The sequence below is a fragment of the Salvia splendens genome, chromosome 13, assembly GCF_004379255.2.
Source record: "Salvia splendens isolate huo1 chromosome 13, SspV2, whole genome shotgun sequence".
NCBI classification, from domain to species: Eukaryota; Viridiplantae; Streptophyta; class Magnoliopsida; order Lamiales; family Lamiaceae; genus Salvia; species Salvia splendens.
Window position 1 is genome coordinate 9,167,161 of NC_056044.1, and position 71,618 is coordinate 9,238,778.

Genomic DNA, 71,618 nt, shown 5'->3' on the forward strand with positions numbered 1-71,618 from the left:
TAGTTAAGTTAATTAGGTTTACTAGATTATAATTAAGTTATTAATTTGGTCATACACGTTTGACCGTTAATTTTAAAGGAAAATATTAAGTTTAGACCAAAACATATTGTTTGGGATCCAAAAAGTCGTACGCTAAATGTATAGGATAAAAAAGCTTTTTAGGGCAAATGCAGGGGGAAAATGAACTTTAGACATAAAATCCAGATTTAGCATTCGAGTCCACTTTAGAGTTGTCTTCCTAGTACAAATTAAATATATTGTGGGAACAATTTCACACTCCACTAAGTTTTAAATCATTATAAATTTGATAAAGTCTCTTCCAGAGCAAATTAAGACTTCCTTTTGTGAGATCTATTTTATTCACTTCTTGTGATTACATTTGTTTTTTAATCAACTAGAGTAAAGTGTTGCCTACTAGATTTAGGGTGGTAGTTGAGTGGAGCCAATTTTAAAATTAGTCTTTGGCAAAAGTTGTCAATGGAGGTTGTCTTCAATTCTATTAAAAGAGGTGGGATCGGATTCTAATTTCTAATTCACAACACTCATTTATCTTCGTTGTTTGCCATCTTTCATTGCTTGATTTTTATGTAATTTGGTGTTGCTTCAAGTCATTCTTTAAGATTGTAGATTTAGTAGTTTATTCGCCAACCTTTATTGCTTTATTTTTAGGTAATTTGGTGTTGCTTCAATACATGTCATGGGATTTGTAGATTTACTTTTTCTCTGTTCGTGAAATATTATTCACTTTTGCCATTTCGTTCTGTTCGTGAAATGTTGTGGACTTTGCATTTTTTTTTTCATTTTTGGTAATGGACTCCACTTTCCATTAACTCATTCTACTCACATTCTATTACTATAAAACTAATATATTAATGTGGGATCCACATTCCACTAATTTTTTCACTCACTTTTCATAAAATCTGCGCTTAGTCAAATGTGGACAATATTACACCAACGGAGGGAGTAGAAGTTTAACATTCATATAACCTTTGCTTCTAAAAAGAGTATTTTGGGAGTAAGTTTAACAGTCAAATGTGGACAATATTATCTTGGGAGTATTTTTTCATTTTAAGAATTTAAGTGAGATTTATTCTCTACTAACAATACTCCAATCATTTTTTCTTTCAATCTTTTTTTTTTAATTTACTAATTATGTATTTAAAATTCATTTCATTTCAAAAATTCTTATTGTTAAATACTTCCTTGGTCCCAAGTAGTTGAGTCATATATTTTTTTAGATTGTCCCAAGATAGTTGAGTCATTTTCTTTTTTTGCAAAAATTTTACTCCCTCCGGCCCCAAGGAATATGGACTTTGGGTTCGGCACACGTTTTAATGCAAAATTAGTAAAGTAAGAGAAAGATAGAGAGAAAAAGTAATTAAAGTATTGTTAGTGGAAAATGAGTCTCACCTCAATAAAAAGAAAATAGTTTCCAAAATTAGAAAGTGCATATTCTTGTGGGACAGACTAAAAAGGAAAGAGTGTATATTCTTGTGGGACGGAGGAAGTATCTTCTATCATACTTTACACTCTCCTCTTCTCCCTTACTTTATTCCCTCTTTTACTTTACTCTCTCCATTGTAATATTTAACACATCAATTTCTTAAATTTCATGCCCAAAAGAAATGCATCAGCTACCTTAACACGGAGGGAGTAATTCAGTCTCCAAGTACTTCAAGTTGAGAGGTGTGGTGCAGGAAATGAAAGAAGTAATTTGATTATTTGATTGCTTATTTGGTTTGTAACTGTGAATCGTAAATTTCTTCTTTTAATTAATTGCTTACTGTAAATTGTGAGTTTCTTAGATTAATAGATAAATTTCTTGTGAAAAGATCCTCAAGCTATTTATTCTTGTAGTGGAAGTTGAACAAGAATCACAACACATGCTAGTTAATGTATTTTTTAACTCATTATTCAAATTGATATTTGATATGAATGATTCCTGGATCCATTGCAAGCATGAATGATATCCAATTCTTTTTCAAATGAACAAATTAAACACAATCACCATCACACATCACTAACTACAAACACATACTGACTAATCTCCGATCTAAACATGCAACATCACATATGCATACATATATATAAGTAGATACTATTAATGAGCGAGCATCAAATCCCACAAACCTAATTATATGAAAACTAAGCTACTATCATCAACAAACCGCATATCTTCAAGGCTCGAGCCATCGAAATCGAACAAGAATCCGTAGTCATCCTCACACCTTGTAGACTGATCACCCAATTTGTTGTGGATACAGTCATGAGAGCTCGAGCAATAAGGATGGTGGTTCATGTGATGGTCACGAGATAGGTCGAAATCGAGCCCGAGAGAGGTGCTAGGGTTAGGGTTAGGGTTGCCTATGTGGTGTTGGTGGGTAATGTTGACACTTTCATTATTTGTGGAAGAAATAGTCAAATTATCCTCGAAATTATGTGGGCTCATGAGATTGTTGTTATTTTCACTTCTTGATTTGTAGAACACTCTGCATAGGACCCAATCTTCCTGTCAAAGGCGGCCATAGAATAGTTAGATAAATCAATTCTTCAATCATCATAGCACCTATTTTTCTCTAAGCGCATGTAAATCCCCATGTGGAAATGAGATTTTTACGATCGTATCTTGTAGATGCTATATGGAGTACTCTAAAAGGGCAAATTGTCACAAAAATCATAAAGTTTGGTTAAATTTCGGTTAATCCATAACTTCAAAAAAAATAGTCAGTTTTACTATATCATAACTTTGATAATTTTCTCAAATGTCTCATTTATTTATATTTGGAGGAAAATTATGTACAATTTGGAAATAAAAATACATTAACCTAATCTTATACTCTCTCCATCCCAACTAAGTTGAGTCAAAATTTTTGGGCACGAAGATTAAGAAATTATGTTGAAAAGTATAAGAAATGAATAAAGTAAGACTGATAAAGAGAGAGTAAAGTAACTGATGAAATAAAGGAAGGGTGATTACATGTTTTGTTTTTAGCTAAAATAGGAAATGACTCAACTTAGTTGGGACATTATAAAAAGGAATACGACTCAACTTAGTTGGGACGGAAGGAGTAATATTTTTTATTTTTCATTCTGAAATCCATGGCTTTTGTGAGTGATGATATACGAGCCCCCCAAATCTAAATCATCAATTCAGAAAAAATGCCTAAGTTGTGATATACTTATTTGGCTATTTTTAAAAGTTAAGGGATTGATCAGAATTTGATCAAACTTCGTGGTTTTTTCGACAATTTGCACTATATAATAGAATTGGTTTTATAAAATCTAGTAACAATCGCCCATTATCTTTTAACATATGTATGTGTGTACATGTACCAAGTATGGGGAATATTATATTCAACCACTTCTATTGAAATGCATAGCATCTAAAAATATTGATAAATACATCAAATTTTATAGCTCTTGTTTAGGTTATAAGTATCATATTCATGGGGTGTAGAGAGAACATCGAAAGGGAGAAAATTTAATGAATATGGTCTTTTTTCTAGTAAGATATTGTACTAAATAAAATGATGAAATTTTCAGAAATAATGTGTGTGTCTCTGTGTAGGAGCTAGCCCACAGGATGAGAAGGCATAAAATCTTTGAGGTAATAATTTCAAAGGAGTTTCGTTCAAGTTTCATACAACATGATTGGCACCTTAAGTCGAAGTGACTATAAATTTCTTTTTTTTTACATAGCTTCACACATAATCTTTATTCACTTTAGTTACTTAATCAACACAATATATAGGGACAAGTAAACACAAATTAAGGAACCAACCTTAGGTGGTACATGTGGGTTTTCAAGGCGAAATTCGTGCATAATCCATCCAGTTTTGGTCCCATTAGGAGCTCTATTTTTGTAAAATACCAAAGTTTTCCTCATCCCGATGACGCCCTTTGTCCGGGGATCAAGCACCGTCCGATCTTTCCCCGTAGCCTTCCAATAGCCGGCGGTGGTGGCACGGTTGGATCTAAAGCCGGTCGCATACTTCCGATCCCGGAAGCTAAAGAAGTACCACTCCTGGCAGTTCAATTTAGCCACATCTGCAAAATAATTAATATGTCATGTCATGTTGGTTTAAGTGGAATTAATAGCTTGATAAATAGAAATAAATATTGGAAAAATTACACGTCTTTCTTAACGCGTTCTTGACATATATGCCACGAAAGAAATTAATGGAATTGTACTTAACATGAAATGAATTATTAGGATCTCAGCATTTACATTATGTTGCTTGTGTGACAATTTCTGCTAAATTGACAATAATTTGGTTACAAGTCACCAAAGATTCGCAAGGCATGTTTGTGGATTTAGGAAAGTAATGTTTTGTGATCACACATTTATTTTCTACATAGATGAGAGTGTTACTTCTATGGTGAGAAGTCTATGTCACACATTTGTCTTCACCTTCACACACACACGCACACTTTTATATATTTCGATTTAGTAATATTTAATCCTAATATCGGTGATCAGATGGCAAAGAAAAAGTAAGTATGAAAAAAAAATCTATAAAAACATTCTATATATTACGTGTAGTTAAAGCTTGACACTACTTAAAGAAAAACTTATATTCAATTCAATTCCCTTTTGCTAAAAGAATGCACCTGAGAAACCCCTTTATAAGGTTGTGAATTTTGTAGTACTTCTTAAAATCTTATCCGATTTCTACATAATATTATAAATAGAACTGCAAGAGAAAAAGAAATAAATGTACATATAAAAATATGCATGGCTAGCTACAACAAAAGACACATACAAGAAGTAAGTTAGTCAACCAACTATTCAGTTTTCTCTTATATGATGAAACAAGACAACAAAATTTTCTTGACATAACTTTTTTTGTGCATTAAGGTTTGTTAATGTAAATAAAGAACGATAAAAAAACCAACCTGGAAGCTGCCATGGCTCGCAAACATGGAGATCGATTTCAACCAAAGTGCCTTGAACTTGTTCATTACTGATCTTTTTGTAGAGATAATGACAAACAAGCTCCTCGTCGCTCGGATAAAACTTGAAACCCGGTGGTAGCGTCTCTCCAATGTCTCGTAGTCCCATTTCTTGCCCAATATAATGATAATGAAATACTGATGATCAGTAAAAATAACTCAATTTTTTTTTCTCAAAATGGGATTATCTCTACCTTTATTATATGCGTGTGCATATGTGTGTGTGTATATATATATATAGTGAGAGAGAGACACGATATAGCTTAGCCAACTTGGACTTTCTTATATACATACACATAGAATTGATATAAATATATACACGTATATACGTACCAAAGTCAGAAGAAATCTTAATGTGGGTAATAGGCTGCAATAAAAGAGTAAAATCCAAATCCAAGAAACCAGAAACACTAATTTTAATTAACTAAATTCCGAAATAACTTGTATTTTTTGTGACCTTTTTTGAGGGGTTAATATAAGTGAATAGAAATGCTATTATAGATTCACACACAATGTATTGCTCAACTACAATCTACTAATTCTATGTACTTGGCCTTTTACTGTCCTTTTTCGTCAGTTTCCCGCAACAAATTGTGGATAAAGTTTTGAAATTATGTAATTAATACAAGGATATGTTTAAGTAAGCAAAAATAGGGTCTTTTTTAGTCTATTTAAATATATACTTGAAGCCAAACCTAACTTGTGAATAAAAATATAGTTTATTTTTTTTAATATCAAGTAACAAGTCAACTGACATCAACATAGAGTTATGATATATGCAAAATACAATCTTGATGACAAATTGCAAAAGCAACCAACACGACAATCATTATTAGATAATACGGAAGTCATTGTTAGATCATTTTTGAAAAAATTCAGATTTTTAAAACATGAAGATCACAAAGGTCAGTTTTAGATAACATGAAAATTATTTTTTTCTTATTTTTGGTTGTATTAGAAATTTTACTCTGATACAATGACACCCGTAGTTTTCCAATTCAATTTTTCTAAATGAACTAAAATGATTTTAAAAATGAACTCAGTGTAATTTATTAATAAACCTCTATGTTTTAGTTCAACATTAGAAATTAGTTCTATTTTGATCACAACTCTATCTACATATATGTATTATTGTATTTATTTACTTCATGTGTGAACTGACTTGGGTGATTTATTTAGCATATCCTAGTAATATAGTAGATAGACCACATTTTCATTGATGCAAACTAGACTTGCTACTATGCAGATTAGGGGTGTCAATCATGCGTATTGAATCAGTATTAGATCACAATAACCATACAACTTAATGAGGCCTATCACAAACCCGATCGGTTAAGGGTTGTGTCGCTATCGTGTCAACCTAATAACGTCCCAACCCTATAAGCCTACTCAAACTTGACTTGTTATGAAAATCCTCAACATGAACACGAACACGACCTGCTACTTTAAACCCGAACACGACCAACATCCGACATGACCCGTTAATGATCACAATAAAATATGGGTTGACACGACAAGATAACACCATTACAACATGATAATGACACAACTTGATTTACATATATAAGAACTGATATTACTCGATTAAACCTGATTTATACGATTAAAGCCTTATACTACTATTAACTTTGATTTTTTAACCTAATTACACGATAAAAACCCGATTTCATGATTTAAACTTGATTCACACAAACCTAGAGAACAAAATTAAAGTATATTTAAAAAAAAATTATAATAAAATAATTAAGTAACAATATTATTTTTTAGCAGGTTACTCAAACTCATCCCAGTCACTAATTTCATGCGCATTCGTGTCCGATTTAGTGTCGTATTGAAAATAATTGTCAGCCCTAACATGTCATGTGACGTTAATGGCATGGGGTATATTTTAATTGAGCAGCTTAAGTATTTAGACATCAAAAGTAGAATTGTCGAGTAACAGAAGATGGATATATATACTCCATATGGAGTCCTAGCCTCCTAGGTAATTCTATTTATTTAGAATATGGCCTATGATTTCTGAAAGATCTATCTCAAAATACCATTCTTAATCAGTCTCATATATTCCAAAATCCAAATAAACCAAGATTTGTGTTAGATCTATATAGATCCCTGTGGCTTTAGCCTATAAGCTGTTGCATCTCGAACTCCAATCAATTTGATTGAATTGTATTGACATGGATAACTATGGTAAAATTAATTCAATTAAAGAGGAGACAAACACACTATCTACATATAGCTACATCTAGCTAGGAATTTAAATTTTGATGGTGATAGATGAACAACTAAACACAAGGCTTACTGATTTAGAATGATAATCATGTGCTAGGAAAATCCATAGGGTCATTTCTTCATCTGCAACCAGAATAATTTAAATTCACGAATTATTTGTGGGCCCAGGACATTTTTTTCCTGAAACCAACATTCCAGTGCGAAATAGGAGAAATCCTAGTCAAAATTTAAAATATTTTTTTTCATTTCTAGAATTATTCGTGTCATATGTATACGTACACGTATATGCATATACGATGCATTATTCATTGATACTACAAATTATGAGAGTGTTGTGGTTTAGATAGGTTTTATCTCGTAGTAATAACTAAGTTTGAGAAGATTGTATTGAAAATGAGAAAATCCCAAACAAAATTATAGGTGTCATACTATGTATCATTAAATTAACAATAATTAGGTGTGGAGTATATGGTTTAGATGATGAGAAAAAGTGGGACCAACTTAAATTCTCCAAACTTCAAAGAAAACTATTGAGAACCCGTGTCGCAGTGTTTGGTTATAAATCAAATAAGTGGTCACAAAACGTTTGAAAGTATACGCTTTTTTCGATCCGAACTAAATAGAAATTTTTTTGGCAAATTTAATTTATCTTATATGGCTAGACGTGAACTCTACATGTTTAGTTTAAATTATATAAGAAACGATTTTGTTTCGATGCAATAATTCTTGAATTTGACATTGGATAATGTGTCTAATATGATTAGATATGCCTTATAAATCTGTCAGATTTAAAGAATTAACTGTTGTAGAAAATTGACATCAATCTTAAAGTTTGTGATATTCTAAGATCACTTCAAAATCTATGTAGTTTAATAGTATATGAAACGGCGTCATTTTGATGCCCTAATTCTTGAATTCGATGATGAATACTAGTATGTGTCTAATATAATAAAATATATATCTGTCGAAAATTCATCCAAAGTTTATAATTTTTAAAATCTGAATTAAAACTTCATTGATTTTAGTTTTTTGGAAGTATTAGTCGTTACTCCCATTTTAAAGCGCCCTAAAATTCAAGGAAGCAACCCTTTGATCAGTGCATCCACGTAATCATTTATTGAAAAAATTAAGTTTCCCATCGAAATTAATTTGATGATGATCTAATCTTTAATTAGTTGGAAAGATGAGGAACATTTATATTATACTCGGTCGCTCGCTACGAAGAAAAAAGATTAAAAGACTTTAAATTATTAAATAAAGGGTATAATTAAAATATATGCATACATCATTTTATCGCATCAAAACTGAAATTGATCACGAAATCGGATTAATTTATTTGTAGCAAAATAAATTAATTCGTAGTTTAACAAACCCTATTACGGCCACGTCTCAATGCCATATTTATTGAGCTTAAATGCTTGATATAATTCATCTTTACTCCTAATTTGCTTAGTTTATTGATATACATTTTACTCCTACTAGACTCTATTATGTATAATTAAGAGTGTATTAAATATTCTCAGAATCATTGAATCTAGTAGTCTTGTTTTGTAGTTACAAATATTAATTAATCTTCAAAACATTGGCAATAAAATAATTAATGAAGTGAGTTCACAAGAGCATCATTCATTTTGTCGGACGTATATATTCTAACAATTATTAAAGATAAGAAAATGTTGATACAAGCAATCAGATACTCAATTATTCATGTACTCTTCTGCAGAATCAATAGAATTTCTTAATTTGTCTACGTCTGTTCGCAAAATTATACGTTTATTGTGTTTAATCGCATCACTTCAACCGCATGATTGCTCTGTTATAAACTGTGTTTTGTTATATTCTACTTATTTTCTTATCAATTGATGCCACGTATGTGGATGATCACCTTAAATATACTTTAATATTTATTAAATTATTATTTTTAAAAAAATATAAACATGGAGTATATAAAAATAACGGATGACAACTTCATAATCCTGAAATATATATTATTCTAGATCATAATATTAGGCTTTAATTAATTATAATCGAACTTCAAACAGAAGATTGCTAGTTCATGGATCCAAAGTCTATGTAGAAGTTAATATGGAAGTCTATATCTATTGTCAAGAAATAGAATATAAATTCAGAACTCTTAGAAATTACTTCATTCGTCCCATAATAGATGTCGTATTTGGGTAATGACTGAAATTTTAAAATATGTTATTTTCAGATGAGGATACAGTTTAGAACATACAAACAAGTACTATATGTGGTCTACTCTAGCCGTAGCAGTTGCTCGTATGCTTTGCACCCGTTTTCGATCTTAACCAAAACATAAAAAGAATGCATTGTGTTAATTTTTCACCTTCCATAATTTTCCTCTAACTTTTTATTAATCTTTTTTGCCATACATAGTTTTCTTCTCCCTTTTCTTTTCTTAATTTCAAAACTCTAGTAGTACTATATTTTACCTTCTCTCGTTTTATTATTTTTTACTTTGTCTGAATTTATATTCACTTCTATACAAAATTTGAAAATTGTCATCCTAAATTTTTATCTTGCATAAATTATGTTTCTAATTTTTTTACTTTTCGTTTTCTAATATTTAATTTTCTTTATCAAATTTATGTCCAAATACCTCCTCTCTTTTTTCTAATCTTTTCCTTGTCTTTCGGAGTATAATTTATGTTCAAAATTCTATATAAATTTCCAATAATATAATCTTCAATTAAAAAATTATTCTTCAAATTTCACCACCTTTTTAAATTTCTCTAAAAAATTTTTTATCCTTTCTTTGCCTCTCATACTGTTAATTTTGTGATCAAAATTCCATACAAAAGTTTTCTATTTAAATCTCTCGTCAACTATTTCAACCAATGTCTATTACCTTCGGAACGAAATTGTCATCTTTGCAAGAAATTGTTCTTCGAATTTCACCACCCTTTAAAATTATTGACTAATTTTTTAAATCGTCATCCATTTCTTCACTTTGTTCTCCTTTAAATGTTATAAAAAGATGACGCAGTTAAAAGGATCGGCCATGTTTGAATATACAAGTCGTTGTAATTATTTATCATACTCTTAAATAAATTTTTTTGGATCCGCCACTGGTTATTTTGATGTTCCATAATTATATTTCAATCATACATCCATCCACTATAGTTTAATCAAATAAAATATTAATTGCAAACAATATGGTCGCCAAAATTATAGAAACTCGTCATCAACCTCTCCCGTTTCTAAATCAAATGTCTAATAAATTAACCTAATGAAAGAAACAAATATTCGCTCTATAACTTTTATCAAATCTAAAATAATATAGAAGCATACAATATAAAAATGTATATTCATTTGTCAGCAAAGGAATTTGCAGGGCCCTACATGACGGTCCCATTTAGCGAAGTTTATAGTTAGCAGTTAATTATGTTTTAATTAAAATCTTCTAAATATATAGTTCATTCATTGCGTAAGCAAGCTTCCTGTCACTATCACCTTTAATTTTAATTTATTAGTTAACATTCTTAATCCACTTAGTTAACAACATAATTAAGAATTCTTTCTTATCCATGCTTCAAGATAATTAATGCTCCCATACTTTTAGTTTATGGATAATATTTATAAAAATCCTTGTATCACAAGATCGAAAAAATAAGTTTATGGTAAAAAAAATTCTCATAGTAATGCACCCTTTTGACGTTGGGAAATTCTTGTCCCTTTTCTTCTACAATTTTTTTTTATTTTTTTGTTTCTTTTACAAGGTTCATTTGCGCAAGATATTAAAACTATTGCATCTAGATTACTAATTTTGGAGAAAATACATTAAAGAAAAATAGGAGTAACAACTAAGAACACCTTTTTATTCAACTAGAGAAGCTATTTTATGTTTTTAAATATTTTACAGATACTATAAAATTATTGTTTCTTCTAAATTTCAACTGGATTGTCTTGTTATTGGAAATAATATAAATAAAAAATATCATGATTAGCTGCTAGCTGTTATTCTATAATAATTGTGCGTGGATATGCACGTGAAAATAACAAGAATATCAACATAAACAAAAAAAATCATTTTAATACATTTGATATTGATCAGAGCTAATTATTCAAATCCCATTATTTGGCGTAGCTTCTATACATTTTTTATTGAATAAATTGGTTTTCGCATTTTCAGGTTAGTAGAAAACTTCCCGTAATGACAAGTGTTCAATAATTATTAATTTCCTTCATCGTTTAGATTTATCATCACATCTACAAAGCGTGTGACCAATGTGTTGAGCCCCAGCGCCATCGCAATCGCTATATAATTATTTTCATATTTTTGTGTAAATAGTAAAATATGTGTTGTAGTTGATAACTATGAGGGTTTAATTCATGGATATGCCTGTGTTCATATAATTCATATATAATTATATGATTTTTATTAAGATCAAGGGTCATGGATTTGAATCAATTACACGCAATTTAAATTTATATTCATTTATTAATAAAAGAAAATTATAAGTATAATTTTATGGAATTAAATTTAAAATTATAATATTTTAATTTAATTAAAAATTGTTTGTTTAAGTCAAAATTAAGTAAATCAGTAAATGGTTATAAAATTGTAATAATTTTAAAATAAAACTTACGAATTAAATAACAAACCAAAATTTGACATTTTTTAACTATGGTTTTTACAAATTTTATTTATACCATAATATGAAAAGTTTGCATAATTTTACTATGTAAATTGTGTTTGGTGTGCGAGTGTATGTATTGGAGGTTGCGTTTGTTTATATGTGTATTTAGTTTGTGTGGAGTGTGTTTGATATGTTCCTAATTTTAGAATTATTTAGAATTACAATTTTTTCTTTTCTTTAGAATTTAAATTTTAAAATTGAAAAATCTAAAAATTTTTGTGTTCACTTTGTAGATTGATTTTATAATAAAATCAATATATGTGTGGTAGATTGGATACCCAAACCATCTATAAATTTCTCTCATTTCTTAAAATGGTTCTCTCTCATACTACTTTGAGTTTATTTTTGTGTTTGATAGCTATGTTACCAATCTGAATAGCTCGTGTTTTGTATCGGGCCCGCATAAAGCCAAGTGAAAAGCATGTGTTTCAATCATATATGTAACTACCCATTTGCCTATGTTAGATATGATGGATACCTAGTTAATTTTAGCAAAATACACATTTTTACCCATCAAATTTTCTAACCCTAAACCAAACATAAACAAACACCTCCATATTTCTCTTCTTCACAAAAATTGCAACGGAGAGTTCTCCGCAATTCTCTCAATCTGCCTCCCTCTTTCTTCCGGTGAGTCAAAAATCCGGCGACTCTATTTCTGAATCAAGGTTAGGATTTTTGCAATTATTCTTCAAGATTTATCTCCAAATACCTTGAAAACCCCCTCGAATCTCCTGGACTATTTCAACATAATGCTAATATGTTAGACTATTTCTCCAATCTCTAACTTTGTGACTATATCATCTCTTGGACACATTGCAGCTACTGACTCCTTTTGCTCATGAGAAATATTTTTTTGTAAAACTTAGGCCTCTTGAGCTTGTTCAAGTTTACAGATCTTGACATTACGCCTGCAATGGATTAGGTTTGTCCAACTCAGCATTTCCTCCTTTTATCTGTAATATCAACAAAGATTGAATTTTTGTTGATAAATTTGCTCTTATACCATATTTTGGACTCTATGTGAAGTATATGCAATAAGGAATTATTAGGGCAACATAAGGAATTAATTAATCAGAAGATTAATTAATTAACTGATTCCAGATATTTACTTAAATTAAATTAAGAGATTTAATTTCATGGTACTAATTTATCAAGAGATTAATAATATGAATTTTAGAGATTCAAGACACATATGCTTGTCCAGAACTTGTTTTTGCAAATATTCAAATACCCAAGTCACAAAGCAAGAATCTAATGGCTGCACAAAACTAGCAACACAAGAACTAGGATTACATACATTAACCTTCAATCTAAATATGATAATAGATTAAAATGCAACCACAATGAATTTTGGAAATCTTCAAAGATGAAGATGGATGCTCAAAATGAATCCTTGAAGTGTTTACAATGTTCAAAATCTTCCCAAGAACAAACCGTAGGTAGTATTTTTATTAGGGTGGGAAAAATAGTTCAGAAAGCTAAAAACACACGCCAAAACGCGTCTCCGGAAAAGTCTAGCGGGTCGCTGGGTTGGTATGGGTGCCAAGCTGGCTACTCGCTGGTGAACTGCTTCAAAAATGTCGTACGTAGCAGGTCGCTAGGTTCACATGCCTTGCAAACTAGTGAGTCGCTGGGTTTGCACTGCTCCGCGCAGCCTTTGTCAAACGGCCATAACTTCTTCATCTGGGCTTCGATTTAGGCGTACAAGGTACCCATGTGAAGCTCTTTTGAAGAAGAAGATAATAGTTGTAAGATAATATAATTTGGACGTCATCTTGATAGGATGATCAATCTTTGAATCAGACCCAAACTCCAGCTTGGCTCCTTCACACGGCACTGCGCACTCTCCGTAGAACGGCCATATGTCTCTCGTCCAGACTTTGATTGAAGCGCACACGAAGCTCTTTCGAAGACAAAGAAAATGGTGTTCATAGAAGAGCATTTGGACATCAGCTTGGCCGGCAACGAACGGTTTATATCAGACCCCAGCTCCATCTTGGCTCATTGTATATATTCACTTCTTCCTCTCTTGGTTTGACGCTTCCTGATTTACATCAATTAGTTTCTTAATTAAAACAAAAAATTTAATCATAATGAAATAATTAATCGGAGATCAATTATCTTATTAGTGCATGTTTAGTAGGGTTAATAATCATAGAATTCCATCCGTAGATGAATTATCAACCCTACCAAACATGGTATTAGACTTGTAAATATAATTGGATTAGCCCATTACTTAAATAATGCCCACAGCACAGCCTAACATGACGATTAAATAGACCCAACAGATACAAACACGGCCCAAAAGAAGTACATCTTGGCCCGTATAAAATACTCAAAGAAAGGCCCAACAATAAAAGGAGTGAAGATAGTCACTCTCAAGCGAAGACTACAACGTTTCTTCTCATCAGTGAGCAATCTACTGAATCTACTCTCATTTTTGAATGATTCTCCTTGTTCTGATTCACTAATCATCGCCAAATTTTCGTCAGGAAATGGCCCGAGATTTAGGGATCCTGATCATAGCGGTTTTGGTGTTGGCGGCGACCTGCGAATCGGCCGTCCTCAGTCCGGTCTCGGAATCTCATCGATCTGCGGCATTGGAGCTCTTTTCTCCTGCTGATGGATCTTATGGAAGGTTGATTATAAACACTCTCTAAACTCATCCTCTTTGCGATGTGTTTGACTCCCAAATCTAGGTTCTAGTTGAATATTTTGGCCAATTTGATTTCTTCGAGAGTGATTACGCTGGAAAAATTTGTGATTTCACACTCATTGATTAATTGGAAGATCTGGTATTCCATTACAAGATTAGTTTAGCACTCGGTCATGTCTAGTAAGTTGGTTGGACTTATTATTTTCCGAGCCTCCGATATCGAGTTTTAGTTAATTTATGTAGAATTTCTGATTTGCCTTGATTACCTTGCTTAAGATGGAGTGTCCTTTTCGAGATCGACTACGTCTCTATTCCCCATTTGCAATGCATTTTGAAGCTCCATATCCATTTCTCACTGCCCACAGTGCTTTGCTTTCATTGTATACTGTATTTTTCTCATCTTTTTTTTTTCTTTCTTTTCTGTTCTTTCTCATATTTTTGTTAAATAATATGGAGTCGGAACAAAAGTTGGTGATTGCATAATATTTTATGTCATTTGTATTTGGATTTTGCATAGACTTTGGCTTACTGTCTCCGTCCAAATTATTGCTTTTGTGCAGTACGTAATCATTATTGTAACTTGCTTGTTAAAAGAATTCCACCTAACGCATGCGTTTATGATAGCTGGTCATCTTACTGTGTTGTACTTATCTCCAGTTTGGAGGAGACATATGAGGCTTTAAAGACGTTTAAGGTTCTTGGTATTGAAAAGAAGCATGATATAAGAACTTCGTCTTGTGCTTCTGTGGCGGACACCTTAAAGTCAACTTCTTCAGCTTTAAAGGATTTTGTCGATGCATTAAGGGTTAACAGCATACTGAAGTGTGAGCTCAATAGTGAGGCTGTTCGGGTATTGACAATCTTTATGCCATCAGCTACATTATATGTAAAATCTTGTTCTGCAAGGTATTGTTCTTACTTTTCACCCTTATGTTCTTGATCCCCAGGGAACTCAGTCTAGATTTAAGGACTCTCTGAATGGTGCTAATTCACTTATTGATTTTTACTATTCCATTGGTGGATTAGTGCTTTTGAAGGTAAAGATCTCTTCAATTCCTGTTAAGATATCTTTCATTCAGTTTTCTACTAGATTACAAAAGTATACCCATGTTGACAAAAAAAACTGTATAAGTGGTTTTAATAATTGTTCCACAAACTGATTACTTCCCCCCATGTAAGGTTATGTAAAAAATTATGCAGTCCCTTAGCTCTCTAGAGAAGCATTTAGCTGTTCATTTCTTATGCTCATTTTCTGCTGTATGGAATTCTTTTCGAATTCTTTTCATGTGGTATATTCATTTGGTATCAGGAACAGATGTCTGAAGTTGATGTTAATCTCGGAGATGCTGATAGAATTTTTCGCTCAATAAAGGTCGAATCTGGATTTATTGCATATTTTAGGTTACTAAATGTGCTCTTTATTTAGTGTATATAATACTTGAATGCCTATATTTATGTCCTTTCTTGCAGGCGCTTGGTCAGAGTGATGGAAGGTGGCGTCTTAGTTCCAACAATCCAGAGTCTAGTAACAATGCTGCTGGTATTTGGCTCTTCCTCTAGATAGAATTACATATGCTAGCTAACATAATCCTTTAAAGTCTGACAAGTAGATGATGCTTATTTACTGGAGTATGTTTCTGTTACCATTGTTGCTTATCTTACTATGGTGTGCTACTCTTTGTACTCTATTAGCATTGTTTATCTACTTTTCTTTATTTTTCAGGGATAGCACTTGAAGCCCTGGCTGGAGTTATTTCCTTAGCAACTCCTCAGATTGGCAATTCACTGGTTAGTTTTGAAGTTTTTTACTATCCAATTCTATGAAGGTAGACTATTAATGTAAAGGCAGTACAATAACTTCATATCATTGAATACGCTGACATTAAAGTAGAAAGTTGATACTTGTGTAGACATTTACCAAATGCATTAAGAATGTGATTGTGGAGTTTAGGCCACATTAGCTGTATGACAGAATTGATTTTGTGTGTCTCTCTCTCTATAGTCTATACTTTGTTGCTATACTACCATTATATCTTCTTTATCTCAAGATGTTAAAGGTATTTATTTAGTTTCCATGTATAATCAACTATCTAAGTCTGCTTCCTATGCCAGATTACAACTCTGAAAAATGACATCCTGAAGCTCTTTGATGGAATTGAGCGATACGGTAGGGTCTTCTCTTTTTTTGTACCCATTTTAATATTTTTTTTGCTATTGATCATGCTCCATATCTTATACTAAGCAGAGTTGTTATTGGATTGTAGTGGTACAAAGTCACAATAATTTTAGTCTATTTAAAAGGATTAGGAGTTAGGTCATTGTGGTTGTCTTTAAATGTTGCACAAGTATACAATAAGGATTAAGGAAGTGTAGACATGAGGTAAATTGTACTCTTATAGATGCTTATTCGTTGGTTACAACTTCATATTTTTACTCTCCGATTAAATGAAGAGTATTCTATTTCTCACCTTTGGTATGTCATATTGACATACCACATATTTTACTCTAGAAATGGTTGGTGCCCCACTGGAGCCACTATATAAGAGGACAAACATGATAGATTAGTGTGTGTTAATGAAAATTTTAACTATGGTGAAGGTCTCTACTCTTACCATGTTATCCACTCCATGATAAATTGATAATACATGCTTTCCTTACAGCCTCTATCTTCCATCTTCCAAGCAGACCTTTTACTCCCTTTCCTCACTTCTCTTGAAATTAGAGTATACACTACTGTATTAAAGAAGGCTGATCTATGTAGATGTCCTGATTCTTGCAACTACGGTGATAGTAACTGAACTTGTATTCTGATGCCGCCACAGGATTTACTTTGACAATATTTCTGTTTCTGCTAGACCTTCTATTTTGTTACCTGGACAATGTTATAGGTCAAACATTGCGCTGTTATGTTCTTTACCCATTCTTCTGTTTAACGTTCTCTCAGATGATGGGACTTATTACTTTGATGAGAAGCATGTTGGTGCGCGGGGACATCAGAGTCCTCTTTCATCCTCTGCATCAGTAGTCCGTGGAATCGCAGCTGTTGCAGCAGCCACATCTGAAACTTTAAATGTATGTTTTCACTTACTTGGAATTGCTTTTGTATAACTTGTTTTTTGACTTTTTTCTTGTAAATTAATTTGTTTTAGACATACTCTGAGATTTTAACTTGCAGCTTCCTGGGGAGAAAATATTGGGCTTGGCTAAATTTTTCCTTGGTGTTGGAGTTCCCGGAAGTGCCCAAGATTTGTATCACCAAATTGATGCCTTGAGTTACTTGGAAAACATTAGGCAAGTGCTTTGGAAATTAACATTCTTTAGGGCTTTGTACAATAAAGCACATCCTGATTTGAAAATATATAGCTCAGATCTTGATTTTGTAGCTGCTCTTGTAAGACTCTGTACTCTACCCCTAGTGACTAACCATGTTTTTCTAAATTTGCTACAGGGAATCCACTCCTCTGATTTTATCTCTTCCTGCTACTGTCATTTCAGTTACCAAGAAAGATCAACTTAAGGTCCACTATCCGATAGTATTCTAGCCTAATTAATTTTATTCATTGCATAATGGTTTCCTCTTCTGTATTCAGTTACCTCCTTGAATTCTTTATTACTGCGACCTCATGGAATTGAGGAATGAAGTTTTAACTTCAGATGTCAGTGAACCCTGCATGAAATTACTGCCTATGTTAAATCTATATAACAGAATGGTAATGGAGATAATTGATAAAGTTGATTGTTTTACTGAATCTTGTCCTGAAATTCTTTCTCCAATGCTGCCAAGGTGGGGGTATGTACTTACTCTCAGTTTTTTCTTAGGTTCGGGTCAGCACTGTATTGGGTTCTCCTGCTCCTACTCTATCAGTCAGGCTCATGCAGATTTTTGTCTCTGGTTCTAAAGATGCTTCTGTCATTGACCAGGTACTTCCATTTGTAAGAAGCTGGAAGTTGTTGATAATTAACTTAAAGTGAGTCACCTTCATGCTTCAAACACCTTTAACTAATGGCCTTTTGATATCCCATGATGCAGGAGCTGAAGTTTGACGCAGTCAGTGGAATGCATGTCTTGGAAACGTTGCCAAAAAATATTGATGTTGGGAGCTACGTTTTTTCTTTTGAGGTAGTAATTTCTTCTGTTCATCTCCTTTATTGTTCCATTTCTCACTCTTCCATTTAGTAAAGACAATCTTCCTCTTCTATTCTCTTCTCTTCATGTTTTTATGTTGCTAGCTGCATTTTCACCTGTAGGTTATATTTCACAACCCAGAACATAAGAAAACTTATGTGTCTGGCGGGCGAACGAGAGTGCTTGTTCATATAACTGGAGTTATCAAGATTGACAATGCAGAGATTGTTATACTTGATGGTGATCGTGGAAGTGTAGAGACCCAGAAAAAGTAGCTCCTGAACTTCTCTTGTTATGAGTTATGACAATGTGATCTTTTACTTTACTTCTTCTTGTTTGATTTGTTTACAATGCTGGGTTCTGTTATTTTCTACGTTTATCACTTATTTTACGATTCAAGATGTAGTTATGTCCTGCAACTCTGTCTGCGCTGATTATGCACTTTGTGGACTCTCATATAATGGCAGCATTTTTATATCTCAAGTTATGCAATGCTAACTTGAGTTGTTGTCCCTGACCCCTCACTTTAATGCTTTCTTTTTCGTCAGCAATTTTTCGTGCTGGAGTTCTTTTATGTGATTGTGCCTCTGGTCATCATCTTATTCTATTGCTCTGGTTCCATTTAATAAAATTAATTTAAGGTCCATCGAAGTGCATGTGGTTCTCATACATGCTGCAGTATTTCTTGGGAATCTTATGATGTTTATCATCAACGGATGTATATAAAAGTAATTCTTATGCCCTGTTATGATCCAGGCTAAAGTTACCTGGTGACAACACTGTTGCTTTATCAGCTAATCATCTCCAGAAGTTGAGGCTATCCTTTGACTTGAGCACTCCCTTTGGAAATGCTTTCAAGCCTCATCAGGTTTCCATCAGTCTTTATAAAGTGAACTATATGTTTTCCTAGTGAAGTCTTTTTGACCACCATGTTCTTTTCAGGCATTTCTCAAGTTAAGACATGAAAATGGAATTGATCACATCTTCTTGGTGGGAAACTCAGGGAAGAAGTTTGAGATAATACTAGTTAAGTACTTTACCTTTTTCATTCAAAGAACTTGAGTTAAGTTCTGTCAGATATTTGATACGAATATGGCCTCCAGTCTGGGTCACAACTTTTATGTTCTATAATTATAACTGCCCTCAATATATGTACTTCCAGTTTGAGATTCTTGTATGTTTGCAGTCCTCTTATTGGTTGAGATTCTTGTATGTTTGCAGTCCTCTTATTGGTCATTGGTGTAATACATCTTGCACTTAGACCTATATCATTTTTCGTTATTGTATCTTAACTGCATTTTGTCTTGTAGGATTTCCTAGGGCTAGTTGAAAAGTTTTTCTACCTATCTGGTAGATACAATATCCAACTTACAGTTGGGGATGCTGACATGGTAAATTTCTCTGACTTATAAAAAGCATTTCACTTGATATTCTGTTGAGCTCCCAATTCATTAAATATAGGATTGACTGCTAATGCTGTCACAAATTCTGTTTGATCTATTTCAGGAGAATTCTTTCTTGCAACCTCTAGGTTTTGTTGAGTTAGATCTACCTGATGCACCTGAAAAGGCCACACGTCCTCCTCCACAAGCTGTTGACCCATACTCTAGATATGGGCCTAAGGCGGAGATCACTCACATATTCAGGGCTCCAGAAAAGAGACCCGCTAAGGAGCTTTCTCTTACTTTTTTGGGCCTTATACTCGTACCATTTTTCGGTTTCTTGGCTGGGGTACATGTTTATTAACATTTTCCTCGTGTTACTTGCACAAGTTATATAGCCACTGTTTGGATGCTAAAGCTATCTAATTTTTCTTGTGGCCCTACAGCTCGTTCAGCTTGGTGCTAACCTCAAGAGTTTCCCAAAATCAACTGTCCCATCAACATTTGCCATTCTCTTCCATCTGGGGATTGCAGCAGTTCTGGCACTCTATGCATTGTTTTGGTTAAAGGTCTGTCTCTTAATTTTCCTTTGATTATCATTTAGCATTTTCTGTTTGCTTTGGGCTGAGATCTTATATGAACATTTGTTTGAATTGGCTCTTCTTTGGGCTGTTTTTGTATTTTTTTCCTAAAGTGCATTCAACAGGATATCAATCTTGACTCTATCTTAATGTTTAAGCATCCAGTATTCTAATGACTTAACTAGCCACATGAGTCAATCTGACTGATAGAAATTCACGAATCCTGAACAAGTTTTATAGTCATCAATCATCTTGTGGTTCCATTTTCTGCCATTCAATTGCAAAGTCAAAGAGTAGCTTTTTTTTATAATCTTTCTTGCTCATATCTGCATTTCTTCACGCAGTTGGACCTATTTACCACGTTGAAGGCACTTGGCTTATTGGGAATGTTCTTGATGTTTGTCGGCCACAAGACACTATCTCATCTTGCATCCACTTCGTCCAAGTTGAAATCTGTATGAAAGTAGCAATTCTTATTCTGGGAGTTTCAAGTACAGGAAGCTGCTCATCAGTTTGAAATCTAGTTCTATATTTTGTTCGAGTCTGATTACTGAATCACATACCTATATTTTCTGACACAATTTTGATATTTACATGGGATTAGCTAGTTGCATTACCTGTTGAGTCATAGGCATAGAGTGAAGGAGGATCTTGCTGGAGGGAGTTGGTTTTCTCATATAGCTGGTGATTGCATAGTAATGTATTGAAAGCAGATATTTAAGATTTTACTCTAATTAGATTCCCTGGCTTTTGGATTTTATGGTGCTATGCTTTTAGCTGGGATCAAATTCATAAACTAGTATGCATGGGATATGCCATTCCATCTTAATTTCAAACTTAGAAAGCTAAACTAATTTTTCTGTAGGGAAGTGCAGCTTTTGCCCCAACTGGTATTCTTTGTTGCACTAAGGGCACCCGCAACGCTGTGCCGTTGCGGTTCCTATGCCGTTCCGGCGGAACGGTTCCGCGGCGGCACGCGTTGCAGGCTCCGTTCCGTCGCCATTCCGTGCCCATGCCGTTCCTATGCCGTGTCGCATTCCGTTCCGGAGGAACGCGGAACGAAACGTTCCGCCACGCGCCGAGGCGACGTGGCGGCCTCCCATTCGACGTGTGAAGCCCACTCGCGAGTCCCGGTGACGCAATAATTCAATTTTTTTTTAAAAATTCGAATTTAATAAATTTTTTTTTTTTGCAACGGTAATGTGACCGTTTTTTTATACCCGTTTTGTATTTTTTTTTATTTTTTATTTATTTATTTACTCTATAAATACTCCTATTTCATACTCATTTCAATCACAAACACACATCTATTCCTCTTTATTTCCACCCCAATTTTCATCTCAAATCAACTCTGCTTTCCTTCTCCCAAATTTAATCAAACTAATGGATCCTTTTGAACAAATGCGTCAAATATTGCAACAATCACATGAAGAAGATCGACGACGGTAAAAGGGTCGGTTGGCTAAATATGCCACGCTAGCCCTAGTTCGGTTAGTGTTGTATGGAAATCAAGACATATGGCCGACATCATTTTTGGAAACCTCTAAAAAAAAAAAAAAAAAAAAAAAAGATCGACGAGCCGAAGAAGCCGCGCCGCCCCAACGACGCTCCCGTACGTACATCCATCGTAACCGGGAGGAAGCAGCTGCAAGGTTAGTACGCGACTACTTCTGCGTTAACCCGGTTTGGGGAGATACGTACTTCCGTCGACTATTTCTCCACATCGCGAATACTTTGGCAGCCCGGGAAGAGTTCTTCCAGGAAGGGTACGACGCGGTCGGCCGTCCCAGCCACACGACGCTGCAGAAATGTACTGCAGCAATCCGCCAGCTTGCGACTGGACAAACGGCCGACATGTTCGACGAATACCTCCACATCGGAGACAGCACTGGGCGAATGTGCTTGCTCAAATTCTGCAAAGGCGTCCGGGCAGCCTTCACCGACGAATTTCTCCGGAGGCCAAGCACGACCGATTGTCAGTTCATGCTCAACCTTCACGAAACAGTGCACGGATTCCCCGGGATGCTCGGCAGCGTCGATTGCATGCACTGGCAATGGAAGAATTGCCCGGTGGCGTGGAAGGGGTCCTACACGAGCGGCCACAAAGGCACCCACCCAACCGTTATACTTGAGGCCGTTGCCGACTACCGCCTTTGGATCTGGCACGCGTACTTCGGGGTCCCCGGGTCGAACAACGACGTAAACGTGCTCCACCAGTCCGACCTCTTGACCGAAGTTTTGGATGGTAAAGCGCCGGCCATCAACTTCGTCGCGAACAACCGGCTTTATAAAATGGGGTACTATCTCACCGATGGCATCTACCCGAAGTGGCCTACCTTCGTGAAGACGTGCAGTGGGTCTGCGAACCCAAAGCAGGCTCTTTTTGCGCAGAAGCAGGAGGCTGCTCGCAAGGATGTGGAGAGGGCGTTCGGGGTTCTCCAAGCGCGCTTCAACATCATCAAAGCCCCGGCTCGTACGTGGTTCATGGAAAACATGGTCGACATCATGTATACGTGCATAATCTTGCACAACATGATTGTCCAAGACGAAGGACCTGAGGCGGGAAATTGGTTCGACGACGAATCCCCCGGAAGCTCAACCGCAAGTAGTCCGCCTCGAAGTGGAGCGCATCCGTCTATACAAGAACGGTTATCTATTCGTGCAAGGACACGCGACTCTAGTGCCCACACCCAACTCCAACAGGATCTAATTGAGCACATTTGGGCAAATTTTGGCGGATGAAATTATTAAAATTGTGTACTTTTATTTTTTTAGGATTTTAATTGTGTGCTTTTTATTTTTTAGGATTTTAATTGTGTGCTTTTTATTTTTTTAAGTTTAAGTTGTAATTTTTTTTAATGTTGTGTGTTTTTTAATAAAGTGTGTTTGTTTTTTAATAAAGTGTGTTTTTTTAATTGAATTTAGTTGGAAATAAAAAAAATGAAATTGAATGAATAGTAATTTAAGGAACGGTTAAGGAACCGTTAAGGAACGGAGGGTTGCAGGTTCCGTTCCTTAGTTATGGAATGGAGTAAAAAAGTACAGTGGGGCCCTCAAATAGTGGTTTAAGGAACGGTATAGGAACGATATAGGAACAGCGTTGTGGATGGCCTAAGAAGCTCTGAAGCGTGTTTATTTTGCACAGCCTTCCTTCATTAATAAATGAAATGATATATTCCTTAAAAATACAAACTATTTTCATTTTGCTCTGTCCCTTAAAATTACAAACTTTTAAACTTATACTACTCCCTCCGTCCTTAAAGAATATATACACTTTGGATTCGGCATCAGTTTTAATGTAAAATTGGTAAAGTAAAAGAGAGGTAGAGAGAAAAAATAATTAAAGTATTGTTAGTGGATAATGAGTTCCACCTCATTAGAGAGAAAAGACTTTTCAAAATTAGAATTTGCATATTCTTATTGGACAAAGGAATTTTAAAATTAGTGCATAATCTTGTTGGACAAAGGGAGTAGTATTTTAGAAAAATTTTGAACTACACGTTATCCCTACACATTAATTTCTTTACAATTCATACTATTAAAACACTACTAACGGGATAAGGGCAGGTAAAGTGTATAAGGGCACCCGCAATGGGGCGCCCGATGGCACGCACGATGGCGTCCATCGTCCTCGGGCGCGGACGATGCCCACATTGTGGGTGCCCGCCATCGTCCGCGCCCTACGTCCGCGCCCGATGAATCGTTCGTGCCCTACGTCGCGGATGATGGCCTATCGTCCGCGCCATTGTGGGTTCGGCGGACGATGGCGCGGACGATAAGCCATCGTCCGCGACATCGGGCGCCCCATTGCGGGATCGGCGGACGATGGCACGCGTTTTTTATTTTTTGTATAAATACCCCTACCCCACCTTCATTTGTAACGTTTCATTTCACAATTTCACTGTCGAAACTCACATTTTTATTATTACTACGAAATGGATTCAAGTCCCAAGAGTCCGATGTTTGGGGAGGCGCGTTGGCCGGGTACAGAACCCGCCGAATATCGACCGTTCGACGCCAACACGCAGTACGATCCCGAATTCAGCACGGAATCGTACGGTTTGTCTGACATAGAGCCGTCACCAAACCGACCCGTCGCCCACTCCCGCCGCGCCGCCGCCGAGGCTGCCCCCGGCACCGCGCGCAGAAGTTGCCACCTCCGGGAAATTGTGAAGAGTACGCCCCCGGCCGTACGAACTACCAACCGGAAGAAACCCTCATATTAGCGAGGTGTTGGGTGGACATATCGGAGGACCCGATATTCGCGAACAACCAGAGGTAGGTGGCGTACTAGGAGCGCATCGCTGAGCGCTACAATGCGGCGAAGCCGCCGAGCGCGTACAAGCGCCAACGGGAGCAGCTCCGCAAGCACTGGGACCAGGTGAAGAAGCAAATCAACCTGTTCTCGTCGGAGTATGAGAAGTGCGTGAGGGAGCTGGGGAGTGGCGAGAGCTTGAGCGACGTGCGCTCCAAAGCGCTATTGTCATACCAGTCCCTGTACGGCGAGTTCAAGCACGAGGCCATCTGGGCGCTCTTGATGGACAAGCAGAAGTTCCAAGGCGGGATTCTGCACACCGTGGCGACAAAGAGGACGAAGACCACCGAAGTTGGTGGTTACACGAGCAGCGAAAGTGAAACTCGTCCGGTGGACCTCAACCGGACGTACGAGGACATTGAGAGTTCCGGCACACCGATGTCCTCCCTGCGTCCCATAGGCGTCAAGGCTGCGAAGGCCAAGGGGAAGGCGGCGGCGACATCATCCTCGACCGTCGCCGCCCCATTGCCGATCCCCGTCCCGCTCCAGATCCCGAACCCGACGGCCGCCGCGTACGAGCAGTTGGCAACAACCTCGATGGCGAAGACGTTATTGCAGACGCACAAGGCCCTCTAGAAGTGTACGGACCCCGCCGAAGCTGAATATCTCCGGGGGTTGATCGATGAGCTGCGCCGGAAGTTGGGAATTGCGTAGATTAGCCAACTTGAATCGTGTGACTTTTGTTTAATGAATGCAAACTTCACCGGGTTTTGGTTAATCGTTGTGTTTTTTAATTTAGTTTGCATTACATATTTGAAAATATTTAAATAATTAAAAAATAATAGTATAACATATAGGGCGCGCCTTAGGGCGCCCCATTGCAGGTGTGGGGTAGGAGGATAAAACTGATGACGTGGCGCGCCCCGCCCCTTTGCTAATGGCCTAAGTAGCATTTATTCTATATGCCAAGAGTGTATAAAATTAAGCTTCACACATATTTTAACAGTGGGCAAATTATTAAATAAATCATGAAGAATAGTTATACTTTGGTGTAACCCATACTATTTAAAATTGCAATGATAAATCAACGAGTTTTAACATTTCACAATTATCTTAGGCCACCCGCAACGTGTCACGCGGGTTGCACGTATCCCGTCACTCAGGGATAGGACGACGGTGTGACGCGTTACCGCGTCCCGTCTCATCCTCAGCCCGTCACCAGTCCCATTCCGCCGTGACGAAACGCGAGATGGCTCGCCACGCGCCGAGGCGACGCGGCGCGCTCCCAGGCCATGCGTGACGCCTACTCCCCCTCCCGCGAGTGGGCATCGTCACGCTGAAGCAATAATTCATTTTTTTAAATTCGAATTAAATAAAAAAAATTAAATAAATAAAAAATATGAAACGGTAATATTACCGTTAATAGCCGTTTTTCCTTTTTTTATTTTTTACTCTATAAATACGCCTAATTCATCCTCATTTCACACACAACTACACATCTATTCTTCCCAAATGATCTCCATTTCCTCTCCAATTTTCATCTAACATCTCATCACAAAATGTCCGGCAACGGAAACTCCGGCGGTCGCGGCTCCGGCGGGTGGGATCTCAACGCGTTCGGCGACCGGGGGAGCATGTGCAACACATTGGGTGGTTCCGGTTCGTCGACGCCAGGCACCCAGGGTTCGTCGACGCTGGGGGGTACCAACCACCCAATTTTGATGTTGATGCATACGCCCGTCCCTTCGCCCAGCGGTATTCGCAGGGATTATCCCAGATTCGGGAGGATTATCCGGTTCAATCCACTCCGGAAGAAGGCCGAGGCGGGGGAAGCTCCAGGGCGGAGGCCGATGCGGACGATGAGGAGGAGGAGGAGGATCTAGGCCGGCATCCGTACGGTCCCAAAGAAACGCTGGCGGTGTACAACGCCTGGATCAGCGTCTCGTACGATCCCATCGTCGGGAATCAACAACCCCGGAAGTGCTTCTGGGTAAAGGTCATCGAGGCCTACCACGAGATTAAGCCGAAAAAGACCCGCCGCCGCACATATAAGATGCTCCGCGCTCACTTTGACCGAGTCGACAGAGAAGTCAAACGATTCTGCGCCATCCACAAGAATGAAGCGGCTCATTACCAAAACGGAGCCACGGGAGTCGACATTCTGAGGTTGGCTTTGAGGGTCTACTTCGACGACACCGGCAAACAATACAAATATGTCGATGTTTGAGAGGTCGTCAAGGACGAGGAAATGTGGGCCGGCGGTGTGCGGTCCAGCACGGGCTCGACCTCGAAGCGCACGAAGCACACGGCGAGTGGCCAATACTTGTCTGGTGAGGGCGGTTCGGGCAGCGGGCCACAAGAGTTTGCCTCGCAGGAGGTTGAGACCCCGGTAGACGATGTCAGGGGTTCCTTCCGTGGGCGCCGTCGGCCGCAAGGGAGAAATGCGGCGAAGGCGGCTAGAGGGAGGAGGGGCCGAGCCGAATCAAGCCAGGCAGGCTCGGGCTAGGGGGGACCCCCTGTCACGACCGCATTTTCTAAGGATAGAAAACACGGTTGATCGCGACTAGGGGAGGATTAAAGAAGCGGGGAAGAAAGGGGAAAACACAAATCGACCATAGCTCGAAACAAATGGGAATAGCTCGAAATAAAATCAGAGTTTTGAACAAAATAGACTTGAGTCTTTTAAGATGCACAACGGAAGCAAATGAACGCGGTTCCATGTATGAAGACATGAACCTCCGAGAGTCACAATCTGACTGAATTAAATGTCTTGTCTCAATAGCACTTCCTCCACCACTTCGCTGCTCAACCTGCACATTTAGAAATATATGCAGGGCTGAGTACAAAAAGTACTCAGTGAACACATTGCCGAAAATACAAATATACTTTTGAAAATATTGTCAAGCCATCATCACAGTAACACCCAGGGGTTTTATTTAAAAGACCTGAGCTTACTAAAAATATCACATTGGGTTGCAACCCCTTTTTCCGGTACTTAGCCATATCTGATCACATTGTGCCGTAGAGATGGTGTTCTCCCACGGTCACCTTACATTCATGTGCCGGGAAGGTGGCCACCTTCCACGGTCACCTGCTCTGCCCAACATGTCAGAGGTAGCTTGTGTACACTAGTCCGAGCAGGGACACCACCCTCACAGATAGGCATTATACACAAAACATTTATGGCAAGACAACATTCTTTAAAAATCACGAACATGTGTTCGTGTTTACATAAAATACGATTTGTATTTTTAGTATAAGAAAGCTCACCTTGATCGTTTAGATTCCTTAACTTGAATCTTTCGTTCCGACTTTACTTGCGAAAGCACCCTTTTAAAAAAAATCACAATAATATAATACACTAATTAGACTCAAGGACAAAACTACTTAAATTAGAATGCATGCACCCTCATTAAAGTCTTTTATCTCGTTTCTCGATTTTCGCGTATTTTTGATTATTCAGCGGCCGCCCAAGGCGTCGCGTGAGACGCCGGTCGGCCGCTTACTCCCATAGTTCCTCCGTTGGCTCCTCGTATTTCCCTCCACGATATCGAATTAAAATTTCAAAAATTATAAAAGTGCACAATTAAATTATCGCAAACATTTCCCCTCGAAAATACATTTATTTCGAAACTTGGGGTAAATTATTTGTACATCGAATTATTCCGAGAATTAATTAAATAATTTCGTCACGATTAATTATCGGCCCAAAGATTTATATAAAAGCCCCAAAGCTTAAATATTTCCCCACCTTATATCTCCAATTAAATTAAGAAGCCCAACTACTATAACTCCAAGAGAGGCCCAATCTTTATTTTCTCCAAATTAATTTAGAGCCAAACTCCAAAATTAAAGAGGGAGGCCCAACTATACTCTCTCCATCTACACGCCTCTTTCTTTCTCTTTTCCTATTCCTCTCTTCTATCTCCCTCTCGATTTCCCCTCTCTCCAACCTCACGCCGTCGTCCTCTCTCTATCCCGATCTTCCGCCGCCGCCGCCGCCGCGGATCCGCCTCCGTCGCTCCTCCAAACTCGCCCAGCCACCGCCGCAGTCAGCAGCACCCAGCCACCGCTGCCGTCAATGCACATAGCCGACAGCGTCGTCCAGCCACTGCCTCCGTCAGACGCCGGAAGAGCTGCTGCTGCTGGGGCGCGTACCCGCCGTCGCGCCGCTGAACCCAACGCCGGTCAGGCCGCTGCTGTTGCCGCCGGGTCAGGCCCGATTAACTCCGATTTCACCCCGATTTTCACCGAAAGGATAAGTTCTCTTTTAAAATTGTGCTCTTTCGCAGTTTCGGTTAATCACAGTGGGTATTTGATTATTAAAGTTTGCTCGGTGTTGGTTTCGGTGTTGGTTTCTTTTAATTTGGTTCGATTTCTGAGTGGTACGTTCTAGTAGATATTTGAGTTCTAAACTATATGGCATGCTCCCGTATGATATACTAAAAAGGAATTGGAGTTGGGAGGGAGTATACCTTGAACAGAGTTTGAGAAAACAACCTATCAACCGATAGCTCCGTCTTTCAAGTTTGGTTCACGGTTTCTTGAATTTGATTTGAGAAGGATGTGTTTTGTTTTTTTCCTTGCTGCAGAGAATGTAGAGGAGAGAAGAATAAACTGAGGAGAAGATTTAATATAGAGGGATGGCGGTTTGGAGAAAATTATCTTGGAATTTTTAATTATATTAATTTACTAACTTGGTGACCAAGTTAGATTATTTTAATTTTTTTTCTTTTTTTTTCCGGTTGTTACACCCCCCAACTCCCTTATGGCCATGTACATGACCGCCACAATGGCGGACACTTCTCACATGACGCCCCCCAATACCAAGCTTGGCTTAACGAAATTACGTTTATGGCAGTACAACTTGGCATTCCGCCTCTTCACGGCTTCAGTGCACCTCCACCGCCTTCGGGGGATGATTCGCCGGCGGAGTTGTTTTTTTATTTTCTATAAAATTGTATTTTAAATTATGTCATTTTTATTTTTTAGGATTTTAATTATGTCTTTTATTTTTTTGAATTTTAAGTTGTATTTTTATTTTATGTTGTAATTTTATTTTATTTTTAATGAAGTGTGTTTTTTTTAATTGAATTTGGTTGGAAATAAAAATAAAAAATGAAATTGAATGAATAGTAATTTAACGGACGGTTAAGGGACGGAGGGTTGCAGGTTCGGTCCCTTAGTTAAGGGATGGAGTAAAAAGTACAATGGGGCCCGCGAATAGTAATTTAAGGGACGGTTTAGTGACAGCGTTGTGGATGACCTTATGCGTTACTTTCCAGCAACCTACGTGGAGTAATATATATGACATGGCGGCGAACGTGTATTTACTTGGTGAAGTTACACAAATGTGCCAAAAATGGCATTTCTGCATTACTTCGTGAAACACGTATCTAGGGGTGAGCAAAAAAACTGGAAACCGAATATCCGAACCGAACTAAACCGAAAGTTTGAAATTCGGTTCGGTTATTTCGGTTTTTCGGTTCGGTTCGGTTTTAAAAATACAAAAATTTCGATTTTTCGGTTCGATTCGGTTCGGCTCAGGCGAAGAAAAAACCGAATAACCGAATAACCGAGTTTATTTAATTATTTATTTTATTATATATATGTTACTATTATTTAATTATAACTAAAAGTAAAAGCCCTAATTGGAAACTCACGTTTCTGAATTCTGAATCAGATCCGCCGCTCTCGGCTCTCCTCTCCCTCTAACCCTAAATCCCTCCACCAACTCCATCGTCCTCCGTCGCCGGTCACCCCTCCAGCCATCGCCTGTCGCCCCTCGCCCCTCCAGCTCCTGTCGGCCCTTCACACCGTCGTCTCCACTCTCCACAGCTCCGACTCCATGTAAATATCTACTTACACCTTCAATTGCATCCCTAAACCCACAGCTGTAAGCCTGCAAATTCTTCCATCTCTCTAATAATTCAACATTTATTTATTAAGTTACCTAGTTCCTAATATGGAAGTATGATTAATTGATTATTAGTTTTTGCCTTTTGTTTCAGATTCTATCAATGAAATTTTTAGATTGTTTCGTATTTTAGATTGTTTCAGATTCTATCAATGAAATTTTAGATCGTTTCATATTATTCCACTGTGTCAGATTCTATTAATGAATTTTTTTCCAGATTCTCTCAATTAAATTTTTTTCCAGATTCTCTCAATTGAATTTCAAATTATTTGATTTCTGTCAATTAAATTTCAGATTAAATGTAGCTGTTAAATGACAGCCACAGCTGTAAGCCTGCAAATTATTTGATACATGGACTTCTTGTCAAAAGGTGAACTACATGTGTTTGACTGCTCACTATATTGATAATGATTGGAAATTAAACAAAAAAATTATTAATTTCTGTCCAATATCTAGTCATAAAGGTATAGATATTGGTTTGGAAATTGAGAAGTGCTTGCATGATTGGGGAATCAATAGGGTGTTCACGATTACTGTTGATAATGCTTCTTCGAATAATACTGCATTGGTTTATTTGAAAAGAACTATTAGGCAATGGGGGGAAAGTGTAGGAAATTGTGACTATATGCATATGAGGTGCATTACTCATATATTCAATTTAGTGGTGCAAAAAGGCTTGAAAGAGATTGGGCCTTCGGTGAAGAAAATCAGAAATGCAGTTCGGTTTATTAGGCACTCAACATTTAAGGAGTGTTGTGAACTAGAAAAAATATCTAGTAAGAGCATGTTGTGCTTAGATGTTACAACTCGATGTAACTCAACATTCTTCATGTTGGAAGCTGCGGCAACTTTTGAGAAAGCTTTCTATAGGTATGAGTTGATAGACTCATCATATAAAAAGGATCTTGAAGTAAGGCATAAGGATCTTGAAGTTGATGATGATGATGAGGATGAGGATGGGGATGGGGATGAGGATGAGGATGAGGATGTGGATGGAGATAGAGTTCACGGGGTGCCAAAAGAGAAAGATTGGAGGAAAGCAAAATTAATGTTGAATTTCTTGAGGATTTTTTATGAGGCAACTAATAGGATTTCTGGATCTTTATATGTTACCTCTAATTTATTTCTTCATGAGATTTACAAAGTGCATGCATTGTTGAATTGAGTATCACGATAAAGAAAATGAAAGAAAAATTTGACAAGTATTGGGGGAATCCTAGGAATATGAATAAGCTCATTTTCATGGCTGTTGTTGTTGATCCTTGATACAAGTTGAAGTTGGTGAAACTTGTATTGGCACATATGTACGATGAGGAGTTGGCTAACTCATTTGGAAATGAAGTTGAGGCTGAATTAGTTAACATGTGTGGTGATTACAAAAAGCCAATTGTCCAACAAAATGTAGGACATGCAGAATTGAAATTGAATGCTACACGTGATGATAATGATGTATTGAAGAATGCTATGAAAATGGTGGGTTCCTTGTATGAGATTTTTCACCAAAGGCATGATGAAGTCAATGATGTACATAAATATCTTAAGGAGGATATTGAGAGTGGTGGGCCAAAATTTGACCTTTTGGATTGGTGGAAAAATAATGAATATAAATATCCTGTACTCTCCCAATCTGCCCATGATATTCTAGCAGTTCCTATCTCCACTGTAGCATCTGAGTCCGCTTTTAGCACCGGTGGCCGAGTTCTTTATCCATTTAGGAGCTCTTTAAGTCCTAAAGTTGTCGAGTATCTTGTTTGTGGTCAAAATTGGCTTAGCAAATCTTTCAAATTTAGTGTTGAAGAAATTCTAGAAGATGTCCAAAAGATAGAAGAAGGTAGTTTTATACATTTAAGTGTTTTGTCATTGATTATTTCATTTATAGTACTTATATAACTCTTTTTTGTGTAGGTATTGCATTGATGTCTACTCAAGATTCAACAAATTAATCAATCTCCATTATTTGTTGAAACTTAGTTGCACTTGGACAATACTGAAGACTTGTCATGGAACTTCATTTTGGATTTATTTTGATGTAATGTGTTGAAACTATTTAAGACATTTTGGTTGATGTTTTTTATTGTGGAATGTTGATTGCATATTTGTATTTGTTGGTTGATGCCTTTGATGGATTAGTGATATTATCATTTTTATCATGTTATGTTTTGTAGGTTAAAAATTTTTAAGTTTCTGTACTGTTTTCTTTCTCTCTAGATTTTCGGTTTTTTTAATTCGGTTTTCGGTTTAAGGTTTTTCGATTTTTTGTTTTTTTATATAATTTCGGTTTTTCGGTTTAGTTCGGGTTTTTAAGTTCAGTTTTCGGTTTTTCGGTTTTCGGTTTCGGTTCGGTTTTAGTTTTAGGCGAAATTCAGTTTTTCGGGTTCGGTTCGGTTAGGGCGAAAAACCGAACTGAAACCCGAATGCACACCCCTACACGTATCCATTTAGGGGAAGTTTGTTGGGTCGTGATACCGCCGATCTCACACACGCACGAACGAGGAAATAAAGCACGCAAACGATATAACGTGGTTCGGTGATAATCCACCTACGTCCACGGAGAAGATGACCGGAATCTTATTGACGAACTCTTTACAATTACAACGAACTCACACTCACACTCTACCGCTCACAACTGCTTGCTATCTTGAGATTTAATCTCTCTGAGTGTGTGTATATGGTGTAATTCTGCTCTCTCACTACTGAGCTCTATCGAGCTATTTATACAAGATGCAATCAAGAAATAAAATCCAACTAACTCTATTTCCCAAAGTTAGTTATAACCGCTGCTCGGCTAAAACCGAACTGCCATTCTTGGTTAGCAACCGAACTGCATTTCTCGGCTATCAACCGAACTGCCTTTCTCGGCTATCAACCGAACTGCCTTTCTCGGCTAGCTCAAAGCCGAGCTTTATTTCTTGATCTCTTCTCGGAGCTGCCGAGGCTCCACCACTCGATCACAACCGGACTCAAAGCCGAGCTTTATTTCCGAGCTCAGAAGCCGAGCTCCAGTAGTTTGCATGGACACACTTTCACAAATCTCCACCTTGTCCTTGCAAAACTCCATCAATATCTGGATTCCCTTCTCAATCCTTGTTACAAGCTTCAACACTCCACAATCTCAACCAACTTCAAACAATGTTTGAATTTCGAAGTTGGCAGAGATTTTGTCAACATGTCTGATGCATTTTCTTCGGTAGGAACTTTCACCACATTGATCTTTCCACTTTGAATCTCATCTCTGATGAAGTGTCTCCTCACATCTATATGCTTCGACCTCCCATGGAACATTTGATGTTTTGCTAAACATATAGCCGAGTTGCTGTCACAGTTAATCTTCACTGCTCCCAGCTTCATTCCTAGATCTTGTAGTATCCCTTGCAGCCATTTTCCTTCCTTTGCAGCCTCTGTTAGCGCAATATACTCAGCCTCGGTCGTAGACAATGCAACCACAGACTGTAGATTTGATTTCCAACTCACTGCTGTGCCAAATAACGTGAATATGTAGCCACTTTGGGATTTTCTGTTGTCCAAGTTGGCAGCATAATCCGAATCACAAAATCCCTCAAGAACTTCATCCTTTTCAGACCAGGCTCCACCACCAAACTTCAAACCAATCATTACAGATCCCTTTAGATACTTCAAGATCCATTTCAGCGCGGCCCAGTGCTCTCTGCCCGGGTCAGCCATGTACCTACTGGCCACGCTTATAGCATGAGCAACATCCGGCCTTGTACAAATCATCAAGTACATCACACTGCCCACTATATTCGCATAGGGTATCAGACTCATTTCCCTTCTAGCTTCATCTGTCTTTGGCTCTTGTTCTTTGCTAAGTTTGAAATGGCCTGCCAATGGAGTGGAGACTAACCTTGCATCCTTCACTTGATACTTTTCTATCACCTTCCTGATGTAATCAGCTTGAACCAACCTCAGCTCCCTTTTTCCTCTGTCTCTGATGATATCCATCCCTAGGATCCGCTTTGCCTCCCCAAGGTCTTTCATTTCAAACTTCTGCTTCAGTTCCTTCTTGACAATCTGCAGCTCATTCTTGCTAGATCCAGCCAACAGGATGTCATCTACATACAGCAATAAGTAGGCAACTATCAGATCTCCCTTTCTCTTGATATATACACAGCTATCAAAGTTTGATCTCTCAAAATCCATCAGCTCCATCTGCTCATGGAATTTCTTGTTCCACTGCCTACTACTTTGCTTGAGGCCATATAGGCTCTTTTTCAGCAAGCAAACTTTCTTCTCCTCTCCAGGTTTCTCAAAGCCTTTAGGCTGCATCATGTAGATTGTTTCCTCTAGATCTCCATGTAAAAAAACTGTCTTCACATCGAGTTGATGCAGCTCCCAGTTAAAATGAGCAGTCATGGCCAACAAGATCCGAATGGAAGTATGTTTCACCACTGGAGAGAACACCTCTGTGTAATCAATTCCCTCCACTTGTGTGAACCCCCTAGCAACCAGCCTTGCCTTAAAACGTATGCTTTCAACCTCCCCCACCTCTACCTTCTTTTTGAACAACCATTTGCAACTGATCAGTTTCTGTATCCCTGGATCAATCACCAAAACCCAAGTTCCATTTTTCAATAGGGACTCAATTTCTTCTTCCATGGCCTTGATCCATTTCTGACTTTCCTTGCAACTCATGGCTTCTTCATAGGTCGAGGGCTCTGAAAACATGAGTACTTCTGCTACACATAGAGCAAAGAAGCTCATATCATAATCTGAAAACCTACTAGGCAAGCCTGCATTCCTCCTCGGATTCCTTCTAATTTCCTGACTTGCAGCAGCTTGCTCCATTGGTGGATCATGATCACTCACATCCTGAGCTGGTTGAGGATTAAGTACTCCACCTTCTTCTTGATTTTCTGTAATATCAGCATCCTCATCTGTACCTGTCCCACCAGATCCTTCACCAAACTCAAAGCTCTGCATACTAGAGCCGCTGCCACCATCAGAGGCTCTTCCATTTTTCTTGAATGGCATTTCTTCTTCATTGAATATTACATCTCTGCTCACTATAACATTCTGACCTTCTCCATCCAAGTTCCACAATCTGTATCCCTTCACACCATCTTGGTATCCTAACATTGCACATTTCTTGGCTCTTGGTTCTAATTTATTCTGCCTTATATGTGCATAAGCTGCACATCCAAAAATCTTCAATGCAGAATAATCTCCCAAGCTCCCATACCATCTCTGATCTGGGGTCTCATCAGAGATTGCTGAAGAAGGACACTTATTGATGAGAGCAGCTGCAGTAGAAACGGCCTCTGCCCAAAACTTCTTTGGCATTCCAGAATAAAATAGCATACATCTCACTTTCTCTAGCAATGTCCTATTCATTCTCTCTGCCAACCCGTTTTGTTGGGGGTTTCTTGGCACTGTCCTATGTCTCCTTATTCCCTTCTCCTTACAGAAGCTATCAAATTCAGTAGACAGAAACTCCATGCCATTATCAGTCCTAAGATATTTCAGCACTGACCCTTTCTCATTCTCATATCTAGCATGCCATTCTCTAAACTTCTCAAATGCTTGGGACTTCTCTTTCAGGATATATATCCATACTTTTCTTGAATAATCATCTATGATGGAGATGAAATACTTACCTCCACCTATGGATTCAGTTGGAGATGGCCCCCAAAGGTCACTGTGGGCATACACAAAGGGTGCGGTTGAAGTGTGCTTCCCACCAGTGAATGGCAGCTTCTTCGCCTTTCCAAGAATGCAAGATTCACACTTACTCAGTTTCTCTGATGTACCTAACTTCATCACACCACGTTTGGCCAGCTGCCTTATGCCCTTTTCACCCACATGTCCCAGCCTAGCATGCCAAATATTAAGATTCTCTGACTGAGCAACATTCACTGCATCAACCACTGTCTCTCCCAGCAAGTAGTACAAGCTATTCTTTCTTTGGGCCTCCATAATGATTCTGGAACCCTTTGTTACTCTGAGAATCCCATTACTGGAATCAAACTTGTACCCCTTTGATTCTAACAATCCAAGAGAGATCAAGTTTCTCTTGATCTGTGGTATAAACCTGACCTCTGTGAGAGTCTTGACACTTCCACCCTTCATTCTGAGCTTGATCTCCCCAATGCCCTTGACATCACACGTCTGATCATTCCCCAGCATCACTGATCCTCTCCATGCTGACAATTCTTGAAACCAGGATTTGTGAGAGCATATATGGAAGGAGCAGCCCGAGTCCATAATCCAGCACTCTTCAATCTTTGCTCCTGAGTGTATATTCAAGGCCTCGTTGGCCTCCACCTCTTGAGCTAGATCAGCAGTCTCCAGGTTGCCAGCCATCTCTTGCCCTTGCTTCCTTCTCCAAGCATTGCAAGATTTCTTTAAATGGCCCGGTTTCTTGCAATAATAGCAGCTCCTGGTCTCCTTCTCTCCCTCAGCCCTCTCCTTCTTTGGTTTCTTTTTCTTGAAGCCTTTCTTGTTCTGACTTTTCTTCAGATACAAACTTTCAGCTACTGGATCATTTTTCCTTGAAGAAGTTGGATGATCAATCCTCTGTGATTCTTTCAATTTTAGGGCAGAATGAATCTCCTCATAGGTAACCTTGGACTCTCTTCCAAGTAGCACCGCATCCTTGAAATGTTCGAAACTTTTAGGAAGGGAATTCAGCAACATCAAGGCTTTGTCCTCATCCTTGATTACCTCATCGATGTTTTCAAGATCATCAATACATTTTCCGAACTCCTCAAGCTGCTCAGCAATGCTTCTTCCATCCGAGAACTTGAAGGCAAGAAGTTTCTGCTTCAAATGCAATCGATTTGCAAGGGACTTGGTCATATATAATGACTCAAGTTTTGTCCACACCCCTGCGGCTGTCTCCTCCTTGGAAACCTCTCTAAGCACCCTATCTGTCAAGTTTAAGATCAGGGTGCTATAGGCCTTGTATTGCATGTCTTGAAGCCTCCCTTTCTCCTTCTCGTCGGCCTCCGGATTCTCTTTAGGATCACTATTTCCCTTCAAGACATCCCATAGGCCTTGCTGCATCAAGATGGCCTTCATCTTCAGCCTCCACAGCCCAAAATCGTTTCTGCCGGTGAACTTCTCCACCTCAAACCTGGCCGTGGACATTTCTCGAACAAACGGTGGGCAATCGCCAAGATCGGCTCAGACAACAGAGCTCCCGGACTTCAACTCGCCCAGAAAACCAATCAAGAAAACGTTTCAACGTTTCCCACAGACGGCGCCACTTGTTGGGTCGTGATACCGCCGATCTCACACACGCACGAACGAGGAAATAAAGCACGCAAACGATATAACGTGGTTCGGTGATAATCCACCTACGTCCACGGAGAAGATGACCGGAATCTTATTGACGAACTCTTTACAATTACAACGAACTCACACTCACACTCTACCGCTCACAACTGCTTGCTATCTTGAGATTTAATCTCTCTGAGTGTGTGTATATGGTGTAATTCTGCTCTCTCACTACTGAGCTCTATCGAGCTATTTATACAAGATGCAATCAAGAAATAAAATCCAACTAACTCTATTTCCCAAAGTTAGTTATAACCGCTGCTCGGCTAAAACCGAACTGCCATTCTTGGTTAGCAACCGAACTGCATTTCTCGGCTATCAACCGAACTGCCTTTCTCGGCTATCAACCGAACTGCCTTTCTCGGCTAGCTCAAAGCCGAGCTTTATTTCTTGATCTCTTCTCGGAGCTGCCGAGGCTCCACCACTCGATCACAACCGGACTCAAAGCCGAGCTTTATTTCCGAGCTCAGAAGCCGAGCTCCAGTAGTTTGCATGGACACACTTTCACAAAGTTAACCCTAATTCCATCGCAGAAAATTGCACATCAGTTCACATCTTGGAGGTGATTTCATTCATCATCAAATTTATGAATTCAGGCTTACTCGAATAGAATTGCAGAAATCTAATGAGAAATGTGTAGGTGAAGGAAATAAATATACAATTTTTACCCTAATTTATTCACCTAAATGGATTTACACTAAAACGTCATTTATCAATCAACCGCACGATGTCGTTATGTGGCATGGCCGTTTTGTTCACCTAGATAAATCTGGTTGCCATATTATATAGGATAATTACAAAATGTTGAAACTGGAATTTAACTAATGATTAATCCTTACAAAATGTTGAAACTGGAATTTAACTAATGATTAATTTAGCAATGGAACTTTTTTTTTTAATTTTTTTACTGGTTATAAAAATTCGGACGAAATGTATAGTATACCTACAATGGAATGCAACAGTAGGTAAATTAATGGCGTAGTAGGTTGGTGAGAGAGTTCGATTCCATCCATACCATAGATAATTAGATATGATTCAAAGCCCGTGGCATCACCATACCCGCCAAACCCCATCGCTACCCAATAACCCAACCTTTAAAAAGTCCAAACCCCCCAACCAAATTCCTACAATGGAGGAAGGATCCCACACCATACAAGTCAGCGGCATGCAATTCTCCTACGACGCCACTTCCCCTATCTTCTTCGATTTCAATCTCAACGTATCGCCCGGCTCCCGCTGCCTCCTCGTCGGCGCCAATGGATCTGGTCTCCCCCTCCCTCTTTTTCCCCCTTATTGCCGCTTATTAATTACTACTACTACTACTTTCTTTTAATAGCTGAATCCAAATACGCAGCATTTCATCTTTCAATTTTGGATTTTGATTGATCAGGAAAGACGACTCTGCTGCGGATACTGGCGGGGAAGCACATGGTGGGCGGCCGTGATGTGGTCAGAGTGCTCAATCGCTCCGCCTTTCACGACACTGGTCTCCTCTGCAACGGTGATTTGGCCTATTTGGGGGAATCTTGGAGCAAGACTGTCAGCTCTGCTGTGAGTTCAACCTTCCTTTAACTCTTTCATATGTATTGTAATCCTGATTTTGTTCATACTGCCCTAGAATATGTTTCATTGTCCTTTATAGTATTTGCAAATATACGGTTGCGTATGCAAAAACGTAGTTTGGGAGAGCTAAAATTGAAAATTCTCTTCGACCGAGGGTGTTAAAATATAAATCCTAAATTCCAAAATTGGTCCCGTACATTTTCCCAAAATATATTGTTTAGGATCAGAAGCTAACACATTTGATGTGTACGACCAAAAAGTTGTTTTGAGCAAATTTACGAGATCGATTTTGGACTTTAGTTAAATATAATAATAAAAGTAATACAAGTACTATTCTGAGGTTACAAAATAAAAAAATGGTTGGGGTGTGCTGGCTGCATCACCCATCACGGTAGAAGTAGACAGTACAGTAGTGCTTGGTGTGGTTTGCCACATGTAGCATTTAGCAGGACTTTGTAATCCCATTGAAGAAAGAGAGGCAAACTAGTGTATACGTATTACTTATATCCTGGTTATGATTAATGAATCATAAATAGGGTAGTAAATCCTAGTTGGAAATTGACGAACTCTAATATAGATGGATGCAAATCCAGATGCACACAAGCAAGTGTTTAACTTGAAAAAAATTGACGTACTTATGATTGTGATTGTGTGTGAATATTTGTATACCTTATGGACTATATAGCTTGCATTGAAAGTGTGTTTCTTTATTAATCTGCTGCAGGATTGTAGAATCTAAATGAGTTGTATGGTTCAATTGATTGCTGTAATAAGTTCATTTTTGTGTTTTGACATAATTGTAGGATTGTCATTGATATAACATTTTTAGTGTTCAATGTTTGGATGGTAGTCTGAGTTTACGTTTCCTGTTGTGCTTGATATTAGGGGGACCTTCCGCTTCAAGGGGACTTCTCAGCCGAACATATGATCTTTGGAGGTATTTAGTTATTATTTAGGATGATTTTTATCTGTCACAGCCTTGCACCATGACATTTGTAGCTAATGCATTTAGTAGTTCATGTTTTGAGTATAGAGTGCCTTACGCATTTTGGTTTCTTTGAGTGGATATAAAAATTCTCAAAATTAAATGCATTAGATAAATTATGCAGCATTGCAGTTTATTTTTCCTTTTCCACTTGATGAGAATTAACTTGTCTCCTTATTTGTTTAGTCTCGTGACAAGTTAGGAAGTTATTAATCTTTTTTTTCTTTAATTCTATGTCATAATCCAGTTGAAGGTGTTGATCCTGTTAGGCGGGATATGCTGATCGAACTTTTGGATATTAATCTCGAGTGGCGAATGCACAAAGTTTCTGATGGCCAAAGGCGTCGCGTGCAAATTTGCATGGGTCTTCTTCATCCTTATAAGGTAAGCTTGCACTGTTGACCATATGATGGCGATATCAAGATTTGTGTATTTGGTATGGTATCTTATGTGTGCCGATTGTCAAACTCTCTGATGGATTTCTTGGCCACATTAATGTTCTCGACTTCTCGTTCATATTTAGTAGCTATATACTCATATGCCATCCATTATCTAGTCGCCACATTATGTGTATATAATTGAGTTTTTTGGGATGGTGGGTGAGGACTGACGAGGAATCAGTTTATGACATCAAGTCGACGAATCTTGGGCATATAATGACTTGTTTATGGATCTGTCTTATTCATAAACCGTTTTGCTAACAAAGGTGGGGATTCAGGTACTTTTGCTAGATGAAGTCACTGTCGATCTAGATGTTGTGGCTAGGATGGATTTGCTGGAATTTTTCAGGGAAGAGTGTGAGCAGGTATGCCATGTTAATATTTTCTACATTCGTCATAAGCTGCTTCATCTATGGCGATAGCACATCACCATATTTTGGCTGCCAAATCTTATATCACTGTGGTTCGTTAGCATTGCATATCATGTGTTCCTTTTACCGAAGAAATCTGTTGCAACAATTCTCTCATACAAAGTAGGGCGTACATAAAATATAGTAATTCATTATGGTGTCTAATTTCAGAGAGGAGCAACAATTGTTTATGCAACACATATTTTTGATGGACTCGAGACATGGGCAACTGATCTTGTGTATGTTCAAGATGGTACATTGAGGAAGTCTGAGAAGATGGCCGAGCTAAATGAACTGAACCATAACCCAAATTTACTCTCTGTTGTTGAGTCATGGCTACGGTCTGAAACAAAGATTGAGAAGAAGCAGCCAATTAACTCCCAATCCCCGCTCAAAACATCTTCTCCATTCGATGCTTCTCCTTTTAGGTCTACAAGACATATGGCGTATTACCGTTGATCTACATACATTTCAGGTGAAATTCTGATTCATCATCCAGTAAGATAATTAGATGCACCCAGTATTAATTTAGCAAAGCTCTCTCGTTGCCGCGTAGCAACATTTCTTTTACCTTATATTCTGCTGCCTCTTCTTAAAAATGTATTGTTTTGATTCAGAGAGATCTTATTGATATCAGGCCTCTGTTTATTTCGGATTTTTTTTTCTTGATTTGTTTGGGGAAACTACCCTTGCAACACTGGTTATACATATAGATATTAATTATGTTTGTGTTTTTTTGTGAAAGAAGTTTGTGATTGTTGGTGGAGAGATACTACACCAAAAACTGTCATTGTTTCTTGCCTAACACATTTACTTATGGATAGTCACATTTCTCCCACTCCATTTACTTCTCCTCCTGCACGAAAAATACCAAAATATTGATAATTTAGTGCAATTTATAGTTTATAGTACTTAATAAATTTGGTACTACCTCATATTAATGCTCAAGTGATATGGGTTGATTATATATTTTTATAATACTTATTTTTCTGTATTACTATTTAGTTATATTCGGAATCCTGACCTACTCTATATCATACACTTTGTAATTGCTAATAGTTTTTAATTATGTTTATGGTTGATTTAGATTAATATGATTGGTGTTACAGTGTAATTGTTATGAAATGAATTGGGTATGAAAAATAATTTCTTCAGTATAACACAAACAATATTTTATGCATACAAAATTCACCGTTATGTGGCTAAACCTATCAACATGTTTGTTTTCTTCTCTTGCAATTAATAACTAAACATGAAATATAAGTAAATTTTCTTGAAATATAAAATCAAAATTCTTTGGTATAAAACGACATTATATGAATATTGCTACTAGTTTATAAACATGTCAACATGCTTCTTAATTTTTTAATCATTCCTAAAATAATCATACTTGTCACGAAGTAATTGGCACATGCATATCAAATTCATGTGGTTTTTTTTTTATCTAGATCAATCATAGGATTTCTATGATTGTCCATGTCTTTTTTAGTTTACAATATTAAATTAATGCTTAAATAGTGTCGTGTATGAAACTGTCGTTTAATTAGCATACAAACTTTGTGTTAATTTGATTACATGAGTTAAAAGTTGTCGTAAATTTGATATAATGATATTAATTCTCCTGTATACGGATAAAGTTGTGATTAGTTACTTGGTCACTTTAAATTTGTTTTTTAAGGAGAATAATATCATTAATTAAATAAGATCAGTGATTAACAACATTCCTCAATCAAATTGGAAAATCACCAATTGGAAGTACCGGAATAGATTAAAGTTTCCAACTCTAATAATCATCCTAAGAAACAATTTCTAGTCAAAAGATTTATTTGATGTTTGTTGATGAAAATACATAATTGGAAACTATTTCTTGATTATGGATAAATCGGCTAACACGTGTTACTATATGATTCAACTATTTCGAAGTGCCATATAATAAAACAAAGATGAATAATGTCGTCGACATTAATTAGGTGTACGCTATATTTTATTTGTACATAAATAAAACAACATTACCAAAATTGTAAAATTGATTATGATAATATTGTTCACATCATACCCATTAAAAAGTGAACCCTATTTTCCTATTAGTAAATTGCAGATTTCCTAATTAGTGAATACTGTACATTTCTTTTCCTCCAAAAAGTTGACAATATAAATAGCGGAGAAAACGTTTAGATCATGCGAGCTCATCTCTTTGTTTCCAAAAGCATCGAAAATGGCGATTTTGTTTTCGGCATTGCATATGCAGTCGTAGACAATCAATCAATTTCGAATATTGCGATTATATACATATATAAATGTGTATGCGTCGTGCACGGCTGTATTTGCTTCGATCGGTTTTATCTCTCTATCTCTAAAAGCTTTGGCGGTAAGCGATCGTTTCTGCCTATTGCTCTGTTTATTTTCAATTTTTTCTGAGTCTATTTTGTGTTTTTTTGCCGAGAAGCATTTTGAAATTGTGTTTTTATTTTTAGTTCCGTCATCTTCTGGCAATTGCATTCGTCTACAGAAATCTATTGTCCTCGATTTTTGCTGCATGTCAACGAAATATGTAATTCTAGTAATTTTGATTCGCCGGCTTTTATTTTTAAATAGGTTTTCAGCAGCGTCGGCGAGTTTTTGACATTTAGCAATTTCGGAATCAAGGTGTCTCCGCGATCTTTTCAAATTAACGCTGACGTATTTTTTATTATGTTGTTTATGCTATGTCAATCTTTGGAAAGTATTGTGATTAGGCGATTTATGTGTGTGGTGAAACTAACTTATGTGCTCCAATTTTATCATTTTTGTTCTGAATCATATTTACCTATGAAAAGTGTTGTTTATGTGCTGAATCACATTTACGTTTACGACTCCAGGTTTATTATGTGCTTTGGGTAACACGTGAGATTCATTTGATTTCATGATTCGTTGGTAATTTGAATAATGTTCTGAAATTGGTAATGTTTGTGCCATTTTGACTGGACAGGAATAGAAGTTTCAAAGTAGTGTAATACAGAACTGATTAGGAATACACATTGTACCAAGGTAACAACTCTTATCTGCCTGTCCAGAGTCATATGAATATTCAGTTGGGGATGTAACGTTGTCTAAAATAATCGCTGTCATTGAAAGATGTTTGGCAGATGAGATTATGATGTCATTATGATGGAAGTTGCCTGGGGAGTTGCGTGTAATTTACCTCTTAAGCAGAGGAAAACTACTTGATGGATTCAGCCAAAAGTTGGTTCCACAAGTTTCAGCAAAGAGACCGTTTGAGGACATTGAGGACAGTGAGTAGGAACAAAGACTCAATGGGTAGTGCAAGAGAAGAACCACCAGCAGACTTACTTGCTGATGATGAAGCCTCAACTCTCACAAAACAGAAGGTGGCTGCTGCAAAGCAGTACATTGAAAATCATTACAAGGAGCAAATGAGAAATCTTCAGGAAAGGAGGCAGCGGTATAGTATATTACCTAAACTTGTTTTGGCTGCATTGTTTTTGAAGAAACTTTCTTCTGTACACCTCTTGTGTTAAGATTTTTTATTTCATCTCAAGCACGTGCATTGCATAAAAAAATATGTATCAGTTTCTTCACTGTAATTATTTTACTAGAAATTTCTATCATCATGATTAACCTGCAACATTATTATAAAATTCTATGTCTTATTGGTATCCTCTAGCCACTATTTTATAGGCCTTTCTGTCTAGTAATAGTTATTTGAGGATTAGGTAAATATGAAGTGAATGAACCCTCAGCTTTGTGGAATATGTGCAAAATTTCCTAATTTGTAAGGTCTTGTTAGTGAAAGTTGTTATTCAGTTTGGGCCCATTTAAAACTCAAACAGACAAATGTCAGTAGTTCGATGCCACATATTTCCAGAAGCAGAACTATTGTTAATTTGTTTCATGGAGAAAATAAGTTCATAGACATTATACATATATTTCTTTTTCTTTATTGGGATATGTTCTCTTATGCGACGACAATATCCTAAATGGTTTTCTCTCCTCAAGAAAATTAACTGACTAATCTTTTTCTTTATTGGTAAATATTCTTTTATATGTAAAATAGCTGATATTGAGAATTTTGGCTTCGTCATATACATTCTTAGTAGTTTTTCTTTTTTCATAATATATTAGCTAAAAGTTAAGCTGCTGTATAGGACCAGGTAAATGATTAAATGATGTTTACGCCTGATCATTAACATCTCTAGTGATTAAATTCTAATGTCAGGTTCATTGCTTAGTTTCAGCTGTTAGAAACTAGATGAATAAAAGTTTACTTAGGGTCCAGAACATACTTTCTGGACCCTAAATAACGGTCAACCACATGACGTTTACTTCTTTGACCACATTATGTTTCGGATTTATGAATAGGAAATGTCACTTCTCTTATATTGATGACAAGTTATTATTTTACATTTGGTTGTTAACAGGCGAAATGTGCTTGAAAAGAAGCTAGCTGATGCTGATGTATCTGAGGAAGATCAAAATAACTTATTAAAATTTTTGGAGAAGAAAGAAACTGAATACATGCGCCTTCAGAGGCACAAAATGGGTGCCGATGACTTTGAGTTGCTCACTATGATTGGGAAAGGTGCTTTTGGTGAGGTAAAGATTAGTATAACTTATATGCCTATTTCAGCTTTTATTACTTGCTTCAGTTGAAATTCTATATGTCAAGTTTCCTATCGATTCATATCCAGACAGCAATTCATCAAACTCCTAATTTCCTCAGCTCTGTCCAGTTAGACTGATTTTTTCGAATTCGGTGAAGATCCATGAAAAGGTTCCCAAATTGGAACCTTTTTATGATTTCAATTTTAGGAAAAACGCGCGCAAGGTGTGGGTTTTTAAAAACGCCCATGCTTTAGAAATGGACACACTTGACATAAACGAGGCAGAATACCTTCTCCCCCCATTATGCTTGAACATACCATACAAACACACGAGTTTGGGAAATTTGAAACTATTTCTCATGCATTGAGCTATGTTTGGTTTGGTTTGAAATCATCCTCAATTTTGTTTAATGGCACTCCCTCTGTCCCACCCTAAGTGATACATTATTCTCTCCTATACTTAACTCTCTCTCCACTTTAACTATTAAATATCATTTTCCCAAAACAAGTGCTTAAAAGAAGCACTTCGCTTATGGTGGGACGGAGGGAGTACATGCAGATGTTAAATTTAGTTAAAGTAACCTTAATTTAAGTTACATGTAAAATTAGGGTTTGGTTAAATTTTGTGATATGGCTTGATGTGTATTTGTTGCAGGAGTTATGTGTTTTTGTTTTTAAAACACGCAGGATGTGTGCGTTTCTAAAGATGGTGCGTTTTCCCTATAATGTAAACATAAAAAAGGTTTCCATTTTGGGAACCTTTTTTGCGGATGTTCCCCAAAATTAGAAAAGAACCAATTGCATGTCCGTGCATTCTAGCATTGACCCTTTAGCAAAAGTTTTTCTAATAAATACAAGGAGCATATTTATAATCCAGTCATATTATTGATGCCTTTATTTCCAGACTTCAAAATGGTAGCAATTCGTATTTCTACATTTGTTTTATTTCATAACTTTATAGCAGAAGTTGGGTGGAACTGTGGTGAATTCCGTAACATCAGAGCTTAAGTTTCCTTGTAAGATTAAAATTGGAATGTTCGCGCTAAGTGGCTATTGAAATCAATAAAGAAACTGATACAGAATGAATACTTGAATTTAAAGGATACAAAAAAAAACAAGAAACCCAGAAATAATTTTGCCTTAATATCTGCGGCTAAATAAAATACTAATTTATTGAATAGCTCTATATAGTTCTCCATTGATGGCCAATCCATATAATTATGAGTAGTAATTAGCTGTTAACCTTGATGTGTACTGCCTTTTATATTGCACCTATTTGTAATCTTGGAGTGACTTGGTAATAAAATTTAACCAATTTATGCTCCGGATTTACTTATTTTCCTTTAATTCAAATCCTCCAGTCCAAATGCAACATACCCCTTTCACAAGAGTTGGGCATGCCAATCATTCTGTGTTCTGGCTGCAATTTACATGATTTCTTTTTTACGTGGTATGAGTCTGCTTTGCTATAATGGATAGTGAAGCCAATCATTAAAGGAAGAAGGAAGTAGATCAACTTCACAATACCGTCTGGCCTGCTATGACTCAGTATGAAATGAGATTTGGTCACTAAATGGAATAAATAGTTCGCATGTTCTGCTGCTGTCCCTATTCAGATTAGCCTTTTAAAGTAATTGATTTTATTTAATCATGGCCCATAATGAATACAAACACTTGTATAACTGAAAGTTGATAGATAGAATTGCAATGTGTAAATGTATATGTTTTTGTCCATAGGCTATGTTGAAATGAAAAGTCATCCCATTTTCTTCTTTATCACTTCCCACAGTTGAGTTTCATCCCATGATCTTTGTCCCTAAATATCCAGGCCCGAGAAGGATGAGAAAGTTTTTTAAACACAATAGTAAGTAATGACTTTGTTCAAGTGATGGCTTGGGTGCCAGATAATGGCACTGATGGTGTGGTAGGTGTATGGAGGTAGGACCAGTGTCTGGGTTAGCTGCATGGAGAAGACATTGATAACAGTGAGGACTGAAGAAAGGGAATGTGGTTGATGATGGAGCAGTTATGTAGAGAGATAAAATGCTTTATGAAAGTAAAATGTACTGGGGGTATCATTGCCTTAGGCTGGAAGATTTAGGGGTAGGAGGGAGACAGTGGCAGGAAGGAGGCTAATGGTGACAAATAGCATCGTGAGTGTGAGTGATGGGGGCACTGAAGGATGCGTATATCATGTGTACATATGTAACTGGAAAGTTGATCCATTGGTCATTCATGACCTGGACAGGCGACTTGATTATATCTTTAAATTTTATTAAAGTGATTGAATATATGATCCATTTCTTGGGGGTTATTGGCTTTTGTCCATTAACTTACTAATGAAAATTGTCATGGGAATGTTGAGTTGATTTGGCATGTTTTTCCTAGACTATTGCACACCACAAGATGCTATTTGAGTGTATGTATTCTGCTACTAAATACCTGAAAGATAACGTCCTAATGAGTGGTTATCCAAGCCCCTTGGCCTAGCGGTAAAGGGTGCTGGATACCGCGTCCATCCTGGAGGTCTCGAGTTCGAACCCTGGGTGGCGTAATTTGTCTTTCCTCCTTGTTATAGGAGCTGATTTGTAATTTCCTCCTTCATATATATGATATAAATATATGAAGTTAAATTTAAAAAAAAAAACGTCCTAATGAGTGGTTATGCTGTACAGGTTAGAGTCTGTAGAGAGAAGACGACAGGTTGTGTATATGCAATGAAAAAGCTTAAGAAATCAGAAATGCTTCGTAGAGGCCAGGTATATGATTATTTATCTTCAGTAGATCTTGATATGGTTATGTTTATTGTGTCATTTGACTTTTAGTTCTGTATTTTCTAGGTTGAACATGTGAAAGCTGAAAGGAATCTGCTTGCAGAGGTGGATAGCAATTGCATTGTCAAATTGTATTGCTCTTTCCAAGATGACGAGTATTTGTATCTTATCATGGAATATCTTCCGGGTGGAGATGTGATGACTTTATTAATGAGGAAGGATACATTGACTGAGGATGAGGCCAGATTTTATGTAGCAGAGACAGTTTTGGCTATTGAATCTATTCATAAACACCACTATATACATAGGTAAGTAAAATTTCAGTTCCGGATCCATATTTTCAAGTTTGCATGCTGTATATTGCATTTCATTGAGCTACCTCAGTGTCTAACTTCTTTTTTCCTTACATCTGATTGGTTGCAGAGACATTAAGCCTGATAACTTACTACTTGATAGGCATGGTCATTTAAGATTATCAGATTTTGGCCTGTGCAAGCCTCTAGACTGCAGTACTCTAAAAGAAGATTTTGCAGTTGGAGACGGCGTTAATGGAAATTCAAAAGGTGAGGATAGCTCAGCTCCAAAACGCACGCAACAAGAGCAATTGCAACATTGGCAGAAAAATCGGAGAATGCTTGTAAGTTAAGCAAAATTTCTCTTGTTTTATCTTTACGTTAATACTATGCTAGGACAACAGTGGTTGGTAACTGATTGTTTTTTGGTTAGTTAGCTATGCTATGTGCTTCATTCTTGCAGAACATTAGGAATGGTGTACACTTGAATTGTCACGATATTGTTCTTCATACTTTTAGAAATACTTGGTGTGCAACCTTTTTCTTATGTCAAATCGCTGATTGCAGGCTTATTCAACTGTTGGTACACCCGATTATATTGCTCCAGAAGTTCTGTTAAAGAAGGGCTATGGAATGGAATGTGATTGGTTAGTTTATATATACCCGTTGAATTTTTTAGTTTTACTCAATTTTTGGTTATCCTATTCTTTTTTAAATATCCGACACATATTTGTAAATAATTTTGCTTGCTCCTTCCCGTTTCAACATCTTTTCTCCTGCCATAGGCATTAATTATCAAAGCTATCATCTCAAACCGACACCTATATGTAATTGAAGAGGCTAATTAGTCGCTGAGTACTTTTCTTCCACCCACTACTGTAAAGTGAGGGTTTTTCGTTGTTATGTAGGTGGTCCCTTGGTGCTATCATGTTTGAAATGCTTGTGGGTTATCCTCCCTTTTATTCTGATGATCCTATGACTACGTGCCGGAAGGTAAGACAAGGATTCCCTCTGATGTGGCAGAAATTCATAGCTTAATGTTTTGCTTTGTTACGGAGTTTGATGTTTCTCTTATGTGTCTGTTGAATCACTTCACTTCAAGGATCTCTGCACGGGTAACCTCCATCAATTAGGCTCACTACCCGTGCCAATAGAAACTGCTTGGACGCTGTGACCTTAATTCTGCTAAAAGTTAAAAGTAATATACGAAATTTATGAATGATTTAATTGATGCATTTTGCACTAAAATTTGTATCCAGATATGAATTGGATTAATCCTATAATTTAATAATCTCAGTGAGCTCATGGACTTGAGATGTTACTTCCAGCTACCCATAATTAGAGTCTTGGGAGATTATCTATCTATGTGAGTGTTCACATGGTTTTTTGAGTTCCAAGGTTGCTGAAGGAAATATATTTGCTCCTGCTCAGGATTTTTGCATTGATAATCACTGAAGTTGGATTAGTTGGATGTCTATAATATGGAATTTTTTTTAATGAAAGAAAGTGTCATCATGCTTTAATATTCCATCCTTGAGCATTTTGGCAGATCTGCCAGTTTTAATCTCTTTATATCCCCAGTTCTAATTGTGTCACTACTGATTCCCTGTAATCCTTATGTTATAAAATGGGTCAAGTTAAATGAAGTAATTTTAGATTCATTAATTTTAGACTTTTTGTTCTCAATTGCAGATAGTGAACTGGAAATCACATCTAAAGTTTCCAGAGGAAGCTACACTTACTTTTGAAGCAAAAGACCTGATAAGCAAACTACTATGTAGTGTTAATCAGAGGCTTGGTTCAAATGGTGCAGATGAAATAAAGGTGTGGTGTACAGTGTGATATGGCATGTTCTTTGGACTTACACAAGTTGGTGAGAAATTGGTTGATTATCTGTTTGTTTAGGTGCATCCTTGGTTTAACGGGATTGAATGGGATAACATATACAATATGGAAGCAGCATTTATTCCCGAGGTTAAAGATGAGCTGGATACCCAAAATTTTGAGAAGTTTGAAGAGGTATCGGTATCTGTCCAAATAAGACTTTTAATGTCTTCTTTAAAATCATTAAAAGGTGTAGCTAATCAAAACTATTTTGTGCTGCAGGCTGAACACCACACCTCAACTTCATCAAAATCTAGTCCATGGAGAAAGGTAATTTTTATGCTTCAAGTTTTTGAATGTATATTTGGAAAGATGTTCTACTTCTATATATGTATTGCACAAATTATAACCATATATTCTGCAGTGTTTTTTGCCATTTTCTACATTTTTGCCTATTGTGTTACTTGCTCATGGCATTCCCTGAGATCTATGGAAGAATGTTGTTTTAGTTTTACATACTGGAAATACTTTGATGTAAAAATTAGAATGTTGTACTTGCAAAATATAAGAAGATGGTGTTGCAATTGCAATGTTTAAAATTTGTGGCTGCAACCCAAAAAGAATACTAACACCAAAATGATGAAACACTATCTTGTTGTAAATAATATAGATATTAGGTCATCAAATTAGAGTAACTTTTCTGGTAGTTACACATGCACGTCATTTGTAATTTTTTTTATATTAACTGTTTTGCCAAGGGTGGGATAGTTTGGATGGACCCAATTATCATGTTGGTATATGCTTGGATCTCCACATGACATTTGGCTGAGTGCATAGTAAAACATGTTTTCATTAGTCCAATTAATTGTATAGTTAACTTTTAACGTACTTTTAACCTTTATGTATATCTCAACAAGTCAAACTGTAAATTTGGGATAGCCTATATTTTTCAATTTTTCGTGATACATCCACTATATTCTCGATATTTTAGCAAAACTCTGGAACAAAACATCTTTATCTACAATCCAAATTCGTCTCCTGAAAAGTTAATACCCCTGAAATATCCACGATAGTTAACAATAACTCTAACATTCCGAGCGATAGATGCTTGTTTCTTGAACCCTTTGTTTCAATAATCCTTGGCCTGAAAAATGCCAACTTTTACTGCAAACTTTGTTTGATGAAGTCCATATCTAGTTTTATCTGTCTGATATTACACTACAATTACTTCCACTTAGGTTTTTCTTTCTATTATGAATATTACTACCACAGTATTGGGTACTTTTTTCCCCTCCATTGTTAATATTATCTTTTCATTTAACAGAATATGCTTTCTTCCAAAGACATCAACTTTGTGGGGTACACATACAAGAACTTTGAAATTGTGAATGACTTCCAAGTTCCTGGAATGGGTATCTCTCTCTCTCTCTCTCTCTCTGGCTATGTGTTGTGCATGCTTTATGCACTTAGTCTTATGCTCGTGCATTTTATATAGCATTTGTTGTTTTGTAGCTCTGACAAGTACTTAGTTTATACGTATCAGTGCATTTTCCATGTACTCCCTCCGTCCGCTACTAAATGTCCCATTTTCCCTTTTTCATGTCCGCTAATAAATGTCTTATTTCACTTATACTATTTTTGGTAAGTGGACCCTACATTCCACTAACTTCTTCCACTCACATTTTATTATAAAAATATTATATAAAAGTAGGACCCACATTTCTCTAACCTTTTCTATCCACTTTACTTCACAAAGATACAATTTCTTAAAACTTGAGCCGGTCAACTATGGGACATTTATTCATTGGACGGAGGGAGTAATATGGAATAGCTGATGATATCAACAGTTGCATGCTTCTAAGTTACATTTCGTCCTTTCATGGTGACTGATACTTGATCTCTTTAATTTTATTTCTTCAACAGCTGAACTGAAGAAGAAAAATACGAAGTCAAAGAGGCCAACAATCAAATCACTTTTTGGTAGGTCACATATATTTTCATTTGATAGCATCCTCATATTTGAACAAAATGCAATTTGTCTGATGCATTAGCTAGCAAAAGTATCCATGATGTTTGTCCTGTTTAAGAAAAAACCCAAAATATGTAAAACATCCTCCGAAATAAGTAACATCTGCGCATTATCGGCCACAACTAATGGAGGTTCTGAAACAGTATTTACTTGTTTCAAATACTCAGTAGCAATATAAACTCTAGCTTTGGATCGAGCTTCCAACTTATTGCCTTGAACTTACATCATTTATAAAATTGTGAGTTATCATGTTTATTTGTGTGCGACTTGTAACAGATGATGAGTCGGAAGCATCTGAGACTGGTGGCAGCCAATAAAATGACACCCTTATGTATGTCACTTTCTCATTCCTCTCAAAGAAATGGCATGACAAGACAGACGAATATGGTTGATCTCTCTCTCTCACCTTCATGGTTCAACAGATGTGGATTTGCTTGCATTCAAGTTACTGCTCTTTCGTCTTCAACGAATATAGAGTTTGGTAGGTTACAGAGAGGGAAAAAGATTTCGAGTGGCTCGTTGCTTTGCTGCCCTCAACCTTTTTCTTTACATAAAGCAGAGATCATTGATTGACTCATTTGTAGGATTTTTTTCTTGTTGTCAACCTTTCCGGGAACCACAGCGTATTGCATGTAGAATACAGAATGACCAATTTCTTGTTGAAACTCTATAAAAGTTAGTAACAAATTGTTGCTTCCGAGAGCCGAAATCTCTTTACACGCGGTTCAAATACTGCAGAATCGCGTTATATTTCATGCCGTATTCCACCAGAATGTTGCATTAATGGATGATTTACATGAGTTGAAAGGAAATTTCATATTCATTGATATTTTGGAATATCTACAATGACGATAGTAGCATGCCTAAATAGGAGAGGTAATATTTACATATGGTCAGATCTTCTATGATTTACCCTAGCTATAAATCTGGAACAAATAATTCTAATTAATTCCACAATCTTCGTGTATCTTCCTTGATTTTAGCTTGATTCTTCCAACACTCCCCCTCAAGTTAAGCAATGAGACTTCCCATCCTTAACTTGCTCAATACTTCGGCGAAGCTTCTTGCATCCACGGCTTTTGTTAGAATATCTGCTAATTGATCTTTTGAACGAACAAACGGAAGGTCTATCACCTTTGCTTCAATATTCTCCTTGATAAAATGTCGGTCTACTTCCACATGCTTTGTTCGATCATGTTGTACCGGATTTTTAGATATACTAATTGCTGCTTTATTATCACAAAAGAGTTTGCACGGCTCTTTTGACATCAATCCAAGTTCTGTCAACAACTTCTTCAGCCATAGGATTTCTGTCACTCCACTTTTGACTCCCCGAAATTCTGCTTCTGCGCTTGATAATGCTACCACCTTTTGCTTCTTACTCCGCCAAGTCACTAAATTGCCTCCAACAAAGGTAAGATATCCTGCGGTTGACTTTCGATCATTTGGGTTTCCAGCCCAATCCGCATCAGTGAATCCGTGCACCTCTAGATTTCCATGATTTTCAAACAAGATCCCATGTCCCGGTGTCCCCTTTAAATAGCACACAATCCTCAAGGTTGCTTCCCAGTGGTCGGCTTGAGGCTTATGCATGAACTGACTCACTACTCCCACAACATATGCAATATCGGGTCTAATGTGAGAGAGATAGATAAGCTTACCCACCAGCCGTTGATATCTCGTTTGGTGGGTGAGTTCAGCTCCTTCAGTCAGTCGAAGGCCATGATTCTGCATTATTGGGTTTCTGCCGGCTTGCAATCCATCATTCCTACTTCGGCCAAGAGGTCTAACACATACTTCCGTTGGCTTATGAATATTCCCTTCTTGGATCGCATCACTTCGATGCCTAGAAAATACTTCAACAGGCCCAAGTCTTTCATTTCAAACTCGGTAAACAGATTCTTTCTCAATTGCTTTATTTCTTCCTCATCATCGCCGGTAAGGATCATATCATCCACATAGATTATCAGACATGTGATCTTTCCGTCCTTCTTCTTTAGAAACAGAGTATGATCTGAATTACTCTGTTTGTACCAATATTTCTTCATTACCTCCGTAAATCTTTCGAACCACGCCCTGGGTGACTGCTTTAAACCATATAGTGTCTTCTTGAGTCTACACACCTCTCCTGCCATGAGCCCCCCCTCAAACCCGGGTGGAGCTTCCATGTAGATCGGTTGAGTAAGTTCTCCGTGCAAGAAGGCGTTAGTGACATCAAATTGATGTAGTGGCCAATTTTTTGTTGCAGCGATGGAGAACAGCACTCGAATAGTACTCATCTTAGCCACTGGTGAGAATGTTTCTGCATAGTCAACTCCATAGGTCTGAGTGTACTCTTTCGCCACTAACCTCGCTTTGTAGAGGTCAATTGATCCATCCGGTTTCCTCTTGATTGTAAACACCCATTGGCATCCCACCAGTCTTCCTTCTGGTCTCATACACACCTCCCATGTCTTGCTCTTCATCAGTGCCCTCATTTCCACGAGCATTGCCTCTTTCCAATGTGGGATTTCCATGGCTTCTTCTGCCGTTCTTGGGATCTCTTCTTCTTCGTATAGGGCTGCCATAAAAGCCCTTGCCATCTCTGTCATGTTTGCGGTTGCCAGATTCACCATTGAATATCTGCTCCTTTTTGATACATGTTCTGGACTATATCTCTTGGGCGGAATGCCCCTTGTGCTTCGGTTGGGAAGTATGTACTGTCCAGTATCCCCGTCGATAGCAGCATTCTCCATGGGTTCTGGTTCTACGACAGAGTTATTAGGAATATTTGCACTATTGATCCCATCTTCAGTAATTACCTCAGATATCACTGGAGGAGGATCGTTAGGGCTCGGCGGTTGAGGAGGCTCCACTGTCGATAAGACGGGCTCGGCGGCAGTGCTAACTGACTCTGTTGGTTCCACAACGGATTCACTTGTTGGTGACACAAACCAATTTAGGGGTCCACTCGTTCTATTACCACAACTACTCTCCCCCTGACCACTAAGATTGGTATAGTAATACTCACACTCCAAGAAGTTGCAATTCATGGTTGTTATTATCTTCCTAGACGACGAATTGAAGCATCTATAACCTTTTTGATTGATCCCGTACCCCAAAAAATGCATTTAATGGCGCATGCCGAAAATTTTGTTCTTTCGTGTTTCAGAACATGAACATACACAGAACAGCCAAATACTTTAAGGGGTAGAGTGAGGGGTTCGGGTATTTTTGCTAGTGAAGACAACAACTGTAAGGGGTTTTCATTTTCAAAATTTTCGTGGGAAGATGATTTACCAAATAAATAGAAGTTGCAACCGCTTCAGGCCATAAAAATTTTGGAACATTAGAATAAAAAAAAACACGAGTGATTTCCATAATAATTTTATTTTTCCTCTCGGCTACTCCATTTTGTTCGGGGGTATAGGGGCATGAAGTTTGATGAACCAACCCTTTATCCACAAAAAATTTTGACATATCATGATTCACAAACTCCCTCCCATTATCAGACCTAAGAGTTTTAGTGGTTGTTTGAAATTGAGTTTGGATAAGTTTGTAAAAAATAACAAATTTTTCATAAACTTCAGATTTGTTTTTCAAAAAATATACCCACGTCATTCTCGAACAATCGTCCACAAATAAAAAGAAATATCGAAAACCATGATCACCAGTAACGGGCGCAGGACCCCAAACATCATCTTGTACTAATGAAAAAAGACTTTCAACACGAGTTTCAGTAGATTTAAAAGATTTTCTATGGCTTTTTGCCAAAACACACGATTCACAATCAAAATTCTTAAGATGAGAAAAGTTCGGAAAAAGAAGTTTAAAATAACCGAGAGATGGATGACCATAACATCTGTGCCACAACCAAGCGTCTCGGGTTGCAGATCCGTGAGCCAGCATCGCGGCACTGCCTTGGTGAGCCATCTCGTCAACATAGTAGAGGCCTTGACGCTCAGTACCACGCCCAATTATCCTCCTCGTCCTGATATCCTGTAATACACAAAAGTTAGGATGCATTAGCAGTGTGCAAATTAATTCCTTCGTCACGTGGCTAATAGACATCAATTTATGTGATAGCTTTGGGACATAAAGACAATTAGACAGCCTTAACGTCGGTGAAATCTCAATTGTTCCACTCCCCTCTACTGAAGTCAATTCCCCATCTGCGGTTTGTATTTGACTTTTTATATTACCACAAAAAATCACAAAATCATCTTTATCATGTGTCATAGTGTCGGTGGCCCCACAGTAAAAAATCCACCGATTATCTTTCTCCCTAGACTTTTTTCTCACGGCACATGCAACGGGTAACTCATGTAGTATTTCAAAAGGATTAGGACTTACATATGAATCATCACAACTTATGGGGTTCTTTTTCGGAATAGGCAAAGTATAGGGGGAAGCATGCAAACTATGGGGTAATTTTTGTAATGTCGGATAAGTGCAGGGACTAAAATCATAAGAGTTGGAAATTAAAGCATAAGATGGGCTGGGTTTGTGAAACCCTAGCCCAGTACCTCCGCCGTTCTCTCCCTCGACTCGCTCGGCGAAGGCCGCCAGCCCCACGTCGTCCCCTCGTCTGCCGCCGCCGTCGCGCGAGCCTCCTTCCTCAGACGTTCGCCCACTGACGGCGGTCTCTGTTCCACCGACTCCATCGACTCCACTGGCCAATTTTTCTTTTCCCTTCTGGTTCTCCTCCCACCACTCCGGGAAGTCGATCAATTTGAAGCATGTCTCTCGGGTATGTTTGTTCATCCTACAATTTGAGCGCCACAACTTGGTCTTGTGTGGTTTGGGGGTTGTGTGACGGTTGTTGGAGGCGACGAGGTTCTGCCCCTGTCGGGGTGTCGCCTGTTGGGGTGGGAATCGCACGTTTCGGGCTCCAAATCCCAGTCCTACGCCGTTCGTTGCGCCGGTTGGTTCAGGGTTTGTTGCCGGCATGATCTTCAGCCGGGTAGCTTCCCTTTTGATCCACCCGTATGCGACGTCCACTGGTGGCGCCGGGATCTCTTTAAGGATGTCTCTCCTGGTTCCCTCAAATTGAGGGTTCAGTCCGGCCAAGAATTTGTATAATCATCGGGTGTTGATGATGGTTCGGTATTCACCGATTCCCTTGTCGCAACAAGTGATTATCTTGGTTTGGCATCGATCAATTTCGATCCACACTCCGTGCAGGGTCCTCCAGTAGGTTTCCAGATCCATATCTCCTTGGACAATACGACTGGCCTTGTCCTCCAAATCGTATATCATATACGAATCCGATGCATTCTGATACGTTACCGCTAAGCTATCCAAGATTGCCTTTGCACTTTGGTGATGTGCAAAGTCAGCCACGATCTCGATCTCCATGTTGTCCACAATCCAGGAGAAGACCACTAAATCGGTCTCCTCCCATTCCAGATATTCCTTGTCCGTTGGTTTCGGTGGTTCTGGCACTCCGGTGATGTGTTGTAGTGCTCGCCTACTCCCGATGGCAACTCGCATAAGTCGAGCCCACAATGGATAATTCCTTCCATTTAGCTTGAATGCTACCACAACATTCTTGCTGGCTTTAATCTTCATATCATCGTATTTGCATCCTTCTCTTCTGTCATTTTCAGGTTCCGGTGGTGGTCCTCCGCCTTCTGGCCAAGAAACGGTATTCGGCTATGATGAAATTATATTCCGAGCCACCGCTCTGGTACCATGTTGAAAGGGAATTTCATATTCATTGATATTTTGGTATATCTACAATGACGATAGTAGCATGCCTAAATAGGAGATGTAATATTTACATATGGTAAGATCTTCTATGATTTACCCTAGCTATAAATATGGAACAAATAATTCTAATTAATTCCACAATGTTCGTGTATCTTCCTTGATTTTAGCTTGATTCTTCCAACAACATGCTTTACGTTGTTTTATTGGTTTTCTGATAGTATTAGAAAAAAAACATAAGCTTATATGATTAGGTAAACATGTAGACAATCTTCCGTTTCCGTATCATGTTTATAATTAGGGAAAATTGTTGGAAAAAGGACGAAGTTTGGTCGAATATAATCAATCACACAACTTTGAAAAATAGTTCTTAACTGTGATAATTGTTTTCAGCTATCCCATTTATTTCTGTTTGGAGGAAATTGTGTAGGACGTGGAAGCAGTGATCCATGACTTTTTTTTGCAAATTTGTATATTGATTTTAGTATGAAAAACAATATCAGATTAGGGTAAATTATTTTAGCTTCTAAACTGTGGAGTACTTAATTTTCCCTTCAAACTTAGATTAACGGGACAATTAAGTAAAATGTTAACATTATAATATACTAATTAGCTTATTTGTAAAGTTTGAGTAAAATTTAACCAAAATATGGTCATTTGGCCTTAAAATTAATACACTCCTCAACACTGGTGAACAAGTAACATCAAGTTTAATTGAAATAGAAGACAAGCACATTAAAATGTAAGAAAAACGTGTGAAATGCCAAAAGGCTAGGCCTTTGGCCTTTCTCCTCCAAATGCATTATGAGGTGTCTTAATACCAAGACTCTTCATGTAGGCTTTCATATCCTATAAATAGGTAGGATTTGGAAGAAGAGAACACACAACCAACAAGCATTCTCTCTTCATCACTCAAGCATTCTAATGGGCATTCTAGGAGCATTGTCTAGCTCGGTTCTCGCCTCCAATTCAAGTTCGCCGGAGCCTACGAGTTTGAGGTGCTTCAACTCGATAGGAGGAAAGTCGTTTCATCTTTGGGGACATTATGCCAATCCGTGAGCACTAGCCGGGGCGTATTTCTTCTTGCGGAGAGAGGGATACCTCGACTCAACTTGAAGAAGAATATAGTTTGCATCTTGTTCCTTTTATTGTATTTACTTTGTTTTATCTACCTTCCAGTTTTGTGTTCTTTGTAACAGCAAGGGTTGCCCGTGTAAAGGCTTCAATATTTCCAACAATCGCAAGACGAAATATTGTACTCTTGTTGAAATCATGTCGACCGATGCTGGAGGAAACATGAAATTCTAAGCTGGAATAAAGCAACGAACGGTCGCAATGTCGATGCGCTATGGAGTGGTTAATTCATTGAGATCTATTCTCTTGAGAATGATGTTTATCGTTTGTCTTTTGACAAGCAAGACCAATTTAGATTTGGTAGTAGTAATTGGGATGCATGGGTTGATGAATATACCAATGCACATTTGGTTCAATATAATTGTGTACTTATTGTTGGAAACAATACTGTACAAATACTGTACAAATTATTTGAACGTGTTGTTATAAACAACAAAGATCACGAGGTGATCGCAGTGGTCTCCAACGTGGACCATGGTAATAATCCAAATGAATGGTTTGTTGATACGGGTGCCACATGTCATGTGTGCTCTGAGAGAAGCGTTTTTTCTACTTACAAATCAGTTGGAGTTAGAAAAGTACGTATGGGAAACCAAGCCTCTTCTGAGGTGGTTGGTGTGGGTAATGTGTTCCTAAAATTAGGATCTGGAAAGGTTCTTACCCTCAAGGATGTGCTGCATGTCCCAGACATCCGAAATAATTCAGTGTCAGGCTCACTTCTAATAAATCATGGATTTTCACTAGAATTTGAGTTCGAAAAGGTTATAATGACCAAGAATGGAAAATTCATAGGTGAAGGTCACCTAGTGAATGGGCTTTTTGAGCTGAATGTTACGGTCATTCACCGTAGAAAAGGATTAAGCAATAAGGAATATGACACATCCTCTTATTTGCTTGAGTGCTCTGATTTATGACATAAAAGATTGGGAAATGTAAATCTAAATGCTATAAAAAGATTAGTAAATCTTAATTTACTAAAAGTAGATAAGTTTAACTCACAAGAAAAATGTGAAGTCTGTGTTGAAGCAAAAATGACCAAGCTACCGTTTCGCTCAGTAGAACAGAGCACAAAACCTCTAGAGTTAATCCATACAGACGTATGTGATTTAAAATTTGTGCAAAATAGAGGTGGTTAAAAAGTACTTCATCACATTTATAGATGATTGCACAAGGTATTGTTACCTCTACTTATTAAGAAGTAAAGATGAGGCAATTGAAGCGTTTAAAGACTTCAAAAATGAAGCTGAAGATCAACTTAATTGTCGAATTAAGTGTGTTCGAAGTGATAGAGGTGGTGAGTATGTAGCCCCGTTTGAAGAATTATGTCATGCAAATGGTATAATTCACCAAACAACGGCTCCATATTCTCCCCAGTCAAATGGAGTTGCTGAACGAAAAAATCGAACACTTAAAGAGATGATGAATGCTCTGTTGATTAATTCTGGTTTATCCCAGAACATGTGGGGGGAGGCTGTGTTAACAGCGAATCATATCCTGATTAAAATTCCACTAAAAAATAGGGATATGACTCCTTATGAGTTGTGGAAATGGAAGAAACCTTCATATTCATACCTCAAAGTATGGCGGTGTTTAGCGAAGGTAGAAGTGCCACCTCCGAAACAAGTTGCAATAGGCCCTAAAACATTCGATTGCATCTTTATTTGTCACGGCCGCATTTTCTAAGGATAGAAAACACGGTTGATCGCGACTAGGGGAGGATTAAAGAAGCAGGGAAGAAAAGGGAAAAGACAAATCGACCATAGCTCGAAACAAATGGGAATAGCTCGTAATAAAATCAGAGTTTTGAACAAAATAGACTTGAGTCTTTTGAGATGCACAACGGAAGCAAATGAACGCGGTTCCATGTATGAAGACATGAACCTCCGAGAGTCAAAATCTGACTAAATTAAATGTCTTGCCTCAATAGCACTTCCTCCACCACTTCGCTGCTCAATCTGCACATTTAGAAATATATGCAGGGCTGAGTACAAAAAGTACTCAGTGAGCACATTGCCGAAAATTACACATATACATTTAAAAATATTGTCAAGCCATCACTACAGTAACACTCGGCGGTGTTATTGAAAAAGCCCTAGCTTACTAAATTTTTCACATTGGACTGCAGTCCCTTTTTCCTGTACTTAGCCATATCTGATCACATTGTGCCGTTGAGATGATGTTCTCACACGGTCACCTTCCCTGCCCATCACGTCAGAGGTTTCCATGTACCGGGAAGGTGGCCACCTTCCACGGTCATCTTCTCTGCTGTTCACGATAATAGGTTCCAAGTAGGGACACCACCCTACCAAGACTCAAAATCGAATAGATTCACATATATCATCTTTCATAATTCACTTGGCCTTAGCCAAACAGATAGGCATCATACACAAAACATTTATAGCAAGACAACATCTTTAAAAATCACGAACATGTGTTCGTGTTTTCACAAAAATACGATTTGTATTTTTCGTATAAGAAAGCTCACCTTGATCGCTTAGATTCCTTAACTTGAATCTTCCGTTCCGACTTTACTTGCGAATGCACCCTTTTTAAAAAAAAACACAATATAATAATACACTAATTAGACTCAAGGACAAAACTACTTAAATTTAATTGCATGCACTCTTATTAAAGTCTTTTATCTCGTTTCTCGATTTTCGCAAATTTTTGATTATTCGGAGGCCGCCCAAGGCGTCGCTTGAGACTCCGGTCAGCCGCTTACGCCCATAATTCCTCCGTTGGCTCCTCGTATTTTCCTCCACGATATCGAATTAAAATCCCAAAAATTATAAAAGTGCACAATTAAATTATCGCAACCATTTCCCATCGAAAATATATTTATTTCGGACTTAGGATAAAATTATTCATCCTCCGAAATATTCCGGGATTAATTAAATAATTCTCAACAATTAAATTATCGGTCCAAGGATTAATTAATTTGACCCAAGATAATTGTTATCTTAGCCCACCTTATTTCTCCAATTTATTTAGTGAGGCCCTAAAAGAAATAGCCCAATTTAATATATATCCCCATCCTTATTTCTCCTCAATAAACTAACAAGGCCGCCCAATATACTTAATTATTTCCCCACCTTATATTTCCTATTAAAACTTGAGCCCAACACAAATAAAAGATGGAGCCCAAACAAAATAAAAAGAATGGCCCAAAGCAAAAGAGATCCCCATACTTCCTCCATCTCGGTCAACACCTATCTTTCCTTCACCATTTCAATCTCTCTCTCGTCACCCCCAAATCCCGTCGCCTTCCCCCAACCTCACCACACCAGAGTCGTCGGCCGTCTCCCCTCCGACGCTCACTGTACTCCGGCGACGTAGGTGTCGTCCGATCCTTCCGTCGCACGCCGCTGAACCATCGGCGGTAGCGCCGATTCGCCCCTCCGTCGCCCGACGTCGCTGCTGCCGTCGGGCTCCTCCGCCGCCGCATTGCTCCAGAATTTCTCTGGCGACGAAGACGAGCTCCGCCGTCTCACCGGGAGGACGCTGCTGTCGCCGCTGCACAAAGCCGGGCTGTTGTTCGCCGCCGGGTCAGGCTGCTGCTGCCATCGGCCTCTCTTTAAGCTAAGTCACCCTTCCCCTATTCCCCTTTCACCCTTTCGTGATTTATTCCGAACTTGAGTTATGGCAGCATTGATTCATTGTTGGGTTTGTACTAAGTTGTTTTCTCAAGTTGTGATCTTGTTGGGGAGAATATGCTCTAAATTCTATTACCACTAGATGTTTATTGCTACTAGACTACTTGTGATGCTAATTTCCTCTACTGAGTGTTGAGGCTAATTCTAAGTCCTCTTGAGTTCTTGTTCTCGATTGTTCTACTGTGATTGTCTACTGTGATGCAAGGGGTAATGGGGTGTTGAGAGGGTTACCTTGTTCGGTGGTCTTTCTCGGTTATGGATTAATCTCTTGCCGCCCTCGCTCCTCTTCCTTCCCTTGCTCCGATTTTGTTGGTAGGATGTGGTGGAATTACACGTTGTTGGTATGATGTGGGGGATGATTTGCATATGTGTATATATGCGTAAAAGATGGCAAGTGGGAAGGATATCTATCAAAATATTCTTTCAGAGGATAAAGATTGTTTTTCTTGTCACCATTAATGCAGCATTAATTGCTGCTGAAAAAAAATGATTCTATGTATCTGTCCTCTCTCTCATTTTATTTTATTTTATTTTGTATATATATATATATATATATATATATATATATATATATATATATTTAATTAAATAATTATTTAAGAAATTATTTGAGTATTTATTTACTTGTTTATTTAATTGGTGTAGGTATAATGGGTTCAAGTTCATGGCCATCCGCGTTGAAGTACTCGATTTTCTTTAGAACGAAGGATGTATTAAAATAAATTTTCGTTGGACTTTTGTTGGATGAATCGGACATTAAAACTTTGATTATGGGTCTTGATTCTTTTATATGCATATATTTTTTTATATACTTGGATGACGTTAGAGACAACAACGACACTCTATCGTAAACAACCCTTTATCGTAGTTCGAAATTAATTACACAAAAAGTCACTTATATGTGTATAATTACGCCAACATTATTGTTTCTAATAATATCGTTTTATCGGGTCGTTACATACTATCCCCCTTAAAAGAAATTTCGTCCCGAAATTTAGGAAGTATTTAGACAAAAAGCTTGGGATAATTCTCCTTCTTTTTCTCTTCTAGCTCTCATGTTGCTTCTTCCTGTCCGTGTTTTTCCTCAAAACCTTCACTGTAGCAATCGACTTCTTCCGAAGCTGCTGTACCTTTCGATCTAGTATTTATTCCGGCTTTTCTTCGTAACTCAGGTTAGGTTCTAGAGCGATTTCTTCGTGGCGAATCACATGTTTTGGGTCGAACACGTACCTTCGAAGTTGAGAGACGTGGAATACGTTGTGTGCGTTCCCAAAGTTGGATGGTAATGCCAAGCGATATGCTACTGGGCCCACTTCTTCCAGAATTTCATATGGTCCAATAAATCGTGGCTTCAGCTTTCCATTGAGTCCAAATCTGGTTATTCCTTTGGAAGGGGATACTTTCGAAAAGACCTTCTCTCCGATGTTAAATTTCAATTCGATTCGACGTTCGTCGGCGTAGGATTTATTTATTATTATTAATTTTTTTTGGCGTTTTCTGTAGTGGTCAATGTCTTGTCTCCCATGAGGGTCTCACACGAAGAAATATAGAGTTGATCTAACCGTTTTAACTTTGATAGGAACTACATTTGGGATTTTAAGAGAAATATTCGAATCGTTCTTGCTTTGTGTAGGCTCCAAGGTAGCCATGAAAATAAAACGATTATAATTATTTCAATTACGTGAGTGTTTGGTTTACCACAAACTTTCACTAGGAGCTTGCAACAAAGGTTTTCATGAAGTGCAAAGACTAGGCTCAATTGGGCTCATTATGCTCACCCCCAGAAAAGAAAAGATACAACTTCAAAGGGCTTGAGCTATACCCATAGAACTTGAAAATTTTATTGTGGGAAGAGCTTGCCAGATGGAATAAATTGCGAAAGTGGGGGTATGATGAATAGAATGTAGATGTCAATAATAGGTTGCCAATAATATAATCAAAATGAACAGCGAAGTAGAAAAGTTTCAAGTATCCCTAGATGATAACAGGAAAACCTGAGATGGTTGGTTACAAATGGATTTGAGAAGAATAGGAAAAACAAACAATTGCAATTTGCTCGACAACACTGTGATAGAAGATCATATCAACGAAATTTTTAGAGTTTATAAGTAATTCAGGGAAACTAACTAATGAAGAGGGCAACAAGAGGAAACTAGCCAAGGGAAAAGCAATGTGTCAGCTTTAACATGGAGCTTGCAGCAAAAACTCAAATCAAGAAACAATAGTCATATTTGAATTCAAAAGATGAGAGTACTCATGTAAAACAAAGAGCCTGCCAATAAGTATGTCTGGAATACAAAGGGTCAAATTAAAAGGTTTAAGGTCTCACAAGATGGCTGCTTCAATATAGTAAGACTGAAAATGATTGGGCTCAAGTGGATTTGAGAAAGAAGAATAATAAGGAAATATCCCTTTTGGGTCAACAACATCGTGATACTATATCACGTTAATGAATTCACAAAGTTTATAACCAAATCACGGAAATTAACTAGTAGAGAAGACAACCAGAGCAAACTGGTTTGGGAGGAGAGCAAATTACTTTAGACTTGAAGTTGCAAAAGAGCTCGAGCATGATGGAATAATTATAGTGGGATTAAGAAGAGGTGACTATTCTGTATAAATTAATGAGTGTTAGCAAGCACATTTGAAAACACTAAAGATCTACTAATGATCTTTGAAGAATATATTATCATTGAAGAGACAAAAGTTTAGGGAAACATGTTCATTTGGAAGGATATAAATTAAGCAGCTCCTAGTATAGGAGTTTGGTGGCAAGAATTCAGAGAGTCAAAGTATTGCTTTTATACAGAACGAGTTAAGAATGACCGTAGTCACTGGAGGTTATCAGAAAACATAGAGAGCAAGCTCAAAACTAGAAGTGATACACAACCTTGACATAGAAGAGGGAAAATAATTGTACATTACTTTGCAAAAGAAGTCATTTAATATCTTGATTCAACAAAAAGTATTTTGATCAATGGGGATGCGAGAAAATGGAATTCATGGGAATCCAAGTAAGCATTGCTGATGAATCTTCCTGGTTAACTATGATGGTGATACTATGTTGTTTCACTCTTTATAGAGGATGGTAAATGAGTTATGGAAAACTTTGGTCACAAGCTACTTTCACTTTACGATCACGTCAGATGACCATATGTGGGGATTATGACTCCTCGATTCGTCAGAATGCTCATTCTCGTAACACGCCATTTCTGTTTAGTTATTATTGTAAAGCTAGGTTCTTTGTTTACATTGTAATCATATTCTCATGCTATGTATGTGTACATCGCTTAGTTGGATCAAATGTATGATCCTTTGGAGTGATTGGATTGTTAAGAAAGACAATGGCTAACCCAGATTATTCGTGTCATTGGGACGTAGAAAAAGGCATCTAACCCCTACCATCTTTCTAGAAACATCGTTTTGTTTTATGTTGGATTACTTTTCTCGTAACGAAGTTTCTTTCTTATCTTGTCCTTTTCTTTTCGTCGCTCGGAAAAGTGAGAAATGTTCATACTATACTTCTAAGTTCGAGTTCATATTGTGTTCTAGAAGGAACGCATAACTAAGTATTCTAAGTTCTTGGAAATTTTGATTTCCCCATACTAGCAACATGATTTAATGACTACTCAAAAAGAGGTATCATTTCACAAACTAAAAAAAAAATATCATTTCAACAATTGGTACCAGACTCATATACTTTATACTTTCATATTTCAGTACCTTTTTCCATTTAAGAAAGTTACTTCTTTTATTCATACATACACAGTCTTCAGCCAAGAAAAGACATACTAACTCTTTCTTTAAGTGCGCTACCAAATCAAGAAACATCAACTCTTTCTTTAAACTCAGTATTTTCATCTGTTCACTCAAATTAACTGCATGAGTTATTTCTCCATTTCAAACTTTCAAACATCTTGACTTTCTTTTGAAAAAGAACTAGTTACCTTTTTCCTCGTTGAGTGCGATTGGTGGGAGTGCTAAGAGCATTTTCATCGATTAGACAGTCTAGTGGAACAAGGCTAGACCAAAGATTTTCAAAGAAGACTCTCGGGTTCAGAGCGAGAAAGAATGCTCTGATACCACTCTGTCACGACTGCATTTTCTAAGGATAGAAAACACGGTTGATCGCGACTAGGAGAGGATTAAAGAAGCGGGGAAGAAAAGGGAAAACACAAATTGACCATAGCTCGAAACAAATGGGAATAGCTCGAAATAAAATCCGAGTTTTGAACAAAATTGACTTGAGTCTTTTGAGATGAACAACAGAAGCAAATGAACGCGGTTCCATGTATGAAGACATGAACCTCCGAGAGTCAAAATCTGACTAAATTAAATGTCTTGTCTCAATAGCACTTCCTCTACCACTTCGCTGCTCAACCTACACATTTAGAAATATATGCAGGGCTGAGTACAAAAAGTACTCAGTGAGCACATTGCCGAAAATTACACATATACATTTGAAAATATTGTCAAGCCATCACCACAGTAACACTCGGCGGTGTTATTGAAAAAGCTCGAGCTTACTAAATTTTTCACATTGGACTGCAGTCCCTTTTTCCTGTACTTAGCCATATCTGATCACATTGTGCCGTTGAGATGGTGTTCTCACACGGTCACCTTCCCTGCCCATCACGTCAGAGGTTTCCATGTACCGGGAAGGTGGCCACCTTCCACGGTCATCTTCTCTGCCGTTCACGGTCAGAGGTTCCAAGTAGGGACACCACCCTACTAGGACTCAAAATCGAATCGATTCACATATATCATCTTTCATAATTCACTTGGCCTTAGCCAAACAGACAGGCATCATACACAAAACATTTATGGCAAGACAACATCTTTAAAAATCACGAACATGTGTTCGTGTTTTCACAAAAATACGATTTGTATTTTTCGTATAAGAAAGCTCACCTTGATCGCTTAGATTCCTTAACTTGAATCTTCCGTTCCGACTTTACTTGCGAATGCACCCTTTTTTTAAAAAAACACAATATAATAATACACTAATTAGACTCAAGGACAAAACTACTTAAATTTAATTGCATGCACTCTTATTAAAATCTTTTATCTCGTTTCTCGATTTTCGCGAATTTTTGATTATTCGGAGGCCGCCCAAGGCTTCGCTTGAGACTCCGGTCAGCCGCTTACGCCCATAATTCCTCCGTTGGCTCCTCGTATTTCCCTCCACGATATCGAATTAAAATCCCAAAAATTATAAAAGTGTACAATTAAATTATCGCAACCATTTCCCATCGAAAATATATTTATTTCGGACTTAGGATAAAATTATTCATCCTCCGAAATATTCCGGGATTAATTAAATAATTCTCAACAATTAAATTATCGGTCCAAGGATTAATTAATTTGACCCAAGATAATTGTTATCTTAGCCCACCTTATTTCTCCAATTTATTTAGTGAGGCCCTAAAAGAAATAGCCCAATTTAATATATATCCCCATCCTTATTTCTCCTCAATAAACTAACAAGGCCGCCCAATATACTTAATTATTTCCCCACCTTATATTTCCTATTAAAACTTGAGCCCAACACAAATAAAAGATGGAGCCTAAACAAAATAAAAAGAATGGCCCAAAGCAAAAGAGATCCCCATACTTCCTCCATCTCGGTCAACACCTATCTTTCCTTCACCATTTCAATCTCTCTCTCGTCACCCCTAAATCCCGTCGCCTTCCCCCAACCTCACCACACCAGAGTCGTCGGCCGTCTCCCCTCCGACGCTCACTGTACTCCGGCGACGTAGGTGTCGTCCGATCCTTCCATCGCACGCCGCTGAACCATCGGCGGTAGCGCCGATTCGCCCCTCCGTCGCCCGACGTCGCTGCTGCCGTCGGGCTCCTCCGCCGCCGCATTGCTCCAGTATTTCTCTGGCGACGAAGACGAGCTCCTCCGTCGCCGATTCGGCTGAAGAGCTGCTGCCGTCTCGCCGGGAGGACGCTGCTGTCGCCGCTGCACAGAGCCGGGCTGTTGTTCGCCGCCGGGTCAGGCTGCTGCTGCCATCGGCCTCTCTTTAAGCTAAGTCACCCTTCCCCTATTCCCCTTTCACCCTTTCGTGATTTATTCCGAACTTGAGTTATGGCAGCATTGATTCATTGTTGGATTTGTACTAAGTTGTTTTCTCAAGTTGTGATCTTGTTGGGGAGAATTTGCTCTAAATTCGATTACCACTGGATGTTTATTGCTACTAGACTACTTGTGATGCTAATTTCCTCTACTGATTGTTGAGGCTAATTCTAAGTCCTCTTGAGTTCTTGTTCTCGATTGTTCTACTGTGATTGTCTACTGTGATGCAAGGGGTAATTGGGTGTTGAGAGGGTTACCTTGTTCGGTGGTCTTTCTCGGTTATGGATTAATCTCTTGCCGCCCTCGCTCCTCTTCCTTCCCTTGCTCTGATTTTGTTGGTAGGATGTGGTGGAATTACACGTTGTTGGTATGATGTGGGGGATGATTTGCATATGTGTATATATGCGTAAAAGATGGCAAGTGGGAAGGATATCTATCAAAATATTCTTTCAGAGGATAAAGATTGTTTTTCTTGTCACCATTAATGCAGCATTAATTGTTGCTGAAAAAAAATGATTCTATGTATCTGTCCTCTCTCTCATTTTATTTTATTTTATTATTCACCAAATGGATGTGAAAACTGCGTTTCTGAATGGTGATCTGGAAGAAGAAATATATATGGAACAACCCGAAGGGTTTGTTGTGCCTGGGCAAGAGCGTAAAGTATGCAAACTGGTAAAGTCATTATATGGGTTGAAGCAAGCACCATTACAATGGCATTTGAAATTTGACAACGTGATGTTGGCAAATGGATTCACTATCAATGAGTGTGATAAGTGTGTTTACATTAAGAACACAGATAACAGGTTTGTTATTGTGTGTCTGTATGTTGATGATATGTTGATAATGGGCAGCGATAGTGCCATTATTAACGAGACAAAAAACATGTTGAAAAGAAATTTCGATATGAAAGATATGAGTCTAGCTGATGTGATTCTCGGAATTAAAATATTGAGGACTAATGATGGAATTGCCTTAATGCAATCTCATTATGTTGAGAAAATGCTTAAGAAATTCAACTCGTTTGATTGTAAGCCAGCAAAGACTCCTTTGGAGCTCAATGTCCATCTGAGTAAGAATATGGGTGATTCTGTTGCTCAAGAAGAGTATGCAAAGGTCATAGGAAGTTTGATGTTTATCACAAACTGTACTCGACCTGATCTTGCTTGTCTTGTAAACAAGTTGAGCCGATTTACGAGCAACCCAAGTAAGGAACATTGGAAAGCTCTGTGTAGAGTTTTGAGATACTTGAAGTATACTCTTAACTTTGGGTTGCATTACACAAGATATCCCCAAGTACTTGAAGGGTACTGTGACGCAAATTGGATTTCTGATTCAAAAGACTCATTTTCGACAAGTGGGTATGTGTTCACTGTGGGGGGTGGTGCTGTCTCGTGGAAATCAACGAAACAGACGTGTATTGCTCGTTCCACCATGGAATCTGAGTTTATCGCTTTGGATAAAGCAGGGGAAGAAGCCGAGTGGCTCAAAAATTTCCTAGAATATATTCCATGTTGGAAGAAGCCACTGCCCGCAGTATTGATACACTGTGATAGCAAAGCAGCTATAGGTAGAGCACAAAGTGGCTTTTATAATGGTAAGTCTCGACATATTCGTCGGCGACATAATACCGTAAGGCAGTTGATCACAAGTGGCATTATCTCAGTTGACTATGTAAAGTCAGTGGATAACTTAGCGGATCCGTTAACAAAAGGTCTAAACCGTGATCAAATGCATAAATTGCTAATAGGAATGGGACTGAAAACCACATCTTAAAAGATGAGTATAGTGGTAACCCAACCGCACGATTGGAGATCCCATGGGATTGGTTCAATGGGAAAATGAAGCTATACAAATCTAGTTGTAACACTCAGAAGATTTTAATCTTCGTCCATTCTTTAGAAAGCATTGAGTGTTTGTAACCTGCACGTGGTAAGAGGTTAAGTTTTTTGACTTTTAATGATTCTTGAAATCTCAAGGAGATGCAGTATGGCAGGATACTTATGAAAGAATCACTTATGTAAGTGAGAAGTGAGACCGCTTCGTGTGTGTGAGTCACTTATGAATTCCAAAGAGGTGTTCC

The 71,618-nt window shown here is 37.8% G+C and overlaps 4 protein-coding genes and 1 non-coding gene across 10 annotated transcripts; 4 read left to right on the forward strand and 1 right to left on the reverse strand.

The window, feature by feature from the left end:
• Positions 1-1,967: 1,967 nt before the first annotated feature.
• LOC121761337 (protein CUP-SHAPED COTYLEDON 3-like) lies at positions 1,968-5,372 on the reverse strand. The gene is made up of 4 exons (XM_042156992.1): positions 5,287-5,372; positions 4,897-5,064; positions 3,782-4,047; positions 1,968-2,509 (listed from the first exon to the last, which is right to left on the reverse strand). Exons 2-4 carry the CDS (start codon positions 5,060-5,062, stop codon positions 2,135-2,137), a joined length of 807 nt encoding a protein of 268 aa, XP_042012926.1. The 5' UTR covers positions 5,063-5,064; positions 5,287-5,372; the 3' UTR covers positions 1,968-2,134.
• Positions 5,373-14,240: 8,868 nt separating this feature from the next.
• LOC121762524 (dolichyl-diphosphooligosaccharide--protein glycosyltransferase subunit 2-like) lies at positions 14,241-21,354 on the forward strand. The gene is made up of 20 exons (XM_042158424.1): positions 14,241-14,259; positions 14,342-14,487; positions 15,163-15,355; positions 15,453-15,542; positions 15,815-15,877; positions 15,976-16,045; positions 16,229-16,293; positions 16,618-16,672; positions 17,450-17,577; positions 17,681-17,796; positions 17,954-18,023; positions 18,325-18,426; positions 18,536-18,625; positions 18,754-18,902; positions 19,388-19,499; positions 19,574-19,657; positions 19,942-20,022; positions 20,138-20,362; positions 20,460-20,582; positions 20,939-21,354. The coding sequence occupies exons 2-20, from the start codon at positions 14,345-14,347 to the stop codon at positions 21,053-21,055; spliced, it is 2,076 nt and encodes a 691-aa protein (XP_042014358.1). The 5' UTR covers positions 14,241-14,259; positions 14,342-14,344; the 3' UTR covers positions 21,056-21,354.
• A 686-nt stretch (positions 21,355-22,040) lies between these two features.
• Positions 22,041-22,139, forward strand: LOC121763169. Its single transcript, XR_006042410.1, has one exon. It is a non-coding gene; the product is annotated as a U11 spliceosomal RNA (small nuclear RNA).
• Positions 22,140-39,094: 16,955 nt separating this feature from the next.
• LOC121762824 (ABC transporter I family member 19-like) lies at positions 39,095-42,201 on the forward strand. The gene is made up of 6 exons (XM_042158830.1): positions 39,095-39,324; positions 39,450-39,610; positions 40,508-40,559; positions 40,855-40,991; positions 41,326-41,412; positions 41,629-42,201. Exons 1-6 carry the CDS (start codon positions 39,189-39,191, stop codon positions 41,914-41,916), a joined length of 861 nt encoding a protein of 286 aa, XP_042014764.1. The 5' UTR covers positions 39,095-39,188; the 3' UTR covers positions 41,917-42,201.
• Positions 42,202-43,600: 1,399 nt separating this feature from the next.
• On the forward strand, positions 43,601-53,680 carry LOC121763062 (serine/threonine-protein kinase tricornered-like). 6 transcript variants are annotated; one of them, XM_042159122.1, is made up of 17 exons: positions 43,601-43,825; positions 44,053-44,103; positions 44,426-44,484; positions 44,572-44,899; positions 45,876-46,050; positions 48,734-48,817; positions 48,899-49,140; positions 49,256-49,469; positions 49,693-49,772; positions 50,034-50,118; positions 50,818-50,949; positions 51,031-51,144; positions 51,232-51,279; positions 52,274-52,361; positions 52,873-52,929; positions 53,255-53,309; positions 53,401-53,680. In XM_042159122.1, exons 4-16 carry the CDS (start codon positions 44,664-44,666, stop codon positions 53,293-53,295), a joined length of 1,596 nt encoding a protein of 531 aa, XP_042015056.1. In that variant the 5' UTR covers positions 43,601-43,825; positions 44,053-44,103; positions 44,426-44,484; positions 44,572-44,663; the 3' UTR covers positions 53,296-53,309; positions 53,401-53,680. The 6 variants fall into 6 exon arrangements, with proteins under 6 accessions (XP_042015056.1, XP_042015051.1, XP_042015053.1 ...); XM_042159117.1 differs by having other exon boundaries at positions 53,255-53,680; XM_042159119.1 differs by having other exon boundaries at positions 44,583-44,899; positions 53,255-53,680.
• Positions 53,681-71,618: the final 17,938 nt, after the last annotated feature.

Coding starts and splice junctions, on each gene's coding strand:
- LOC121762824 (XM_042158830.1), top strand. CDS start 39,189: ATGGAGGAAGGATCCCACACCATACAAGTCAGCGGCATGCAATTCTCC. Junction 39,325..39,449: donor CGTCGGCGCCAATGGATCTG/GTCTCCCCCTCC, acceptor TTGATTGATCAG/GAAAGACGACTCTGCTGCGG. Junction 41,413..41,628: donor TCAGGGAAGAGTGTGAGCAG/GTATGCCATGTT, acceptor GTCTAATTTCAG/AGAGGAGCAACAATTGTTTA.
- LOC121763062 (XM_042159117.1), top strand. CDS start 44,664: ATGGATTCAGCCAAAAGTTGGTTCCACAAGTTTCAGCAAAGAGACCGT. Junction 50,119..50,817: donor CTATGACTACGTGCCGGAAG/GTAAGACAAGGA, acceptor TCTCAATTGCAG/ATAGTGAACTGGAAATCACA. Junction 52,362..52,872: donor CTTCCAAGTTCCTGGAATGG/GTATCTCTCTCT, acceptor TTTCTTCAACAG/CTGAACTGAAGAAGAAAAAT.
- LOC121761337 (XM_042156992.1), bottom strand. CDS start 5,062: ATGGGACTACGAGACATTGGAGAGACGCTACCACCGGGTTTCAAGTTT. Junction 4,048..4,896: donor CGAGCCATGGCAGCTTCCAG/GTTGGTTTTTTT, acceptor ATTATTTTGCAG/ATGTGGCTAAATTGAACTGC. Junction 2,510..3,781: donor ACCCACATGTACCACCTAAG/GTTGGTTCCTTA, acceptor CGCCTTTGACAG/GAAGATTGGGTCCTATGCAG.
- LOC121762524 (XM_042158424.1), top strand. CDS start 14,345: ATGGCCCGAGATTTAGGGATCCTGATCATAGCGGTTTTGGTGTTGGCG. Junction 18,024..18,324: donor CCAAGAAAGATCAACTTAAG/GTCCACTATCCG, acceptor GTTTTTTCTTAG/GTTCGGGTCAGCACTGTATT. Junction 19,500..19,573: donor ATGCTTTCAAGCCTCATCAG/GTTTCCATCAGT, acceptor TGTTCTTTTCAG/GCATTTCTCAAGTTAAGACA.